Raw genomic sequence first — 72089 nt, 5'->3', positions numbered from 1 at the left:
TATTAATTCATTTTTTATATTTCCAATAAACTGTTTTTATTCTATCTTTAAAATGAGTTAATATTTTAGTTTACACGACAATCAAAAATCTGCTTAAACTTTAAATTAAATTCGAAAAATATTTTCTCACCACGAATTTCCTTTTTTGAGTTATGTGAACGTACTTTTGATAGTTTTTTATTCTGGGTTGCTTTAATTTATTGCTGTATGATGCTGATTTTGTTTCACACAATAAGTTTGTTATGTTTTTTTTTTTTACTTACATAAATGACATTTTTCTTAAAACAATCATTTTAAATGTGCAGTTACTTTTGTTCTTACCTTTGTTTTATTTTCATTTGCATTCATTATTATTTTTATATCTTTCTCAGGTTTATTGTATGTTTTTGAAAACTTTATGTCTTGTGTTAGCAATGTATCAATTGTTGTCAGAGATACGTTGTACATTAAGCTTGAGTTATTTTCTTGTACATCTTAAAGCCATTTTTAAAACTTTTTTGTACCAGACCATGATTTTAGATACTCTTAAGTTTGAATTAAAATACTGAAATTAATCAATATTCCGAATTTTTTAGGTTTTCAATCTTAATTTTTTGGGTTTCAATTGATATATGAGGTCATACCTGTGATAAATCAGTAACTAGTTTGTTGTGCTTTCTATAGAATTTTGCTTTTAAATTTTTTTCAATTTTAAGTTTTTAATATATTTAATTACTGCCGTCATATAACGAGCAAATATTTTAAACACAAAAGTAACATACAAAGTTTCATATTCAAACTGTGGTTTTTAGTATTATAAGATGGATATTTACTACAAATTATGTATATTTGTATTAAATGATCCATATATTATACTCTAAATCAAGTTCAACAATTTTATAGAACTAATTCAGAGTGACATTGTTGTTTTATGTTGTTGCTATGGTTTTCTTGAACTAATCTTGTTTGTTCGTTGTATCGTCCCCTGTTAATATTCCATGTCTAAAATTTTTTTATTTTGTGTTATTTAGTTGTTGCATTAGTTTTTGCCTAAAATATACCAAGTTTAAATACAAAATTTAAGAAATTTTGTAACCGTTTAGATTTCAGTTTACTTTGAGTTTGCTAAAAAGTTTAATTGAAGCTGAGTTATCAGCTGAGTAACTTTTTAAAGTCAGTATAAACGTTGTATTTGTACAAACTGTTACTTTTAAATCTTTTAAAAATACGTAGAATATCTCATTTGATTGTTGATTGAGGCAAATACTCAATACGCTAGATATGCTTTTTACAATGTGTTATGGATATTGCCAATAGACCATAACTTTTTATCTTTTTTTGTTTACAATAAAAGTTTCTTTAAACTAATGTTTATAAACTTGCTCTTGGTAATGGTGCTTATAAAATGATTATTTTATCGTTAATATTAAACTTTCGTTAAATTACATTCAGTTTTCTATAACTGCAATTGTAACACGCCTGGAGTGTTTGTAATTCAGCAGTTTTTGTTTTTAATGATTATATTTAACTAATATACTCCTATTAGTTTTTATAAAGTTAAGAGTCACTTATGAGTTTTTAAACAAAGTTTTTTTGTATGACTAACTAGTACATTTTATAATATTTAAGCTAACTACTACTTGAGCTGTTCAAAAAAATTTAATTATGAATCATAGTTAGAAATATTTTTACATAAATGGCTGACTTTAACTAACAGTTTACAAATGATTACAATATACCTTAAGAGACCGACCCTGTTTTCTATTTACTTTAATCCTTGATTTATATCATCATTTAATTTATATTTGTTAAGAATTTAAGTTTTAAATATTATAAGTGATCAAGTCCGCACATATTTAGTATAGAGATTAACTGTTCTGTAAGCTATTATAAAAATAAGGTTATAAAAAATAAAACAACTTTGTTATTTTGATAAAGACCATGTAAAGGTTAAAACATTGTAAATAAATACTGCAGTTTAACAAATTTTATCAAGTTCAACTCGTGAACTCGGAGTATAACCAGTATATTGATTTGCCTTTTCTTTCTTTTAAGCATTTGTATCAACTGAGCTTGATGTACTCCGGGCTACTTGGGTCTACAGGTTCGGCAGTTTCGACAAGAGCCAGATTCGCAAAAGCTTCGGGCCATACATATCTTTAGTTGCTACCTCGGCCTGCGAGTGCGGGAGGGTTTAAGATCTAATACCCTCTTCGTTTTACTTATAAGATTAGTTTAAATATAGACTAACAAGTATCTTTATTATACATAAAAATAAAAGACACAATAAGAAAGGTTTACTACTTTAGAAGTCTCCTTGCAGTTCACGATTATAATTGTGCTGCAACAAATGTTTGCTCGTACAGTTAACTGGTTCAGAACGTAGGGACTTATACTTCCTCGTTGACACCGGATGTAGAGCGCGCGAGATAAAAAGATACAATATTGAAATAAAGAAAGGAAGGGTAGAAGTAATAAGTTTATGCCACCGAATGTGTAGGCTTATACGTTGAGTTCAATGTTCAAAATGACCAAAACTGGAAGTTTGTTGCTTGAGGACAGCTTGTCTGCTACAGTATGCGTATAACTCAAATCGAGCTGTACGCCCCGTCGACATTGCTAAAGTAGGTATGCAAAATGTATATAGAACAAGATATAAAAACTACGTTATGTAGTAGTAAAGTTGTGAAGTAAAGTACAAAGTAAATGTTTTAGATAAACAAACAAATACTTAAATAAGAAGGTTTTTCCGGAGATCATCTAGCTTTTCCAACATTACGCTCAATGACGTGGAGCTGCTTTCTTCTTGACATGAAGTCGGTAAAACTTGCTCTCTCATTAACTCGGCTGCTTATGTACACCCCGTTTGCAAAACAGTTCCGCATGATCAAAGCATGGTTCTAATTATAACATGCTGATAAAAGCATGATACCCGGCGTGAATAGTTAACTCTACATGGCATTTTGGAAAATGTGTCAACTAGCGTGACTAGCGATTGTTATTATTTGTTCGAAACCAAATTGTTTTCTTTTAATTATTATTAAGCGTAAATAATAAAAAAAATAATTTATTTATAAACTAACTCGACTTTTGGACTATCGAAGCAAAAACAATAAAATTTTCAGGACTTATTTATTTTCAGGACTTAGTTATTTTTTTGTAATGAGTAAGTTTTATGAAAGCAAGCAAATAGTATCATACTTCTCAAAAAGTTGTTCTATTCAATATAAAGAATTTAAACTTTAAACTTTATTTTAAGAACAGTTAATGATAGAAAAATAAAAAAATTCATAAAATAAGCTAATCATTTTAAATATAAAGGTTAATTTAAACCTCAACTTAAACGAATTACGAGATACTCCATAATCAAGTGTCACAAAATATACTTGAAATTAAAATCAAATTACAAAGGGGATTTATCTAAATTGTATAAAGCACATTTTTTGATAAATATAAACTAATCATGATAAATAAAAAGTTGAATTTAAACCTCAAAATAAACGAATTACGAGAAGCTCAACGATCAAAAATATATTATTATATTATGTTTTAAATATGTAAAAATATATTATATGTTTGATTCAAAATATTTTTTTTCTAAAAAATTAGCTTCTTTATTTATACTACTTTTTTGATTGATGTCAATCTGCAACACCCCTATAACACTTAACAAAAAGACAACAATCAAGCACCAAAGAAATATAAATTAAATTAAAAACGAGATTCATTCAAAATGCATTAAGCACATTTAACATAAAAGTAAAGAACGTATTGAACTTTTTAATAATCTTTGAATTTCTTCAGCACAAAGGAATGGTAATTGAGTACGCTTACAACGAGCCATTCACGAGAACTTCCAGCAAAATTCACTTCAACCTGAAAGGTTTGATTAGATTAGAAATTTTTTACTCAATATTTTTCGAACAAAAGTTACGTTACGACTATTCCAGTATGAGACTAAAACTTGAAAAAATTCGTACACCAGATAAAAACTAAACTATTAACTAATTTAAAATTTTTAAATATATTCAAGTATTTGTAGTATTAGAAAAATGATATATAATTTAAAATTCACAGATGAAAACTTTTAAACTGTTAACAGTGTAAGCAACGAACAAAACGTACATAAAAATTTCAAAAATTTAGTTTTACTTAAAAAAAATAACTCAAAAACTATTCTTTTGTTTAAACAACAAAATCAGATTATAGTTGCAGAAAATATATTTTTATTCCAGTATCGGCCGCATTGGAAGACACTGCCGATGAGATCGTGTCGAAACTGCGGGGATCATCCGAAGTGTTTTCAGGATATTCAGGATCAGGAGAGGGTTCCGGTGACGTCACACCTGAGAACGAAACCTTCCCCAACCTGACACTGGGAGAAAAGAGGGTCCTGTACTCGAGGATCAACATCAGATACAAGAACGGTTTGATTTTAAAACTACGAGTTTCATACTTAATTTGCATTGTTGATAAAGCTATGAATATGTTATAAATCGGTGATTGCACAAAATATTTTCAATTATTTCGAAATACTTCGTCATTCAGATCAAAATGTCGCCGATGTAAACTGTGTAAAAGACTTTTTTAGTAAAAAAACTTTCGAGAACGTTTATAAGCTATGCAAACTTAAGCATGTTTGCTACATATTTTTTCAAAAACTTTCGAGCTATATTTAATTACTTTCCACAGAAACGGACTTGCTGGAATCGTTGGAAGAGCTGAGGTTGATATTGGACGTTGAGAGCGTCGAAGTGCACGATCATCATTACGACGAGTGGGCGGGCTTCATCAAACTCTACTGCGATCTCACTATGAGTTCGTGCGAGCACGTCGACAGAGGAGGTTTGTTTTCCATATTTCCTACAAAAATTCCAAGTTCATTTTTATTCCAATAAACGTGGTTGTTTAAACATGAGAAAATTTAAACAAATATTTTCTTTAACTTCATTTTAAAGTTGTTTAATATACTGCGAAAACTTAAGAGTATTCACAAGTCTCTTTTTCGTCAAATAAAAAATACTCCTGCAGTTTAACAACAAAACTGTGACAAAATTAATAATACACGCAACAGCCTGCAAACAATTTTCCTTTCATAACATCTACTATCTAAAACATAATTAAAACATCATTTAAATTAATAACATTCGACATTCCACCTGGATCTGGGGAGGGATCCGGGGAGGGATCCGGATCGATGAGATCGCTCGTGAGCTACAGAACGGCTTTGAGGTCGAGCGAGGAAGTGTTGCTGAAGATTGTGACGAGGAGGAACCACCACCAGGAGGCGAGAGCGCTCATGCGGAAAGTGAAGATGGCGGCGGCGGCGGGCGCGGAGATCGGTGACACGATCGAACTGTGCGACACTCAGATATACGGTGAGTTGTGAACAAAACAACATAGTGAACAATTAATTATTGTCGTATTTAAAATAAAGTTTTAGTTATTTATCAGAAAAACATAACTTTAAAACGATTGGTTTTACACTTTTTGGTTCAATTTAAAATTTGTGAAAGCAATTTTTGGAGATACTAAGCTTATAGATTTATTCAAAAATATATGACAAAAAACTGTTTAATTTAAGTTTCTCTCTGTACAAACGCCTTGTTTAACTTTTTCTAATTGCTTGTTTTTCCAACAGTCCTACCACCTTAGACTGAAGTCGAACCAACCGTACCAGTTACGACCACAACACCTGAGGCCACCACAGTTCCTGAAATAACCACTCAACAGTTGAACACGACAGCTGACGTCACTACTAGTGAGTTTGTTTTATTTAAAAAAACTACTGTCTAATACGTTTCTTGTGTTTTTATTTTACAGCAGATACGTGCAAAAGTAAAGCAGTAAACTAATTTGTTGGTTTGTACACAAGGTAGTTGAAAGTTATGAATAAAATTATTTGTTTTGTTTCATTTAATGGTTACTAATTTACGTAAAACTTTTTTTTTGCCATAGAAGAAAATTATTGTATTAGTTATCTACTTTTTTCTTTATTTTAAATGGTAGTGAGTATACGGACCTTAACTTTTCTGTGATAAGGAAATAGTTAGAATGAAATAAACAATTTAAAGCGACTTTTCTACTAAACAAAAAGAAAATAACTTTTAGTTTTTCCCTTTAAAGTTAATCGAATAACAACTAGTTATTATCAACAAAAAAGAAAAGATAGTTAAACTATTACTACAATTTTTTTAGGTAATCTTTGACAATTAATAATTACAAAAAGTAACAATCAAATAAATTCACAGGATTTAGGGAACCGTCAACAGTTGGTCCACCTAGTGGTTGGTTGCTGATCGCGCTTGCCGTCGCCCTATTGGTCGCCATTGTCGCGTTGTCTGTGATGTCATACATAAAAGCTACAAAGTGAGTTTATTTGTATGTAAATATATACATATGTTTATTTTTAATAACTATTTATTATATCTGTAAAGTCACATATCAAAGCTACATAATGAGTTATATACGTTTGTTTTTTTTGTTTACAATTTGTTTATTTGTCTGTGACGCCATACGTAAAAGCTACAAATTGAGTTGTTTGTAACCAATAAGACGTTATAAGTATTACTTGTAAATGTACAAACAAGAATATTTGTCGAATAAAAGAAGCTTAAAGGTATAAAATCCTTCAAAGCAAACTATCATCATTGTTTTAGCTAAAGGCTTTCATGATGGTAAGTGTGGATTACAAAGTATTTTCTATCTATTAATACAACTATATCCTTGTGCATTTTTTTGTATTGATTTTTTTAGCTAGGGTTTGCACATAAACGAAGTTTTTAAAACTCTAGTTTTTCAGTTTATTTTTTTTAAAAACGTTTTATTTTTACAGGCAAGGAAGTTACTCCCCGGCAGCTGCAGAAGCCGGACAAGCTTGAAATAAAACAAAACTTTAAAAAATTCAATGTACGCTATAAAGGGCCAAGCTCGGAAAATACAAAAGAAAAACTGATAAAACATTTTTTAAGATTTTATTTTTATACTAATTCGCTTAAACACTAATAAACTGTAATTTGGATTATAAACAAAGATTTGGATTTATAAACATAAAATTATTTTAATGTAGTTTTAGTTTTGAGTTAGATATTGTTTGTTGAGCGACAAAAACAGCGTTCAAATAATTGGTACTAGGACCATGTGTACGAGGAAACTTTGTTTAACGCTCTACAAAAACAAAACGTTTATTCAAAACTAATTTGAAATCAAATCGTAACATAGCTTAAAAAGTGATTAAATGTATTTAAAATAATTAGTAAAAAACGAATTTTTAAATAAAAAGATATTAAAAATATCTGTACAAAAATGCCTCCCTAGTGTAATGTTATAACCTAGTAATTTAATACAGTTGTAATTGTTTTATGTATATGATGAATAATAGATAAACTTAACTAAAAGTTAACTGCTGGCTTTAAAATTTGTATTAAACTTCATGACAATTAGTATTACTAGTATTGGACCAATCATTTAAATATTGTGCAGATGAGTTGTTTTAAAAATAGTCTATCGAAAACAAAAAACACAAAGTTGTCTTTAGTTTAAGTATAAAATTATACTTCAGTAGCATTAATTAGACTCAAAGCATTATAGCGTGTTTTGACTCTTTTCCTAGGCGACATCTGAAAAAACTAAAACTGTAAGAAAACGTAACAAAAAGGCGATTTAATGTGGTTTTAATTTTCAACACCGACTAAAAGTTCATATCCAGCTGTTAGTTTTTTTCTATCAAATAAAGTTTAGTTAATAGTTATTTTAACAAAAAAGACGTAGTCTTATAAGTTTTTTTGTTTCAGAGAACCAAAATTAACTAATCAAGTAGTTTTAAAATGCTTTTAAAGAAAATAATGTGTACGCTTTGTAAAAATTTTGTAGCAGCGAAAGCTTCTCATTTAAAAAATGAAACTTTTCATTCAAAATAAGCCAATCAAAGTGTTCTATAAAACTATTTAAAAATTATAATACCGCTCAAAGGATTTCCTTTCAAAATTCGCAATGTTCGTAGTTATAATATTTTTATATAATTTATACGTTTTTTTCTGACTAAGTAATTTACTTACATAACATTATATATGTTGTTTTATTATTAATACAAGTTATTAGCTAGTTTTGATTAGCACTTTGTTTTTAGTTTCTTATATATAAAGGGTTTAAAAATACATTTTAGCTTAACAATGTAAGGCAACACTTTTACATGTTCAATATTAACTGAACTTAGGTTTGTATTTTGAATATTAAATAATAAAAATAAAGAACTGGACTACTTAACAACACTTTTAATTATGTTTTACTGGTGTTTTCAAGTTGTTTAAAGTTTTGAATACTTTTATGTACCTGAAAAAAAATTTGAGACAATTATGTTACGTAGTTTTCCAAAACGTATTACTAAAAGTTACTACAGAAACTACTCTATTTATTGAAGAAAAATTATTGTGCTAACTCACGGAAAAAAATCTAGACACGTCCCTGCATTATGCTCTGTCAAAGTGTATTCAAAGCAACAACCTTGTTAACAAATCCACGGTGTTCACCTTAGGTTTAGATTTTAAATTAATTTGACTTTTTTTTGAGCATACTGTTAGTATAATGTTGCCAAATGCTTTACTAAGTTTTTATTTATCAAAATAGCTTTATTTGCTTGATACTATTACTTATGTTTTAAATTCACAACAGTTAAACTACTTTTGTTAAAATAAGTATTTTAGATTTTTTGTTTTGGTGTTTAGACTTAAAAGTTTTTATTGTTTTTTTATGGCTTACTTAAATCATAGGTTTTTAGAATTTTAAAGCCTCTCTACAGTGTACTACATGTATTAATAATTATACATCAAATATTTTAAGAAATAAAGTATTTGAGATTATTAAAATTTACTTAATACTGTTAAAAAATATTAAAATATGACATAATTACCTAAATACTAAAGTTACAAACCATGCACATTTTGTGAAAAGTAAAACTCTTAGTATACTAATTTTACTATTTGAACTAAAATTTCATAGATGCTGTATTTAGTTTTTTTATTTTGTACATGTCACTTTAAAAAAAATATATATTTTTCGATAGTATTATTAATAATACAAAATGTCAATGAAGGCTACGGTCCTCTTTAAAATGATAAGCACTAACTTCACTGATTTAGTATGAGACTCTTTTGTAAGTTTTTGTAAAACTCATTGTAAATTAAAGTAAGATTAACTGTTATGTTAAAATACGTGTTTGTACAGTATGGAAATAATCAAAAAAAAACTTTTACCGAAACTTAGTTTGCATAATAAAGTCTTGATATGTTATTATCGTCTCTAGAAGTTGAGACCTTTTTGTTTGTTTTCGAACAATCAATGCACAAAATATGTTTTTTTATGTCTGTTTACAAGGATTATTTCGCTATAGCAAAATTTATAAATATGTGTTTATTAATAATATGTGTATAACAGTACAAAAACAATGGCTCAAAATAGGTAGAAAGTATTCTTTATTCTTGGTGTAAATGAATTCCAAATTTTATAGTTTTCTGATTATTTTAGAATAAGTTGATACGCCTAAACTTATTATACTTACCAAAGTGTTATTATCTACTATTTAAACATCATTTGTTTGGTGTTATTTTACTTATTATTATTACTAAGTATTGTAGCAAACTTGTGAAACTTATAGTAGATATTCTGGTAAGTTTACACTAGGTACTTGGCAAAAGGTAGAGATATTTCTTTCAGAATTTTTAAAGTACAAGTTTTTGGGTTTATTAGTACAAAATTAAGTTTAATGTAAAAATGTTTTAAATTGTATAAAAACAATGAGAAAACACTGTAGAGCTACTTTTAATGTGTTTTAAATAAAAATTTTAATAACGATAAAAAACTATCTACATGATAAATTTTCTAATCTATAAAAAACAAAACTTCATTACTTAAATGTTAATGTCGTTTAAAATTGTAGGTATTTTGTTCAAAATTCCAGTTTTTTTTTTTCAAAATTGCTAATTTCCAGGTTTTTTTAAAATACAATGTCAACTTTCAAGTTTATTTGCAACCCTGTAGATATTCTGGCAAATTTTTAAACTTACACTAGATCTTACGGAGTGTATGATAAAGAGCAAAATAGGACCAACGCATATTTTAGGGGAGTTGTAAAACTTAAATTATATATTTCAAGACATTTTTTTAATTATCTGTACATTTTATCATTCTTCATTTTTTTGAGAAAATCGAGAAGTGCTTCCGTGAAACTTTAGTAAAAACGCGTAAAATTTGTTTTTGTGATGATTGCTACATGTACATAAACGTTCAGCTAAAAACTTGAAGGTCAAATTTTCAAGGCCCCATATCAACTACATGGGGTTTGTTCCTATAAAAAAATATAAGTAGTACGGTAGTGGTAAAAGCTAATTTTTTGTGTTGTCTTTTTATGTGATTATGCACAAAAAGTTAAACTAAGCTCTACTACAAGATTTTTTAGGAAAACAGATCACTCTACTGTTCAAAGGTTGCTAGCACCGATGTAACAGTTTTGCCAGACATTGTTAATATTTTTTGAGAGGTTATTATATCCTAGAATGTAAATTGAGTTTTTCAAAACTTGCTCAACACCTAACATTTCAGTTTAAACATTTTATACAATTCATCAATAATTTGTAAGGTATAAATGAGGTAAAAAGCAAATTTAACCCTTATCTTTATTTAAAAATTGTTATTGATCCCAAATGCCTTACTTTAATTTTATTTCAAAGACCAAGCAACCCTCAATTTTGTTTATACACTTCCTGAAAAAATTAAGAACTATAATTAAGCGCACTTGTGTAAAAAACTGACTGATGGTATTTTTAATAAAACGTTGGACACACGAAGTAAAAGTAGAAATACATTAGAAATACACAATTTAAACAATTTATTGACAAGAGAAAAAATTTTAATTTATCTACAACTCAACAGAATTTACTAAAATTTAAACAATAAAAACTTTACTTCAAAATGCACATTTTAGGAATGCTTTAATTTGATATCCATCTCTAACATACATGATAAAACAATATTTTAATCGGATAAAAATTAAAAATAGTGACTATTAAAAGTGCTCAACACTATGTGAATTATTTTCAAACCAAGCGAATATTTAACAAATCAAAACACTGCAAAATAAGACCGGCCAATCAGTGAAGACATCAGACCAGATTGAGCCAATCACAGAAGATCACTTGTTGATTGAGCCAATCAGAATCGTTTAAACTTCACCGGCCTCGCCTTCCTCGATGCCTTTGATGTAGAGAACGTTGTTGCATCTGTTTTGAAAAAATATTGAAATATTATTTAAATTTTTATAATTAAAATATTTAAAAAAATATTCATTTAAACCAAATACGTGTACAAATTTGTGAATTTGACATAAACGGTGTAAGAAAAGTGAATCATGTTAAACACTTATTTGTTATATATCAAATACAAGAAAATTTAACGTGCAGAACAGTGTTGCATCTATTTAAAAAATATTCATTTAAACAGATAAAAAATATTTATTTAAATTAAATATAAAAACTGTAAACATGAAATTTGCAAGTTTGTTTAATTACTGTGAAAGATAGAACCTAATAGTATATGGAACATTTAGACTATTAAAATATTTACAATTTTTAAAATTTAAAACTTTCATGAAGCTGTTGCATTTATAACGTTGAAAATAAAATTATTGAGTGGTAATAACTGAGATTTTTTTAAATAAACAACAAAACTTGAGATAAATTTCAAAGAATGAACAAGTAGCAAAAATTGTTGTTGTAAACAAAAAGAGAAAAAACACACATTTAAAACTTTCAAAACATGATATTTTCTATTTAAACTACCCTTAGTAAAGATTACATAAGACTTGTTAGCTTTCATGTATAAAATATTTAATAAAAGCGTATATTAAAAGGCTCATATTTTGTTTAAATTGTATATGTTTAAACCTTAGAAAACTTTATGAAGTTTTTTAATTGATAACAATTAAAACTTTGCTTGTATATAACTTTTGAGCTAAAATTTAAGGCATAAAGCAAACAACAAATTTATTTCCATATGAATACTGTGTAAATATTAAATAATTTTTTTATTTTAGATTTAAATATGTATCAAATAATTATGTTGAATATGTCATAGAAGAAATTCTGAACTATAGAAAAACAACGATGATTTATCAAAAGCAATGAATATTTTTAAATGTTATAAAATATTATTAATAAAAACTATCTTAAAATAGCTTTGTTATAAACTTAAAAACTAAGCCTAGAATATAATAATAGACAAATTCAGTTTTAAGATATTTCATCAGATATTGTAATTGGAAAACTATTTGCAAGGTGTTATATTAATTCTTAGTACTCCATAAAAAAATAAAGCTTGAATAAAAAACAAGTTTATAAGATTAAGGCCATATGAGGACCACCTTGTTTCTACAAGTTGGTCTTTTTTTGTTAAGTCATAGATGAGCTACCAGAAACTTTCTATTACTTAATAAAATTTAAAATACTTTTTTAAGATATGAGTTGTTGAGTTCGATAGGTTGTTAACAGAAATCCAAAACTATAAAGTGAAAACCCCACAATAATCAATATTTTACTTCAGTTTTTTTTTCTTCAAAATTTAACAGTTAAGTAAGAATTTTTTTTAATTAAAAAAAAAGATTTTCGATTAATTACTTTTTTTTATTTTCAATATATTTTTCCGTTAAAAAACTAATATTTTTTAAACTATTTAAGGAATGTTTCATAAAAAATTGTGCTCTCTGATTCAAAAAAGTATGTAGATTTTAAAAAAAATTTAAAACTTTTGTGACCAGTATGTCTGTAACAAAAACTATTTACAAAAATGACTATTTATCAAAAATTAGTTTAAGTTTTTTATATATTATAAAAACTAACTTATATTGATAAGATAATTGTACTGTAATTGATAAGATATTGATATTTTTAAAAAGAACATACAACCCCCGATGCAGTTTAATTACTTTTAATTGGTGTAATCACAATAAAACCAACTGTATTTTAACCATTATACTTAGCTTTAATTGAAAAATAAAAACCCTTTTTTTTTTAATTACATTTATTCTCAACATTTTTTCCATTTTAATGACACAACTTGATAATAATATTTAAATTATATCTCAAATATATAAAAAACTAATAACCTGATGAGAATTTCACCGAGGTTGCCGGCTTTGTTTCCTTCAACAAACTCTTCGGTGTTTGCGAGTTGCATGTTCATGTAACCGTCAACGCTCACCAAGTATCCTGATATAATAAATACAAGTTAAAAATATACACACTATATTATATTGTAGTTGCATGTTCATGTAACAGTCAACACTCACCAAATATCCTAATATAAAAAATATAAGTTAAAAATATACACACTATATTATATTGTAGTTGCATGTTCATGTAACAGTCAACGCTCACCAAATATCCTGATATAAAAAATATAATTTAAAAATATACACACTATATTATATTGTAGTTGCATGTTCATGTAACAGTCATTGCTCACCAAATATCCTAAAATATGATAAAAGTTAAAAACTTACACATTATATTGTAGTTGCATATCCACCAAACATCGTACAATGTGAAAAACTAAAAACACCAACACTTTATAGCATTGTGAGTAAATAGTGTTTATTTCAAAAACATATCAATTAACATCAAATACATATTCATTGTTGTTCACAAAGTATCTTGAGTTGATATATAATGTAAGTAAAATTTATTTTTAAATACATGTTTTCTATCAATTGTTAAAATATACTAAATAAACTACTGTTAATAATACTAGCTATTGTGCATTAAGTATAAATTATGAGTGTTTATCAACACTTTAAGTTTTAGTATAGAAATTTAGAATGACCATTGACATATTCTTCAAAAAGTCAACCTAGTATTTTCTAAATCTCTGTTTAGATTTCCAATATTTTAGGAATAAAAACTCGGTGAATAAATATATGGTCATGAAGACTTTCAAATGTTAACTAAAAACTCAATAATAATTAATTCAAACTATTATTTTAAACAAGCTTATTTGTATACACATGCTCTTGGAGAGTTTTAAAAAATTCTAATTTATTAAAAAATTATTGAAAAGTATGTCTACAAACCACATAATTTCTGAATTAGTGCAGTATACTACAGATACTTTTTTTGTAGCAAAAAGCAAGCCTGAGTTTCATCAAACTTAATGTAACATGAAATAAATAAACATTCTGTATAAAAAGTAACATTTTTTTAGTAAAGTAAAATACATATTTATTACATTGAAAAAAAACTAGTAGGCCACTTGTTTTTTAAGTTATCAAGTAATTAGTAACTAAAAGTCATGTTCCACATTATGTTTTAGTTATAACAGGGTTGCCACTCTTTGAGCCAAAAAATCTTCCCTGAGTGACCAAAAATTTCCCTGAGTAACCTTAAATTTCCCTGAGTTTCCCTGAGTATTTTTCAAATCTTAAAAAAAAAAAATTTTCTTCTAACACAAATTATTAATACCTCATTCTCATTTTTCTTCTTTAACAATAAAAGGAAGGTTGTATATGTATGCTTCTGCATTTAAATTTATGAAAAAAACTGTTTTCAAAAACTCAATCTTAAAAGGTTTAAACCAATTAAAAATTAAAAACTAAACTTTTGCACAACTTTGTGTAAACTTGTTAGTTATGGGCATAGGGGGGGGGGTAAACACCCTTTTTTGGTTTTTGATCTTATTTTATATAGTTTTTACTAAGCTACAAGATGGTTTTTACAGATTTAAAATATTCAAAATAATTTTTGAGATATAGCCGGTCAAAGTCGGAGGCAACAATAGGTTCCTTATGGGAGGCGCAAACTAAAACAGCAAATAACTAGAAATTACTAAAAATCTATCTTCTTCTAGGTTTTTTGAGATAACTACCTCAAATTTTAGGAAATGTTCCTTAATATATTTAGAAATTTCTGTCGGAACAGAATCTTAAAGAAATAAAAATTTTATAACAAAAAAAAAAAAAAAACTGTTTTTTTTGTTTATTTTTTATATAAAATTTTTATTTTTCATTTTTTTTAAATTCTGTTCCGACAAAATTTTCTAAATATATTTAGGAACATTTCCTGAAAATTTGAGGTAGTTATCTCAAAAAACGTAAGAGAAGATAGATTTTTAGTGAAATAGTCTAATTTTGCCGTTTAAGTTTGCGTCTCCTATAAGGAACCTTATGTTGGCTCCGACTTTGACCGGCTATATCTCAAAAACTATTTTGAAATTTTTAAATCTGTAAAAAGCATTTTTTAGCTTAGCAAAAACTATATAAAATAAGATCAAAAACCAAAAATGGGTGTTTACCCCCTATGCCCTTAACTTTCTACATAAAAGAATAAAGTTTAATTTGTTTGACATTTTAATTGACAAAATTTAATTATACTATAATAATAATTTCACATGAAAAACTTACTTAAATGCATACATAATAACTTCATTATGACTTGTATGTCTTTCCTAGCAACTGTTCTGAATGCAGTAAATAAAACTTAAAAGCTTAACATTATTGTAAAAAAGTTAACAACAACTTTCATTTCTCTAAACTGTTTGATTTTACTTAAGTAAATATAAATTTAAAACTTAAAAAAACTACAATGTTAATACAAAGAATATTGAAGAACTAGCCGCAAGGCTAAAAAAATTCTAAATAACCACTTAAATAATAAAAATTACTACTTTTGAACAAAATATTGAAACTGGATTAACTAAACCTCATTCTAGATTTAGAAAAAAATTTCCCTGAGATTTTCAAAAACTTCCCTGAAATTTAGAGAAAAAATCAAAACTTCCCTGAGTTTCCCTGAGATTTTCTACAGTTTGAAAATTCCCTGAGATTCCCAGAGTTCCCTGAGTGTGTGGCAACCCTGTTTTAATAATAACTAAGAAAATAAATGGGTTACAACAAAAATTTGATGTCTTACACAACTTTTATAAAAAACCTATAGTAATTAAGCAATAAAATAAATGAAAATGCCACATTTTCTAATGGTATTTGTCGTTTTTATTTTATTTATAAAATTAATGTACTAATTTAGCAAATTAATGTTACATGTTTTAAATAAATTTTAAAAGGATAATGCAAAATTTGTACAAAATAATTAAATTCAAACATAAAATTCTTATTTAACAAATATCTAACATACAAGAGAACAAAAAGACTATTGAAATTAGATTGACCAATAGTAAAATGTTCAACTTTATTTATTATTCAAGTAAGTTTTGTGCTTAGTAACAATTACTTCCATAAGATATAACAGTGAATCATAACCTGATATAAAAAACTTATATTTTCTTTATAAAAGATTACAATTTGATAATTTACAATGATTATTAAAATAAAGATGCAAACCAAATGGAAACTTTTACTTGATAAAGTATTAATTTTCAGTGTATAAAAGAATGTTAAATACTTATTATTCAATGTTAAAACTATTAAATAAAATAAATAATAATGATAAAATAAATTAAATTAAAATGTTAATTCTTTAGGTATATTTTCATTATTAGTTTTAAATTTCTAAAAATATTTGTAAATACTGTTTTGTGTTGTAGAATACTCAGTTATTAAGTTAATTCAGAAATATCTTAAACTTGAGTTTCTTTATACATACATAAATTATTTTTAATCAAAAAGAATATTCAGCGTTTTTCAAAAGAAAAAAAACAAAGTTCAAGAATATTGGGGCCACAATTTTAGCTGAATTATGCAATGGTTCAAGTAAAACTAAAAATGTTTAACAATGTCACATATTTTAATTCAGTAAACTATTTTACCTCTGTATACCATTTCTTAAAAACTAGTTAGCCTTAAGTTAGGAGCTATCATTCTGTACAACAAGTTGGTAATATTGTAGTATTTAGTTACTTCAGTCTACTTAGAAGACATATACGTTAACTTCAAACAAATTTTTATCTTAACACATTTAAACAAACCTCTATACTCCATACCCCCTTCAATTTAACCATGACTGGCTTAATTAAAACTATCAATTTTATCAAGGCCATAGGGGCGGAGGGGTAAAACACTTTTTTTTCACAAAAATTAACTTTGGCTTTTATATGAAAGCTTTAAATACAAACTACATGCCAGTTTTTTGAGAATTCAAAAATATCATATAACTTATGAGGTATTTATTTCTTGTAAAAAGTTTCCGATACAAACATATAGACTGCAAATTTTTGGGGGTCAATTTTCTCAAAAATTTTAAAATTCACTAAAATTCTATCTCCTCCTTCATTTTTCAAGCAATCTTCTTGGAATTTTCAGAAAATGTTTCCTATGTTAAAAGGAAAAAAATGTTACTTATGAATTTTAATTACTTATAAAAATAAAATTTTATCTCAAAAGTTAAAAAAAAAAATTTTTTCTTAAATAAAATAATTCTACAATTTTTTTTTTAATTCCAAAGTAACGTTGTTTTGTTATTGTATAGAGACTAGACTGTGAAAGTTTGAAGATTGCTTGAAAAATGTAGGAGATAGATTCTAAATAAAATATTCTTTTTTTGCTGTTTTAGTTTTCCCTTCCCATAGGGAACCTATTATGCGGCCCAACTTTGACTGTTCATATCTCAAAACATAATTAGATTTTTTTAAACAATAAAAAGTATCTTGAAGCTTAGAAAACACTCTATAAAATAAGATCAACTTGTAAAAAACATGGCTACCCCCCTATGGCCTTAATAATATTTATAAATAAAAATCTCTATTCTCCATACCCCACTTCAGATCCACAATGACTGGCTTTCCAATGAGCAAAATAAAATATACTACACAACTAAACTTTACATTTAATTACATTATTTTTATGTAAACGTACCTCTATACTCCATACCCCATTTCAGCTTGACCATGACTGGCTTACCAGTGAGCTGGTTCAAAAACGGCTTTGGGTTCATTGGCATAGAAGACATGGTGACTATTTAATAGTACTTTCTGTAAAAATAATGTCTACAGCTTTGACATCTTCTCTTGGTAGCGAATCATAGATTACAAAACTGTTTGAACTAGGCTAAAAAATAATCTTCAGAGTTTTTTTTCCATGTTGTAAGATATCAGTTTTGCTGCCATAATCAATAAAAGCAAAGTTTTTTTCAAAGCCATTCATAAATGTTTTGGTAAGTGTATATTAGCATTTACTCACTACGCACAATATGGATTTTTTTCTACCTGCTTCAAATTTAAAGCTGAACAAGTTGGTATATCAGCGACTACAAAAACTCTATAGTTGCCAAAACGTATTAAAATAAGTAATAACTAAAATGAGTTACAAACTTTTAAATGTAATGCTACAAGCTGATGAGAAAAGGTTTTAAAATACACATAATTCATCTTGAACAAATTATTAAACATTTTAAGTAAACCAAAAGCAATTTTGTAAAATTTAGAGGTAAATACTTGTTTTATATACTTTTTAAATGTTTTCAAATGTATTTTACATGAGCACAATGAATTACTGTAGCTTAAATATTAAACAGTACGTTCAAACAAATATCGATAATGTAGTAAAAAAGGAAGAAATTAAGAAAAACTTTAAAAAGTTTTAGATACAAAGTTAAAAAAAGTTTGTACGAAAAAAGTATTTAAGCTTTAACTTTATCTTAATTAAAAAACACATAATTTAAGAAATTCTTAAGTGATAAACATTTTAAATAAATTAAAAACAGTTTTGTAAAATTTACATTTCAATACTTGTTTTGTAAAATTTTTAAATGTTGTCAAATGTAGTTTATATGAGCATAATGAATTTTTCAACTTCAATTTTAACTAAATAGTGTTTAACTAAGTATCATTTCTACAGTTAAAAAAGTAAAACTTTAAAAAAAAAACTATAAAAAGAATCAATAAAAGAATCATCAAATAAAAATAAGATTTAAACAATTTAAACAAGTAAATTTATCTTTTACAAAGTAAAAAAAAGTAATGTTTAACACTGCGTAAAATAAAAAATACTTTATGCTGTAAAAAGTAAAAAATTGCTCTGCTATGCTTACATAGTGTTTCAATTTGTAGTTTTTAATGAATTCTGGAAAATCTTACATTTTAATGTGACATCACAACAAGAAAGCTTTTTGGAAAATGCTTTTCTGCCTGGGCAAACTCATTTGTAAAAAGTAGTTGTAGGAGAAGGAGCTCTAGGTTCTGGACTTTAATTTTTCTTTTTTTCATTGTGCAGTTTGAGTACACTAAACAAAGTACTGCATCTATCAATTGTCAATGTTGCTTTAGACAAATCTTGTTATTGATGATTATTTTTATTGTTGTCTAATCTTCTAAAACATTAATTTCTTTATATTATCTGAGAAAGTTTAAGAAATCACTTGATCTATAAAATATTTTGAAAAGTACTTTTTCAATGAATATTCTTTTCAGAAAAGCACTTGTAGTAGTAACATGTGTTTTTTTCTTTTTTTATTCTGTTTAAGTAAGCTTTGTAAAATACTTGGCAAACTCTATTTGATTGACAATATTCTTGAAGACAAAATTAGTTCTTGATAGTTTTTGCTCATTTAATCTTTTAAAACTCTTACATTTCTACATTGTTTTAGTGAGTTAAAAAAAGCATTTGACATAGTTTGGGAATCAACAGTCTTGAAGTTTATGTTGATAACTAATATTCATTTTCTCATGCAAAACCTATGAAAAAATTCTTTATTTGATCTTGTAATTCATCATAGAATGAATATATCTTTATTCATAAAAACAGGCTCACAAATATGACATTTCAGACAACATCAGTACATGATGCCAGAAAAAAAACTCTTCAAGAAGCTTTAAAAACTTGCATCTCAGTCTTTGAAACACCATTGTAAAGTGAACTGAGTAAAAGAATGCTTTGAAAAATCTTTTTAACCTCTGTAAGAACATATGAGGTTGTCTCAAAGCCTTTATCTTTTTAAGTTGTATCTATTCCTATAGGTTGAGTTTAGAAAATGGATCAAACATTTATGGATTCTGTTTGGATGATGAGTACCTACTACAGCAGCTGTTGAGGTTAGTTTGTTTAATAGTTAATAGGATAGTTTGAATTTGTGCAAAACTTAACTGCCAGGGTTACCAGTCAGACTAGTTGGATATAAGAAAATTAAGTATTTTTGGATATTTTTAATAAATCATGATTCTTAAGATTTTATATTTTCTACTCATAATTGTTGAGCCCTTTTGTAACTGTAAAAGTTTTGAATACTTGAACAACATTAAGCTTTAGATATTAATTGATTTTTGCACAAATTCAGACTAGCATTTTTTATTAATAGAGCTGTGACCTTGGTTTATACCATTAACATATATTTGTCTTGTTGGGCTTCATTCTGCTAAGATTTTTAAGCTACCTTAAATAAGACTCAAACATAAATAAAATCAATAAAAACATTGTGGTAAATTTTATAAGCTTGTGCAAAAAAGCATTGTATTCTTGAATGAAGTCCAAACAGACAGCAAGCTAAGTGTAGAAGTTTATATATAATAAAGTTGAATAAATTGTATTAATGTAGTTTAAATGTTATTAGATTAATGATATATTTTGTAAGAAGTACTTCTTTAAGTGTGCATGAAAGATAAGTAGCATTTTGAAAACAAAATTGTAGTACTTCCGTATTAGTTTCAAAAGCTAATTAGATTTTTTACAAATTAATATAATTAAACCATATCAGGATTAGGTTTTTTAGTAAACAAAATAAAAAAATGTTACAAATTTTAAGTTAGCATTCATACATTTATAAAGCAGTTAACAGCAAGCAAAGTTTAAAGGTTGTTAGTGCATATGTGTATGAGGTTTATTTTTACTTTTGTTTTGAGATTTTCTGTTCTTCTAATACTTACTTCTTTCTAATCTTTTATCTATCAACAATTTCTTTTGTTCATATGAATGCACTAACAAGCTTTTTTCAATAACTTGCTGTACTGTTTTCTGTGTATGTGTCAATGATAGATCGTTTCTTTAAAGATAAGAAGGTTTAATGCTAATGGAACAACACTAAATATAGTTAACAACTCAATGTACTTTTGTTAAGACAAAATTTTGGGAATAGTATAAACTTTTTTTATATATCAGGTTAATACAGACATAAAGGTTTTAAATGATGAGTGTTTAAGATGCAATATTGACAAATTTTGAAATGATTAACAGGAAAATCAGTCACATAGAGTAGTATGGTTTAATTGTTTTAGTTTGTAACAATGTATTGATAAATTGAAAACAGCAAACACCTTTAGTTTATATGAACACTTATTAAGCTGTCTGAATTCAACTATTAATGCAGTCTAATTTTAAGTCTATTAGTAAAATATAAAGTTAATAAAAATACACCAGTCAGTAATGATAGTAACAGTTAATGAAAAGCATATGTTTTTAATAGATTGATTATTAATAAGTAAAGTTACATGAAAAGTAAAATGATATCTTGTAGTAGGAACAGTATAAAATTGAATTTAAATAAAGCTATAAACACTGTGTGACAATTTAAATATAATCATGACAAAAATATATAAATCAAACAATTTTAACATTTCAAGTGTTGATTAACTTTTGAATAATTTAAGTTTATACTGTTTTGAAAAGGTTACTTATTAAGATCAATTTACATAAGCAAGTTAAGTGACTATTGTTTGAATATACATAGAAAGCAATTCAATCATATAAATAGATTTGACAATGTACATATTTAGACTCATATTAAACTTTCTATTTTTATTTGGTACATTTTCTGTCATTAAAAAGTACATTTACCTACTGATGAACTGTTTTCTATGTATTTGTAAAACATTAGGTAATAAACTAGGGTGGTGTAATGTCTGAAACTATATTTCATTTAATTTAGGATTTAAATCATAACTTAAAAATGTAATTTTATCAAAAATCTACAAGGTGCGCATTCTAAGAAGTACGCACCCGCATAAGGTACGCACTAAATTTTAACAGCACATTTTCTGTTGCAACTAAAGGTATTATTTAAGAAGTACGCACCCGCATAAGGTACGCACTATATTTTAACAGCAAATTTTCTGTTGCAACTAAAGGCATTATTTAAGAAGTACGCACCCGCGTAAGGTACGCACTGAATTTTTACGGACCCGCCACCCATTTTTCCATAAATGGGGAATCCCCAAAACCGAAAATTGTTGGGGAATTTTTAATGAAGATTAATTAAAATTATTTTTTCTAAGGCATTTCGCCGGCTCCGCCGGCGAAAAAATTTTCACTTTTTCCTTCTTCCTTTTTCTTCACGGCCTTTTTTCTTGAAGGCCACCTTTTTCTGTCAAATGGACCGTGAGTAGCGTAACTGCCAAACAAGTATATGTTTTTATATTTGTACGGTCTTTATCTGTTATCTTTTACCAACCTTGAGCTTATATGATCTAATTTATCAGTGTATAACCATTAAAGGCCTGACGGTAATATCAGTTATAGTTTTTCAATTATGACTGAGTGGTTTTATATTGATGAGTTTGATTAGTAAGTGTTAAGGTAGCGGACAAGAATTAAAAAAAAACAAAGGGCTACGGCCAGTCGATGACACGGTGCTTCGCACCTGTCATCTCCCGGCCTGCCCTTAGTTTTTTTTTAATTCTTGTCCTTTAGGCCCGGTTACTCTGCTGGTCGGCACCTTTTTGAGTTATGACTTTGATGTACGAGATAATGTGCTAGTACTTCTAAGTCGCAACTAAACTTTATTTTCGTTAGAAGTTTTAGATATAACATACTAATTTTAGTATTTAAGTTGTATGAAAGACAACAAATATAACTTACTCATGGGCCACTTGTTTTAAATACTTCTACAAAATACTTACGTCTTAGTTTGTCCACATAGTTTTAAGGAATTTTAATAATTTACTTTTCTTTTTTTGCTTTTTCCCACATTAAATCCTTGAATTTTTTTTTTTTTTTTATATACCATATTGTTGCGTCCTAATCCACTATTCTCCTTTTTTTTCTTTAATTTTTTAGGTTTTTGCAATTTTTTTAAAATACATGCAAGCTATATTTATAAACTATCTTTCAAAGCAAATAACTTCTTGTACTTCACACTTCTTGTAGTTGATCAACCTTTGTGTATATTCTTCTTTCTAAAGTATTAGTCCGTTCACACAACTTGCACAACCCGTTTAAAGTAGGTAAAAGCCTTAAACTTAAGCTACATCCTATTGGTAAAAATACTTATTTAGTTTTACAATAAAGTTAGTTTCAAGATTAAGCTTGCTTTCCGACTGAAGTATTGTCTAATTTGTTGAATAGATTGCTCTTACTAATGAACTATACAAACACAGTTGTGCTAGCATCTATGATACATTACAATATACATACACAAGGTGAACTTAAATTATAATCTGCTAAGCTAAGATTTTATAGTTTATACTTAACTGGTTTACTTATTTCTACAACTATTCTAAATTTAAAATTAGTGCGTAAAAGGTAAAATATGGTCATGTTACCGTGGTTTAATTACATTTCATTTTTTTGCTTGTAAAATTTGACTTGAAGTCATTTTCATTAGACAAGTATTGGTTTAGAAGTGGACAAAATTGTTTTACCCAAAAGTTTGTCCTTAAAGTAGAAAATATTATCTTTTACTGTTATTAAATCAAGCATATTTTAAGTGATTTTTTGTTAGCTAACAAAAAATTTATCTAACTTATAACTTATTTTATCTTTCTCTCTAAAAAATTTGAATATTGTCAAATGTACGGTATTTCAGTCAATTTTAACCATCATCCCATATCAAAGCATATATATTTCTAAACAATTAATCTATTTTTAAATATAGTTTTCTTATAATATAAATTTTTTAAATATTTTTTAGCCTTCAATCGACCGGTAGCATGGTTTACAAAGTCAAAACGTTAAGTAAAATCGTGTATTTCTTATATTTTATAGCTAGTATTGTTTTTTTACTCTTTTGTTTATATATCACGCAGTTATATATTTTGTTTATATTTCATTTAAATTTATTTACGCTTAAGATTTTCAACAGTTTGTTTTCTATGATATTTGTTGAACTAGTCGAGTTTGATCATATTTTAACGTTTAAGGCTATGTATTTGTATTTTAGAAAATCATGACTTTATTTGATTGATTGTATTCTCTGATTTAGTGCTCTAGTTCAGTTAAAATAAAAATATAAATTTTACTTGAAACTTATTAGTAGTATTATTCTGATAAAGATATCCATGCATAATAATTATCATATACTACAAAGTAAGCTGTGTTTTCAAAACTACCTTTTTCAGTAATTAACTATGTAACATTCTACTCATTGCTGGTTACGAACGATTGTACCAAGCTTATTATTATTTAAACTTAACATTATAGCTTATTGTTAATTGTACATTAATTAAATAACTGAGTTTTTAGCATCTGTGTATACCAGGGTTTCCCAAAGTGGGCGATATCGCCTCCCTGGGGGCGATTTTAGTCAGTCGGGGGGCGATAATTTGTAAGGGGGCGATTTTAAAATTTTGGGCTGTCATAAAATTTCTACTTTATATCTTGACATTTTACTAGTTTTAGCTTGCTATTTAAATATTTGACCCTGAGGTTAAATTTAAACATAATAAACTTTTTCTTTTTTTTTAAGTGAGATAATCAATCAGTCGGTCAAACTTCCTCAAACTAAATCAGAAATAATGTTTTAATATTTATTTTATTATGTGTAAAATTCACTGTTCATTCTTTTATAGTTTTTTAATCTCTGGAATAGTAATTTTAGAATATTCCTTTTTATAAAAGAATTTAAGTATTTTTTGCGGCTTAAACAAGTTACTTAGTATTAACTTCTAAATGTCCGAATTTCGTTATATGAGAGATTATTATAATGCCTGGTTTCAGTTAAGTTTTCAGATGGGTCACTTACGCTTCAGATCCAGTCAAATTTCGAACTGCTAAGTAACTTGAAAACTACTTGTGCAAAATAGATAAACTTAATTTTTTGACAATTGATATTTTGAAATACGCTTTCAATTTGATTTTCAGTTCACAATATTTTTTCCTAGATCACAATAATACTAAATCATTTTATAACAATTTTGTTTGAGTTTTTTAATATTCTTATATGTTATTTTTTTAAATTAGGCAGCCCGCAATTACATTTTTTTAACGAGTTGAAACTAAAAAAGATTTTTTAGTAAATATGAACTGCTGACTACAAAAGTTGTCCACCACTAATGACCTAAAAGTTTCATTAGTTTCACAACAAATCATATTTAAACAAGATTGATTACAGATTACATCTTTAATAATTAAGTATTTTAATACACTTTACTTGGCTTATAAAAAAATAACTGTAAAATATTTTCTCAAGCCCTGTAAACTACTTTGAACACAGCCCAAAAGTGCGTTCTTTAGAAGTACCACACTAAATTACATTTCGAACACAACTTTTTTGGCTAAAACGTTTCTACTCAAGAGAAAAACTTCTTTGTAAAATCGTGGGGGGCGATTTTTTTTTAAATTTCTGAAAAGGGGGCGATTAAGTAAATGAGTTTGGAAAACCCTGGTGTATACCCTTCTTTCTAAAATATGAGTCCTTGAACGCTTAATGCTTTCATTTTTCTTTTGTGTCGTTTTGTTTTATTCTTTAGTTTTAATCTGTTGAGTTGCCTTGTTTGATAGGCTGCAAAATTTTGTTTTAAAATCTCATTTTAAGTTTTATGTTTATGCTTTTACTTTTTCGACTAAATTAAACATTTGATTATTATATTACTCAATTTTGTTTTCTGAATAAGCTTCGTGGCAATTATTTACGTTTACAAACATTTTGTTTCTTTACACGTTTGGATTTTCAATTCAATAAGAAAAATTCTTGATTGATTAAACTTTAACTATCTCTACTTATGTTAATGTTACAGAGTCCACCTTCCTATGATTATAAAACTTAAGTAAGATACATCGCATTCTTATTAACCCAGTATACTTATTTTAGTAAGTACTATTTAAGCCAGAGTATTTTTTTTCGCTGTAGTTGACATCAAGTTTAATACATATTATGAAACTTTAATTGTCTTTAAATAAAAAATGAGCTAAAATTATCCGGATAGTTAAATTATTCTTCTTCATAGTAATTTGTACTCATACAATTTGGCACTGTTTAAAATAAGTATTGTTTTCTCATATGATTTTGTTAATTTTTATTGAATTAATTCTGATCATTATTATAAAGTCTTATTTAGTATAAACTTTTTATTGTCTTCTACTAATAAAGTTTTATATTTATATACATAGTAAGTTTTAAATAATATTTCTGAGATTTTAACATTTTATTGGCAAAATAAAGAATTTTTCATGATATTTAACATTACCAACACTTATATGTATAAAAAATAGTAGACAATAAGTTATTTTAAATTTGCTTTCAAATATACATCCCACTTACAGGCTTTATGAGTTTTAAGTTATTGTTTAGAAGTTAGAGTTATTTTTCATCTCGAATTTATGTTGTGCCATTTAAGCCAAATTTTCGGTCTACAAGGTTGCGTATACCATACACAATGATTGCTAATGTCTTGTCTAAGCACGAACTTGCTATTAAGTAATTAGAAAAAAAATAAATCTTCCTAGTTTGTATGTTTTAAAGCGCATCTATTTAATATAAGTATTTTCTTTGTTAGCCATAACACTGTTCATATTTCAAATAACAAGGCATTTTACCTATGTAAAATTAATAATACAGGTATGCTTGGGCCTTATGTTGTATACGTAAAAGTGTGTGATATTTGACTCTCAGTTATTGTATTACTGATAATAAACACTTAAGATATTAATCTTTAAATTTAGATTATCAGTTTGGTTTTAATTGTCTAATTAAACACTCAATAAATAGCTAATTATCACTAGTTCACTATTAACTTATTTTTCTACATTAACTTTGTTTATTTCATACTAATCTTTTTAACAGATCAATATTTCTTAAAAAAACAATTAAGTATCCATTTAGTTTTGATCAATACCTAAAATAAATTTACATTAAAAATACTTTCAATTCTTAATAATTGATATTTAGTTATCATCATGTTGCGCTGTTTCATATGGTTATTTCTAATTTTATGTCTTAAACAATAAACGGTCTGTTACAAACAAAATCGATTAAAATATAATGAGTCTGAACCAAATACTGGCAAAGTTATAAAACTACGCCAATCAAGTAACGATTTCGAGGTCGTATTATTTTTTCAACTTGTTTAGCTTTTTTAAGTGCCATTTAAAAATTATAAGATTGCATAAATAATGGTCTTATTTTCTGTCAACTAGTTAGCAAATTTCCTTAGTTTAACATATTTTAAAGCTCGTCTACTTGGTTTAAACATTTTTGAACATTTATTTTATACTGTTCCTTTTTTGAAATCTATATATAAAGAAAGGTTAGAAAACTGTGAAGTGGATTTATTTAGCCTCATATTCTTTAATTTTAATTTATTTATTGGTCAATCGAAGTCTTACCGACAAAAAAAAGACCATGTTTTAGTTAATGTTTCCTTGTTATTGCTGTAGAATTACTTAAGTTTGTTTAAACATTTTTATGGTTTTATCTACTTGAATTTATTTATGGTTTAATTTATTCTAAAGGTTGTTTATTAGTCAATTTCGCTGCTTTACTTTTTATTTGTTTTTCCCTAATTTAATTCTACTTCGATAAATTTTGGTTTAAAAGTGATTTTTAGATTGAACAGTATGTTTTACTCATGATTTAGATATATTTTTAGTTAGACACCTCATTGATTTGTTGTTGTTACTGTAAAATAAATTAAAGGTTTATTAAAAAACTTTTCCACGGGTTCTCTTTAGTTAATAATGTTTGTAAATAAGTTTAGTTATTTCAAATGCAAGTAATTAAGCATGTTGTTTTAAGCGCAAACAATTTCAACTTAACTACCAATTAAGTTTCAATATCTCATAACAAACGTCTTAGTTTGTCCACATAAAGTTGTACGCATTGTTATAGTAACGAAATGTCTTTGTTTGTCCATTTAATTTAGGTATTTTATTTGAAATTTACTTAGTCTAAATACCCACTAATATTACGTCATCTTCTAGTCTCATTTAGTATGATAACTTTCTATTAGTTTTAGTAACATATCGTTTAAAGTGTCTAGATGTATGGGTAAAGAGCTTCTAGCTTTTTCTTAGTTTTTGCATTGTTGTTCGTAATTTGTCACACTAATTTATGTTTTTTTTTGTTTGGTTGGTTTGATTTTGGATGCATTGCTCAATAAGATAAATAATGTGGAAAGGGTAATTTTGTTTTTAACTAAACGTTACATCTCTAGAAATCTATGCATGTGTTTATATTTAATTTAAGTGAAGCAGATGTTTACGAATATTATTTTCCTTTTATTTTATTTCATAATGTAACTCATTCAACAAACTATCCTACTTTGAATTACCTTATCTAATTAGACAATTTACTCTGCATCTACTAATACCATTTCAGTTTTTTGGTGCTTTAAAGTAGACAAAAGTCATACAAGCATTTTGTTTCTGAACTGTACATAATATTGATTAAATAAAGGTAGTTATATATTTTGTTAATGTTTTATGTAAAGAGGTATAGTTATGCAATTTTTGTTAACTATGTTATGTAAAGACGTTAGAAAATCAGTTATTGTGTTAAGCTCTATCAGTTTTTGTTTATTCTTTTCAGTGGCTACTCATTCCAAAAATATCTTTGTTTAATTCAATAGCTATTGAGCTTATATTTTCTTGAGTTTTTGGGTCTTTTCTAAAAGGTAGTTGTAGTAGTATTAATTTCGTAAGTAAATCGTGTATTCTGTCCTAAATTTCAAGTACATAAGCAATGTCGTTAAGGTACACAGTTTAGGATTCTAAAATTTTTATTTGAAGTTGAGCATACGAAAGCATGATCTTTATACTTATAACCAAATAAAGTACATTTGTTTATTGAAAATACACAGAAACTGTACCAGATATCAAAAAATTCTTTGTTTGTATTTTCGATGAACTTTCGTTTATAAGCTTAATAATTAATGTGGTAAATTAACTTTAAATTTAACTATATTAATTTTAGGTTAAAATTACATTAATAAATTTTATTTCCCTTTAACTTTGGAACTGCAAACAGCGTGTTCGATTATACTATTAATTAGGAACAGTTTCTTTTTGATTATGATTAACAGTTTACATCTATCTGCACATCCTAATTTTTTGCTTACTTTTCTGGAGTTGCTAGCTTATGTTTTAAATTCGTGGTTTTGTCTGATATAAAACATTGTTTTTCGCAGTGAAACGGAAAAAAAAGTTTATCTTAACCGTAAATGTTATACTATGGTTCAAATTTCAGGCTATTACAAGTAAACTTTTAAAATTTAATTAGTATTTATAACGTTAAGTTTACTTTTAGTACAATTGCTTTGCTTGTACTTTCTATTGCAGGTTAATAAGTTGAATATTAGGGTTCTTGTTTAAGTTTTAATGTGGATTTTAAACGTCATTTAACATTAATTATGGTTCAGAATTTAAATTTGTTAACATTTCATTTATTTGTTTTTTGAATATTTCTTATTCTAGTTTTTATTGTAATCGTGTCTGGTATTCTCTAGTCACGATAAATTCTACTCGTTTTTTTTGATATTTTACAGACATCATATGCCACTTCAAGTCATTTTATTTATCATGAGGTTTGTCTAATACAAATCTGACTTTTTTGTAAATATAAATATTCATCCTATTATAATTGTTGTTTATCTGTATTCGTTAATGTTTTATACAAAAGTTTTTACATATGTTGTGTAGCTTTGACTTATTCCTCTAATGAGTTGTTATGTTTCATTTGTCTAGTTTTCTTTGCGTTTTCTAAAATTAATATAAGTAAGTTAGTTTAAATTAGATAAACTAGTTTTTTTTTTATATATATTTTTTTTATCGAATTTCATCTTTTAACTGATGTGTTTTGCTGATTTTGTAGTAATTTTACTGCAACATACTTGGTTATCTATTTTATTTTAGTTACATAAATGACTTTTTTTCTAAGATTAATAGTTTTTATTTCTGCAGTTACAAGTTTTATTCCTACCTTTGTTTTATTTTTGTTTGCATTCATTATTATTGTTATATCTTTCAGGTTTTATTTTATGTTTTTGAAAACTTTATGTCTTGTGTTAACAATGTATCAATTGTTGTCGGAGATACGTTGTACATTAAGATTTGGTTTTATTTTTTTTTGTACATCTTAAAACCATTCAATCTATTTTGTACCAGTATATTATTTTGGATACTCTTTTAAGTTTTATTTTAATAATTTCTGAGCCTTTTAGGTTTTCAATCTCGTTAAATATTGAAATCATATTTGTGATAGATCAGTAAGTTATTTGTTGTGCTGTCTTAAGATTTCTGCAATCATTTAATGAGCAAATATTAAAAGTAACGTACAAATATCATATTTAAACTGTGGTTTTTAGTATTATAAAATGGATATTTATTACAAATTTTGTATATTTGTATTAAATAATCTATTTATTATGCTCTAAATCAAGTTCAACAATTTTATGGTACTAATTAAGAGTGACATTGTTGTTTTGTGTTGTTGCTATGGTTTTCTTGAACTAATCTTGTTTGTTTGTTGTATTGTCGCCTGTTAAAATTTCATGTCTAAAACATTGTTAACTTATATTTTGTCATTATTAAAAACACTTTGAGTTAGTTTTTTGCCTAAAATAAAATAAAGCAACTTCAAACAACCCACTTAAGGACTTTCATAGCTTTTTTACTTTTCTAAAGCTAAGTTGTTTATTGTCATCAGCTGAAACTGCTTTATTTGAATCTTTATTATTTTAGAAAAGTTGTACGTATTTCTAGAGAATTACAAATCTTAGAATATTGTGAATAAATGTGTACATTTTAAAGCCATTCAGTTTCTATAACTGCAGTTGAACTACACCTGATGAGCGTGTAACTCAACAGTTTGTATTTTTATTGATTTAATTTACCTATTCATGATCCTATTAAATGTTCTTAATTTATATAATATTAAGAGTCATTTTTGAGTATTAAACTAAAGTTTTATACATTTAAGTAAGCTATAACTTTAGCTGCTAAAAAGCGTTTTATAATTATGAATCACAGTTAAAAAATATTGTAAATCAATAGATTGACGTAAGATAGTAGTTTATAAATGATTACAATATTCATTAAGAGTTTGTTTAATAGACTGACCCAATTTACTTTAATTCCTATTTTAAATCAGTTGATATTGATTCAGTCTTAAAGTAAGTAGTAAGGGTTAATTCATGTTTGTTTTCTATGTTTAAACTTTTACGGTTTGTAGTCTAAAGTTTAAAGAAGACATCATGTTGTAATGTTCGTAAATTATTACACTTTCCATGTTATTTGTTACTTTAATTCAATTTTTTTTTTTAATTTAACCCAAAGTCTTTTAAATGTTCTTAATTGTTGAAATGACGTAACAATCAAGATATCTGATTTTAAATTTTCTTATTTTCGTTTGTAATGTTAAAACATTATTAATTCTTTTTTTATATTTCCAATAAACTGTTTTTATTCTATCTTTAAAATGAGTTAATATTTTAGTTTACACGACAATCAAAAATCTGCTTAAACTTTAAATTAAATTCGAAAAATATTTTCTCACCACGAATTTCCTTTTTTGAGTTATGTGAACGTACTTTTGATAGTTTTTTATTCTGGGTTGCTTTAATTTATTGCTGTACGATGCTGATTTTGTTTCACACAATAAGTTTGTTGGTTATATGTTTTTTTTTTACTTACATAAATGACATTTTTCTTAAAACAATCATTTTAAATGTGCAGTTACTTTTGTTCTTACCTTTGTTTTATTTCATTTGCATTCATCATTATTTTTATATCTTTCTCAGGTTTATTGTATGTTTTTGAAAACTTTATGTCTTGTGTTAGCAATGTATCAATTGTTGTCAGAGATACGTTGTACATTAAGCTTGAGTTATTTTCTTGTACATCTTAAAGCCATTTTTAAAACTTTTTTGTACCAGACCATGATTTTAGATACTCTTAAGTTTGAATTTAAATACTGAAATTAATCAATATTCCGAATTTTTTAGGTTTTCAATCTCAATTTTTTGGGTTTCAATTGATATATGAGGTCATACCTGTGATAAATCAGTAACTAGTTTGTTGTGCTTTCTATAGATTTTTGCTTTTAATTTTTTTTCAATTTTAAGTTTTTAATATATTTAATTACTGCCGTCATATAACGAGCAAATATTTTAAACACAAAAGTAACATACAAAGTTTCATATTCAAACTGTGGTTTTTAGTATTATAAGATGAATATTTACTACAAATTATGTATATTTGTATTAAATGATCCATATATTATACTCTAAATCAAGTTCAACAATTTTATAGAACTAATTCAGAGTGACATTGTTGTTTTATGTTGTTGCTATGGTTTTCTTGAACTAATTTTGTTTGTTCGTTGTATCGTCTCCTGTTAAAATTCTATGTCTAAATTTTTTTTATTTTGTGTTATTTAGTTGTTGCATTAGTTTTTTGCCTAAAATATACCAAGTTTAAATACAAAATTTAAGGGATTTTGTAACCGTTTAGATTTCAGTTTACTTTGAGTTTGCTAAAAAGTTTAATTGAAGCTGAGTCATCAGCTGAGTAACTTTTTAAAGTCAGTATAAACGTTGTATTTGTTCAAACTGTTACTTTCAAATCTTTTAAAAATACGTAGAATATCTCATTTGATTGTTGATTGAGGCAAATACTCAATACGCTAGATATGCTTTTTACAATGTGTTATGGATATTGCCAATGGACCATAACTTTTTATCTTTTTTTGTTTACAATAAAAGTTTCTTTAAACTAATGTTTATAAACTTGCTCTTGGTAATGGTGCTTATAAAATGATTATTTTATCGTTAATATTAAAATTTCGTTAAATTACATTCAGTTTTCTATAACTGCAATTGTAACACGCCTGGAGTGTTTGTAATTCAGCAGTTTTTGTTTTTAATGATTATATTTAACTAATATACTCCTATTAGTTTTTATAAAGTTAAGAGTCACTTATGAGTTTTTAAACAATAGTTTTTATGTATGACTAACTAGTACATTTTATAATATTTAAGCTAACTATTACTTAAGACGTTCAAAAAAATTTAATTATGAATCATAGTTAGAAATATTTTTACATAAAAGGCTGACTTTAACTAACAGTTTACAAATGATTACAATATACCTTAAGAGACCGACCCTGTTTTCTATTTACTTTAATTCTTGATTTATATCATCATTTAATTTATATTTGTTAAGAATTTAAGTTTTAAATATTATAAGTGTTCAAGTCCGCACATATTTAGTATAGAGATTAACTGTTCTGTAAGCTGTTATAAAAATAAGGTTATAAAAAATAAAACAACTTTGTTATTTTGATAAAGACCATGTAAAGGTTAAAACATTGTAAATAAATACTGCAGTTTAACAAATTTTATCAAGTTCAACTCGTGAACTCGGAGTATAACCAGTATATTGATTTGACTTTTCTTTCTTTTAAGCATTTGTATCAACTGAGCTTGATGTACTCCGGGCTACTTGGGTCTACAGGTTCGGCAGTTTCGACAAGAGCCAGATTCGCAAAAGTTTCGGGGCCATCTTTATCTTTAGTTGCTACCTCGGCCTGCGAGTGCGGGAGGGTTTAAGAGCTAATACCCTCTTCGTTTTACTTATAAGATTACTTTCAATATAGACTAACAAGTATCTATATGCTTTATTATACATAAAAATAAAAGACACAATAAGAAAGGTTTACTACTTTAGAAGTTTCCTTGCAGTTCACGATTCTAATTGTGCTGTAACGAATACTTCCTTGTTGACACCGGATGTAGAGCGAGACAAAAAGGTACAACATTGAAATAAAGAAAGGAAAGATAGAAGTAATAAGTTTATGCCACCGAATGTGTAGGCTTATACGTTGAGTTCAATGTTCAAAATGACCAAAAGTGGAAGTTTGTTGCTTGAGGACAGCTTGTCTGCTACAGTATGCGTATAACTCAAATCGAGCTGTACGCCCCGTCGACATTGCTAAAGTAGGTATGCAAAATGTATATAGAACAAGATATAAAAATTACGTCATGTAGTAGTAAAGTTATGAAGTAAAGTACAAAGTAAATGTTTTAGATAAACAAACAAATACTTAAATAATAAGGTTTTGCCAGAGATCATCTAGCTTTTCCAACATTAAATTATTTTCCAACAAAATATTTTTCCAGTATCGGCCGCATTGGAAGAGACTGCCGATGAGATCGTGTCGAAACTGCAGCGATCATCCGAAGTGTTTTCAGGATTTTCAGGATCAGGAGAGGGTTCCGGTGACGTCACACCTGAAAATGAAACCTTCCCCAACCTGACACTGGGAGAAAAGAGGGTCCTGTACTCGAAGATCAACATCAGATACAAGAACGGTTTGATTTTGAAACTACGAGTTGAAGTTCATACTTGACTTGCGTTTTTGATAAAGCTATGAATATGTTTTAAATCGGTGATTACACAAAATCTTTTCAATCATTTCGAAACATTTCGTCATTCATATCAAAATTTCACTAATGTGAACTGTGTAAAAGACGTTTTTAGTAAAAAAACTTTAGAAAACGTTTATAAACTATGCAAACTTAAGCATGTTTGCTACATATTTTTTCAAAAACTTTCGAGCTATGTTTAATTAATTACTTTCCACAGAAACGGACTTGCTGGAATCGTTGGAAGAGTTGAGGTTGGTGTTGGACGTTGAGAGCGTCGAAGTGCACGATCATCATTACGACGAGTGGGCGGGCTTCATCAAACTCTACTGCGATCTCACCATGAGTTCGTGCGAATACGTCGATAGAGGAGGTTTGTTTTCCATATTTCCTACAAAAATTCCAAGTTAATTTTCATTCCAATAAACGTGGTTGTTTAAACATGAAAAAATTTAAACAAATATTTTCTTTAACTTTATTTTAAAGTTGTTTAATATACAGCGAAAACTTTAGAGTGTTCACAAGGCTCACTTTCGTCAAATAAAAAATACTCCTGCAGCTTAATAACAAAACTGTGATGAAACTAATAGTACAAGCAACAGCCTGCAAACAATTTTCCTTCCATAACATCTACTATCTAAAACATAATTATTCATTTAAATTAATAACATTCGACATTCCACCAGGATCCGGGGAGGGATCCGGCGAGGGATCCGGATCGATGAGATTGCTCGTGAGCTACAGAACGGCTTTGAGGTCGAGCGAGGAAGTGTTGCTGAAGATTGTGACGAGGAGGAACCACCACCAGGAGGCGAGGGCGCTCATGCGGAAAGTGAAGACGGCGGCGGCGGCGGGCGCGGAAATCGGTGACACGATCGAACTGTGCGACACTCAGATATACGGTGAGTTGTGAACAAAACAACATAAAAACAATTGGTCTGTTTAGAATGAGAGTTTTATTTATCTATCATAAAAACATAATTTTAAAACGATTGGTTTTACACTTTTTGGTTCAACTTAGAATTTGTGAAACAATTTTTGGAAGTACTAAGCTTATAGATTTATTCAAAAATATTAAAAATAACTGTCTAATTTAAGTTTCTCTCTGTACATACGCCTTGTTTAACTTTTTCTAATTGCTTGTTTTTCCGACAGTCCTACCACCTTGGACTGAAGTCGAACCAACCGTACCAGTTACGACCACAACACCTGAGGCCACCACAGTTCCTGAAATGACCACTCAACAGTTGAACACGACAGCTGACGTCACTACTAGTGAGTTTGTTTTATCAAAAAAAATCACTGTTTAATACGTTTCGTGTGTGTTTTTACAGAAAATACGTGCAAAAGTAAAGCAGTAAACTAATTTGTTGGTTCGTACACAATGTAGTTAAAAGTTATGAAAAAAATAACTGTTCGTTTGTTTCGTTTAATGGTTGCTAATTTACGTAAAACTCTTTTTTTTTGCCATTGAAGAAAAGTAATGAGTTAGTTAACGATTTTTTTCTTTATTTTAAATAGTAGAGAGTATAAGAACCTTAATTTTTCTGTCAGAAGGAAATAGTTAGAATGAAAATAAACAATGTAAAACAACTTTTCTACTAAACAAATAGAAAATAACTTTTAGTTATTCCCTTTAAAGTTAATCAAATAACAACTAGTTATTATTAACAAAAAAGAAAAGTTAGTTAAACTAGTACTACAATTTTTTTTCGTTTGATAATTTTTAATTACAATAAGTAACAATCAAACAAATTCACAGGATTTAAGGAGCCGTCAACAGTTGGTCCACCTAGTGGCTGGTTGCTGATCGCGCTTGCTGTCGCCCTATTGGTCGCCATTGTTGCGTTGTCTGTGATGTCATACATAAAAGCTACAAAGTGAGTTTATTTGTATGTAAATATATATATATGTTTATTTTTAATAACTATTTATTATATCTGTAATGTCACATATCAAAGCTACATAGTGAGTTATATACGTTTGTTATTTTTGTTTGCAATTGTTTATTTTGTTTTGTCTGTGACGCCATACGTAAAAGCTACAAATTGAGTTGTTTGTAACCAATAAGACGTTGTAATTAGTACTGATAAGTGAACAAATAAGAATATTCGTCGAATAAAAGAAGCTTAAAGTTTTTAAATCTTTTAAAGCAAACTGTTATCATTGTTTTAGCAAAAGGCTTTCATTGTAGTTAATGTGGCTTACAAAGTATTTTCTATCTATTTATACAACTATATCTTTGTGCATTTTTTTGTATTGAAGTTTTCAGCTAGTGTTTGCACATAAACGAAGTTCTTAAAAACTCTAGTTTTTCAGTTTATTTTTTTCAATAACGTTTTATTTTTACAGGCAAGGAAGCTACTCTCCGGCAGCTGCAGAAGCCGGACAAGCTTGAAATAAAACAAAACTTTAAAAAAATTCAATGTACGCTATAAAGGGCCATGCTTGGAAAATACAAAAAAAAAGCTGATAAAACATTTTTTGAGATTTTATTTTTATACTAATTCGCTTAAACACTAATAAACTGTAATTTGGATTATAAAAAAAAGTTGTTTCAATGTAGTTTTAGCTTTCATGTAGATATTGTTTTATGATAGACAAAAACAGCGTTCAAAGTAATTGGCACTAGGACCATATGTACGAAGAAACTTTGTTTAACGCTCTACAAAAAAAAAACGTTTATTCGAAACTAACTTGAAATCAAATCGTAACATAGCTTAAAAAGTGATTAAATGTATAAAAAAAATTAGTGAAAAATTAATTTTTAAATAAAAAGATATTAAAAATATCTGTATCCTTCCTAGTGTAATGTTATAACCTAGTAATTTAATACAGTTGTAATTGTTTTACGTATATGATGAATAATAGATAAACTTAACTAAAAGTTAACTGCTGGCTTTAAAATTTGTATTAAACTTCATGACAATTAGTATTACTAGTATTGGGCCAATCATTTAAATATTGTGCAGATGAGTTGTTTTAAAAACAGTCTAGCGAAAATAAAAAAACACAAAATTGTTTTTAGTTTAAGTATAAAATTATACTTCAGTAGTATTAATTAGGCTCAAAGCATTATAGCGTGTTTTGACTGTTTTTCTGGGCGACATCTAAAAAACTAAAACTGTAAGAAAACGTAACAAAAAGGCGATTTAATGTGGTTTTAATTTTCAACACCGACTAAAAGTTCATATCCAGCTGTTAGCTTTTTTCTGTAAAATAAAGTTTAGTTAAGAGTTGTTTTACAAAAAAGACGTAGTTTTATTATTTTTTTTTTTTTCAGAAAACCAAAATTAACTAATCAAGTAGTTTTAAAATGTTTTTATTGGAAAATAATGTGTACGCTTTATAAAAATTTTGTAGCAGCGAAAGCTTCACATTTAAAAAATGAAACTTTTCATTCAAAATAAGCCAATCAAAGTGTTCTATATAACTATTTTTAAATTATTATACAGCCCAAAGGGTTTCCTTTTGAAAATTCGCAACGTTCGTAGTTATAATATTTTTATACAGTTTATACGTTTTTTTGTTTGACTAAGTAATTTACTTACATAACATTATATATGTTGTTTTAATATTAAGACAATCTATTAGCTAGTTTTGATTAGCACTTTGTTTTTAGTTTCTTATATATAAAGGGTTTAAAAATACATTTTAGCTTAACAACGTAAGGCAATACTTTTACAAATTCAATATTAACTGAACTTAGGTTTGTATTTTGATTATTAAATAATAATAATAAAGAACTGGACTACTTAACAACACTTTTAGTTATGTTTTACTGGTGTTTTCAAGTTGTTTAAAGTTTGAATACTTTTATCATGTACCTGAAAAAAAAATTTGAGACAGTTATGTTACGTAGTTTTCCAAAACGTATTACTAAAAGTTACTACGGAAACTACTCTATTTATTGAAGAAAAATTATTGTGCTAACTCACTGAAAAAACTCTAGACACGCCCCTGCATTATGCTCTGTCAAAGTGAATTCAAAGCAACAACCTTGTTAACAAATCCACGGTGTTCACCTTAGGTTTAGATTTAAAATTAATTTGACTTTTTTTTGAGAATACTGTTAGTATAATGTTGCTAAATGCTTTACTAAGTTTTTATTTATCAAAATAGTTTTATTTGCTTTATACTATTACTTGTGTTTTAAATTCACAACAGTTAAACTACTTTTGTTAAAATAAGTATTTTAGATTTTTTGGTTTGGTGTTTAGACTTAAAAGTTTTTATTGTTTTTTTATGGCTTACTTAAATCATAGGGTTTAGAATTTTAAAGCCTCTCTACAGTGTACTACATGTATTAATAATTATACATTACATATTTTAAGAAATAAAGTCTTTGCGAATTTTTATATTTACTTAATACTGTTAAAAAATATTAAAAAATAACATAATTACCTAAATACTAAAGTTACACTCCATGCACATTTTGTGAAAAGTAAAACTCTTAGTATACTAATTTTACTATTTGAACTAAAATTTCATAGATGCTGTATTTTATTCTTTTATTTTGTACATGTCACTTTAAAAAAAACATATATTTTTCGATAGTATTATTAATAATACAAAATTTCAATGAAGGCTGCGGTCCTCTTTAAAATGATAAGCACTAACTTCACTGATTTAGTATGAGACTCTTTTGTAAGTTTTTGTAAAACTCATTGTAAATTAAAGTAAGATTAACTGTTATGTTAAAATACGTGTTTGTACAGTATGGAAATAATCAAAAAAAAAAGAACTTTGACCGAAACTTAGTTTGCATAATAAAGTCTTGAAATAGTAAAATAGTATATGTTATTATCGTCTCTAGAAGTTAAGACCTTTTTGTTTGTTTTCGAACAATCAATGCAAAAAATATGTTTTTTTATGTCTGTTCACAAGGATTACTTCGCTATAGCAAAATTTATAAATATGTGTTTATTAATAATATGTGTATAACAGTACAAAAACAATGGCTCAAAATAGGTAGAAAGTATTCTTTATTCTTGGTGTAAATGAACTCGAAATTTTATAGTTTTCTGACTATTTTAGAATAAGTTGATACGCCTAAACTTATTATACTTACCAAAGTGTTATTATTTACTATTTAAACATCATTTGTTTGGTATTATTTTACTTATTATTATTACTAAGTATTGTAGCAAACTTGTGAAACTTATAGTAGATATTCTGGTAAGTTTACACTAGGTACTTGGCAACGGTAGAGATATTTCTTTCAGAATTTTTAAAGCACAAGCTTTTGGGTTTATTAGTACAAAATTAAGTTTAATGCAAAAAATGTTTTAAGTTGTATAAAAACAATGAGAAAACACTGTAGAGCTACTTTTAATCTTTTTTAGATAAAAATCTTAATAACGATAAAAAACTATCTACATGATAAATTTTCTAATCTATAAAAACAAAACTTCATTACTTAAATGTTAATGTCGTTTAAAATTGTAGCTATTTTGTTCAAAACTCCAGTTTATTTTTTTAAATTGCTAATTTCCAGGTTTTTTTAAAATACAAAGTCAACTTTCAAGTTTATTTGCAACCCTGTAGATATTCTGGCAAATTTTGAAACTTACACTAGATCTTACGGAGTGTATGATAAAGAGCAAAAAAGGACCCACGCATATTTTAAGGGGAGTTGTAAAATTTAAATTATATATTTCAAGACATTTTTAAATTTTCTGTACATTTTATCATTCTTCATTTTTTTGAGAAAATCGAGAAGTGCTTTCATGAAACTTTAGTGAAAACGCGTAAAATGTGTTTTCGTGATGATTGCTAAATGTACGTAAATATTCAGCTAAAAACTTGAAGGTCAAATTTTCAAGGTCCCATATAAATTACATGGGGTTTGTTCCTATAAAAAATATAAGTAGTACGGTAGTGGTAAAAGCTATTTTTCGTGTTGTCTGTTTATGTGATTATGCACAAAAAGTTTCACCAAGATCTACTACATGATTTTTTATGGAAACAGATCACTCTACTGTTCACAGATCGCTAGCACCGATGTAACAGTTTTGCCAGACATTATCAATATTTTTGAGAGGTTATTATATCCTAGAATGTAGGTTGAGTGTTCAGTTTTAACATTTATACAATTCATCACTAATTTGTAAGGTATAAATGACGTAAAAAGTAAATTTAAACCTTATTTTTATTTAAGTAGATTGTTTCAAGTTCATTGTTTTAAGTAGATTGTTATTGATCCCAAATGCCTTACTTTTATTTTATTTCAAAGGCTAAGCAACCCTCAAATTTGTTTATACACTTCCTGAAAAAGATTGAGAGCTATATTTAAGCGCACTTGTGTAAAAATTGACTGATGATATTTTTATAAAACGTTGGACACACAAAGTAAAAGTAGATATACATTAGAAATTCACAATTTAAACAATTTATTGACAACAGAAAAAATTTTATTTTTCTACAACTCAACAGAATTTACTAAAATTTAAACAATAAAAACTTTACTTCAAAATGCACATTTTAGGAATGCTTTAATTTGATATCCATCTCTAACATACATGGTAAAACAATATCGGATAAAAATTAAAAATAGTGACTACTAAAAGTGCTCAACACTATGTGAACTATTTTCAAACCAAGCGAATATTTAACAAATGAAAACGCTGCAAAATAAGATCGGCCAATCAGTGAAGACACCAGACCAGATTGAGCCAATCACAGAAGATCACTTGTTGATTGAGCCAATCAGAATCGTTTAAACTTCACCGGCCTCGCCTTCCTCGATGCCTTTGATGTAGAGAACGTTGTTGCATCTGTTTTGAAAAAATATTTAATTAAACTAAATATAAAAACTATAAACATGAAATTTGCAAGTTTGTTTAATTACTGTGAAAGATAGATAATATATGGAACATTTAGACTAATAAAATATTTACAAGTTCAAAAATTTTACACTTTCATGAAACTGTTTCATTTATAACAAAAATATTCATTTAAACTAAGTACGTGTACAAATTTGTGAATTTGCCATAAATGGTGTAAGAAAAGTGAATCATGTTAAACACTTATTTGTTATATATCAAATACAAGAAAATTTAACGTGCAGAACAGTGTTGCATCTATTTAAAAAATATTCATTTAAACAGATAAAAAATATTTATTTAAATTAAATATAAAAACTGTAAACATGAAATTTGCAAGTTTGTTTAATTACTGTGAAAGATAGAACCTAATAGTATATGGAACATTTAGACTATTAAAATATTTACAAGTTCAAAAATTTTACACTTTCATGAAACTGTTTCATTTATAACAAAAATATTCATTTAAACTAAGTACGTGTACAAATTTGTGAATTTGCCATAAATGGTGTAAGAAAAGTGAATCATATTAAACACCTACTTAATATATTTCAAATATAAGAGAATTTTACGTACAGAACATTGTTGCATCTATTTAAAAAAAAAAGTTTTAGATAATTTGATTAGAAACAAATATTTATTTGTAAGTTTGTTCAATGTAGAGAACATCCAATACTATTGTAATTGTAAAGAACTTATAACTATATAAAAATATGTCAAATTTCATAACCAAAAACACTTATTTGATTTTTTTTTAGCTTTAGACTTTTATATTTATTCACATGTTTTTATGGCATACATTTTTTAACAGGGTTTCCACTCTTTGAATCTAAAAACTATTAAATGTACGCTTAGTGTTTAAAAACTGAGCTTTTCAAAATGCTTAATAAAAGTTTTTTTTTGCCTCTGGCATGTATACAATTTCTGAGAGTAGTAAAAGCTGGCCGTGAAGCTGAAAAACAATTAACATTTCAAAATCAATAAAAATTTAGTTCTTGAAAAAAATTAGTTAAAAAACATTAAAAGTAGATAAACTAATTCTCATACAACATCTATGTAAAAATATGTCCTGGAACTTTAAAATATCTTAAAACTAACCAGAGTCAGCCTGAATTTAAAAACAAATCACAATGTCCTGGATTTCTAAAAAAAAATAATATCCTAAGTTATCCCAAGTATTTTGAGTGAGTGGCAACACTGTTTTAAAAACTATTCATCTATAAAAACAACAAAATGAATTCTGATACATGAAAATTATAATTAAAAATTATATTTACAAATACTATTCATCAAAACTATCTTTACATACCTCTGTTTAAAATTTGATACTTGAAAAATTTTAGAAAAACTTTAAGCTACAAACCAATTACAGGGTTGCCACTCGTTTGTTCAAAAATTTTTCTAGGTTTTCCAAATTTCTTTTAGGTTTTTAAAAGTACACATTTTTGGGTCTATTTTTAGTTTAAAGTTAAGTTTAAGGTAAGAAACTGTGTTAAATAATATAAAAACATTGAAAAGATACTGTAAAGCTACTTTAAATATATTTTTTAATAAAACAATTTTGATGATAACAAATTTTTTTTATTTATGTGATAGATTTTTTGAGTCAAATTGAAATTTTACTACTGAACATGTGAAAATTGTTAAAATTAGGTTTTTTTAGTGATTTTTGTTCAAAATGCCAAGTTTTGCCAGGTTTTTTTCAAAATTTCCCAAATTCCAGGTTTTTCAGGTTTTTTTGCCTAAATTGTCAAATTCCAGGTTTTTCCAGGATTCCAGGTAAAGTGGCAACTCTGCAATTACATATATATACCTTCATACTACAACAAAAAAATTAAAAGATTTAGACAATATTTTGTAAGCTTTTATTTCAGTTTCAAAATATTAAAAATAACAATAAACATTAAATATTCTTATATAAAAACAAAAAATTAAAATTTAATACTTTTTATGCAGATATTTGCATCATATATAAAAAAAATTTATTAAAACATTCTTTGATAAAATCAATAAGAAGTAATATATTTATTTTACGCAAATCACCCTTTTACTTTACTTTATTCTTTTTTTATTTTACTAAAACAACTGGATAAAACTATCACTATAAACTCTTTATAATTTTCATCTAATCTTATCCTACATATAAACAACTAATAACCTGATGAGAATTTCACCGAGGTTACCAGCTTTGTTTCCTTCAACAAACTCTTCGGTGTTTGCGAGTTGCATGTTCATGTAACCGTCGACGCTCACCAAATATCCTGATATAAAAAATATAAGTTAAAAATATACACACTATATTATATTGTAGTTGCATGTTCATGTAACCGTCAACGCTCACCAAATATCCTGATATAAAAAATATAAGTTAAAAAATATACACACTATATTATATTGTAGTTGCATGTTCATGTAACTGTCAACACTCACCAAATATCCTGATATAAAAAATATAAGTTAAAAATATACACACTATATTATATTGTAGTTGCATGTTCATGTAACCGTCAACGCTCACCAAGTATCCTGATACAAAAATATAAGTTAAAAATATACACACTATAACATATTGTAGTTGCATGTTCATGTAACCATCGACGCTCACCAAATATCCTGATATAAAAAATATAAGTTAAAAATATACACACTATATTATATTGTAGTTGCATGTTCATGTAACCGTCGACGCTCACCAAATATCCTGATACAAAAATATAAGTTAAAAATATACACACTATAACATATTGTAGTTGCATGTTCATGTAACCATCGACGCTCACCAAATATCCTGATATAAAAAATATAAGTTAAAAATATACACACTATATTATATTGTAGTTGCATGTTCATGTAACCGTCGACGCTCACCAAATATCCTGATATAAAAAATACAAGTTAAAAATATACACACTATATTATATTGTAGTTGCATGTTCATGTAACCGTCGACGCTCACCAAATATCCTGATATAAAAAATATAAGTTAAAAATATGCACACTATATTATATTGTAGTTGCATGTTCATGTAACAGTCAACGCTCACCAAATATCCTGATATAAAAAATATGAGTTAAAAATATACACACTATATTATATTGTAGTTGCATATCCACCAAACATCGTACAATGTGAAAAACTTAAAAACACCAACACTTTATAGCATTTTGAGGAAATAGTGTTTATTTCAAAAACATATCAATTAAGATCAAATACATATTCATTGTTGTTCACAAAGTATCCTGAGTTGATATATAATGTAAGTAAAATTTATTTTTTAATACATTTTTTCTATCATTTGTCAAAATATATAAAAAAATACTGTTAATAATACTAGTTTTTGTGCATTAAGTATAAATTATGAGTGTTTATCAACACTTTAAGTTTTAGTATAGAAATTTAGAATGACCATTGACATATTCTTCAAAAAGTCAACCTAGTATTTTCTAAATCTCGGCTTAGATTTCCAATATTTTAGGAATAAAAACTCGGTGAATAAATATATGGTCAAGAAGACTTTCAAATGTGAACTAAAAACTCAATGATAATTAATTCAAACTATTTTTTAAACAAGCTTATTTGTATACATATGCTGTTGGAGAGTTTTTAAAAATTCTAATTTATTAAAAACTTATTGAAAATATGTCTACAAACCACATAATTTCTAAATTAGTGCAGTATACTACAGATGCCACTTTTTGAAGCAAAAAAGCTATACATTGTATAACCTGTTATACATCAAACTAGTAATGTAACATAAAAAAATAAATATTCTGTATAAAAAGTAACATATTTTTAGTAAAGTAAAATACATAGTTATTACTTAAAATAAAACCAGTAGGCCACTTGTATTTTTTAATTTATCAAATAATTAGTAACTAAAAGTCATGTTTTACATTATGTTTTAGTTTTAATAATAACTAAGAAAATAAATGGGTTACAACAAAAACTTGACACCTTAAACAACTTTTATAAAAACCTATAGCAATTAGGCAATAAAATAAATGAAAATAACACTTTTTTAATGGTATTTTTCGTTTTTATTTATAAAATTAATGTACCAATTTAGCAAATTAATGTAATATTTTTCAAATAAATTTAAAAGACTAATGCAAAACTTGTACAAAATAATTAATTTCAAAAATAAAATTCTTATTTAACAAATATCTAACATACAAGAGAACAAAAAGACTATTGAAATTAGATTGACCAATAGTAAAACATTCCACTTTATTTATTAGTCAAGTAAGTTTTGTGCTTAGTAACAATTAATTCCATAAGATATAAAAGTGAATCATAACCTGATATTAAAAACTAAATTTTTTTATTTAAGATTATAATTTCTTCATTCAAAATGATTAATTAAAATAAACATGTAAACCAAATGGAACCTTTTACTTGACAAAATATTATTTTTCAGTATATAAAAGAATGTTAAATAAATATTATTCATTGTCAAAACTGTATTAAAATGTTAATACTTAATAATAAGGCCATAAGGGGGGGGGGGGGGGGCATTTTTTTTACAAAAATTAACTTAGGCTTTTATATGAAAGCTTTAAATACAAACTACAAGTCAGTTTTTATAGAATTCAAAAATATCATTTAACTTTTGAGATATTTTATTTTATGTAAAAAGTTTCCAATACAAACGTATGGACCGCAAAAATTTTGATTTTTCAAAAAAATCAAATTTTTTGAGGTCATTTTTCTCAGAAATTTTAAAATTCACTAAAAATCTATCTCCTCCTTCATTTTTCAAGCAATCTTCTTTAAAGTTTTAGGAAATGTTTCTTATGTTTAAAGGAAAAAACGTTACTTATGAATTTTAATAACTTCTAAAAATATAAACTTTATCACAAAAATTTTAATTTTTTTTTTTAATACATTTCTTCAATTTTTTTTTTAATTGTTAAGTAACGTTTTTTTTTTATTGTATAAAGATTAGACTGTGAAATTTTGAAGATTGCTTGAAAAATGTAGGAGAAGATAGATTTTAAATATAATAGTCTTTTTTTGCTGTTTTAGTTTTCCCTTCCCATAGGGAACCTAAAATGCGGCCTGACTTTGACTGTTAATATCTCAAAAATAATTAGATTTTTTTTAAACAATAAAAAGTATCTTGAAGCTTAGAAAAAACTCTATAAAATAAGATCAACTTGTAAAAAACATGGCTTACCTCCCCCCTTATGGCCTTAACAATATATATAAATACAAATCTCTATTCTCCATACCCCAATTCAGATTCACAATGACTGGCTTTCCAATGAGCAAAATAAAATATACAACTCAACTAAACTTTACATTTTATTACATTATTTTTATGTAAACGTACCTCTATACTCCATACCCCATTTCAGCTTGACCATGACGGGCTTACCAGTGAGCTGGTTCAAAAACGGCTTGGGGTTCATTGGCATAGAAGACATGGTAACTATTTAATAGTATTTTCTGTAAAAATAATGTCTACAGCTTAGACATCTTCTCTTGGTAGCTAATCAAAACTTGTAAGGTGATATTGTAATGTAACATATTGTGTTTATAGTGTAATATTTATTTTAATATTGTAATAAAATATAAAAATGAGAAAAACTGGCATGGAAGACATGGTTACTAGTAACAATTTGTGTTAAAGTATTAAAATTATTTATTATTAACACAAATTGACGAAATGTTATATGACCACTCTAGTATATCAACTTTGACATAATGACTATTACACACTGACTAAAAAATTGAAAACTATGTATGTTTATGTGGTTCATTAATGTTGACATACTTCTTTAAAACATTTTCAACAAAAACACTTGGGTATGTTAAATAAATTTATTTAGTGCATTAGTGTTGACACTTTTTCTTGGTAGCAAAATCTTTGCAAGACTAATAAAAAGAATTGTAATGAAGAAGAAAAGAAAAGTAGTAATATGATAAAGCAATTTTATAATAAAACCTACTAGTAAATCAAAATATTAATAAAATAAATTATTTGCATGACAAGTAGGAAATGATTATTTAATTGGTAGATAAACAAAGCATAATGATAAATGTAAAAGTGCACCATTGCAATAGTGATATGTCAGTTAATTAAAAAATGTCATATAAAAATCAAAGATGATTTTTGTGCAAATTGTTTAGTAATTAACTATTAATATTACTACAAATTTAATACTCATAACTGTTTATATTTTTCAAATCCATAAAATGTTTTAATATATGCTGTCAAACATTGCATACTTAAGGGCATAGGTGGTTAATAACTTCATACACAATTTGATCTTACTTTATACAGTTTGTACCAAGCCACAAGATGATTTTTACAGATTTTGAAAATTCAAACTAATTTTTGAGATATAGCTGGTCAAAGTTGGTGGCAACAATAGGTTCCTTATGGGAGGCGCAAACTAAAACAGCAAAAATAGACTACTTCATAAAAATCTGTCTTCTATGTTTTTTGAGATAACTACCTCAAAATTTTGGAAGTGTTCCTCAAAATATTTAGAAAATTTTTCAGTAAAAAATTAAAAGAAAAATTTAAAAAAATTAATATAGAAAATAAACAAAATTAAGTTTTTTTTGTTTTTTTTTGTTAAAAAGTTTTTATTTTTTTTGTTCCCACATAATTTTTTATATATTGCAAGGAACATTTCCTGAAAATTTGAGATTGTTATCTCAAAAAACGTAGAAGATAGATTTTTAGTGATTTCTAGTTATTTGCCGTTTTAGTTTGTGCCTCCCATAAGGTACCTATTGTTGCCTCCGACTTGACCAGCTATATCTCAAAAGTTATTTGGAATTTTTAAAATCTTCTAAAAGCATCTTGTAGCTTAGTAAAAACTGTATAAAAAAAGATTAAATTGTGAAAAAAAGTGTTAACCCCCCTATGCACTTAACTATTTTTGTTTTTAACATAACAAAATATATTTTTTAAATAACAGTAATGTTATGCTAAATATAATCTATACTTTTTGGCAATTTTTTTTAATATTTAATTAATGTTAGATCAATAAATTCATCGTAATTACAGACAAATGACCTTAAAGCTTTTAGTCATATTGTAACTGAAATAAAATTTGGTTAATGGGATTAAATTTGTAGGAAAAATTGTAAAGACTGGTTATAAGGGCATAGGGGGGGGGGGGGGGGTAAACACCCTTTTTTTGTTTTTGATCTTAATTTATATAGTTTTTACTAAGCTACAAGATGGTTTTTACAGATTTTAAAAATTCAAAATAATTTTTGAGATATAGCTGGTCAAAGTCAGAGGCAACAATAGGATCCTTATGGGAGGCACAAACTAAAACGGCAAATGACTAGAAATCACTAAAAATCTATCTCCTCCTACCTTTTTTGAGATAACTACCTCAAATTTTCAGGAAATGTTCCTTGCAATATTTAAAAAATTCTGTCGGAACAGATTTAAAAAAAATTAAAAATAAAAATTTTATAACAAAAAAAATAAAAAAAAAAATATTTTTACCCTTATTAAAAAATATTTTAAAAATACCCCATTTTATAAAATAAATATCAATATTTAAAAAATACCCCCTATGGCCTTAACTATCTGCCATGACTAAAAAATATTATAAAATTATCAGTAAAAGATATTTTTAATACTTTGTTTGCCTTTTGTCTGGGTAGCCACAATTTTTTTCTTACACTTTTTTATACTTTCTTCTAAATTAACTCTTTTTATATGAAAAATTTAGACTGGAAAAAATTAGAAAAAGTGCTCTATAACACAAAAACTCTTTAAATACAAATTTTGCAGACATGCTGTAGTTAATTGTACTTGTTTTGCTATTATGAACTTGTTTGTTTTTTATTGTTGAACTAGAGAACTAGAAATTTCACAAATGTCTGAAATTAAACTTAAAAAACTATTTGTCCAGCTTGATTTTGAAAAGTAAAAAATTTCTGTTTTAAAAAATACAAGTTTCTTTGTTCTTTTTTTATTGTAAAACTAAATTTAAGCTTAAAATATGTATTCAAATATCTGAAAAGATACTAGAATGCTGTTTTGAAGGTGTCTTTTTGTGTATTTCTTATTTTATTTATAACTCATTATTCATCATTTGCATTCAAAATTGTTTAAAATTTTAGGCTTTTAAAAGTTTTTAATGATTTTAATTCAAAACTCAAATTTTTTTAATAACTAAAGTGTTTTTAGTTCCAAATTGTTTTTGGAAAAAAAACTTAATTCTAGGTTGTTCTAAGTTTCAGATAAAATGGCCACCCTGTTTTTATTACATTTATCTAGTTATCTATGCTACATAATCCATAGGGGGTTGAAACCGTTTTCTTTAACTATTATTCATATTTTTAAAATATTATTTTATTTATATTATATTTCAACAAAGTTCAATTTAGCTTCAAATGGTTTTTTATCATTTTTAAGACTTCAACAAGTTTTTTAAATTCTATGTTTTTCCAGGTATTTTTGGCCTAAATTGTCAAACTCCAGGTTTTTCCAGGGTTATAGGTTTTTGGCAACCCTGAGTAATGTAAGCCAGAGTTACATAAAACAGCAAAAGTTTATGCAGAGTTGCCAAATGCTTTTGGCAAATTTTCTCCAGGTTTTCAAAATTTCTTTCAGGTTTTAAAATTAAGTCTATTTTTATTATAATGTAAATTTCTTGATTTACTTCCATGCAAAAGTGACTAAGCTGAAGTTTGAACGATATATAAATATCGGATATATACAATATATAACTGTCTTCTTTATCTTCCACGACAAACCTTCATTTTATGTTCTTTTGTTTTAAAAAATAATAATTATGTTCTTGTAAGTCGTCTTAGATGACCAAGTAATTTGCAAACTAAATAAACAAATATTGACGTCACAATCGACTTATAAAAACGAAAAACCCGTATAAATCGTAAATCTACGTCTTACCTTCTTCGACAAACCTTTATTTTATGTTCTTTTGTTTTAATAAAATATTATTATGTACTTGTAAGTTTTCTTAGATGACCAAGTAATTTTCAAACTAAATAAACAAATATTGACGTCACAATCGACTTATAAAAACGAAAAACCCGTATAAATCGTAAATCTACGTCTTATCTTCTTCGACAAACCTTTATTTTATGTTCTTTTGTTTTAATAAATTATAATTATGTTCTTGTAAGTCGTCTTGGATGACCAAGTAATTTTGAAACTAAATAAACCAATGTTGACGTCATAATCGACTTATAAAAACGAAAAACCCGTATAAATCGTAAATCTACGTCTTGCCTTCTTCGACAAACCTTTATTTCATGTTCTTTTGTTTTAATAATATATAATTATGTTCTCGTAAGTCGTCTTAGATGACCAAGTAATTTTCAAACTAAATAAACAAATATTGACGTCATAATCGACTTATAAAAACGAAAAACCCGTATAAATCGTAAATCTATATATTTCCTTCTTCGACAAACCTTTATTTTATGTTCTTTTGTTTTAATAAATTATAATTATGTTTTTGTAAGTCGTCTTAGATGACCAAGTAATTTTCAAACTAAATAAACCAATATTGACGTCACAATCGACTTTTAAAAGCGAAAAACCCGTATAAATCGTAAATCTACGTCTTATCTTCTTCGACAAACCTTTATTTTATGTTCTTTTGTTTTAATAAATTATAATTATGTTCTTGTAAGTCGTCTTAGATGACCAAGTAATTTTCAAACTAAATAAACCAATATTGACGTCACAATCGACTTATAAAAACGAAAAACCCGTATAAATCGTAAATCTACGTCTTATCTTCTTCGACAAACCTTTATTTTATGTTCTTTTGTTTTAAAAAATTAATAATTATGTTCTTGTAAGTCGTCTTAGATGACCAAGTAATTTTCAAACTAAATAAACCAATATTGACGTCATAATCGACTTATAAAAACGAAAAATCCGTATAAATCGTAAATCTACGTCTTTTCTTCTTCGACAAACCTTTATTTTATGTTCTTTTGTTTTAATAAATTATAATTATGTTTTTGTAAGTCGTCTTAGATGACCAAGTAATTTTCAAACTAAATAAACCAATATTGACGTCACAATTGACTTATAAAAACGAAAAACCCGTATAAATCGTAAATCTACGTCTTACCTTTTTCGACAAACCTTTATTTCATGTTCTTTTGTTTTAATAAAATATAAATATGTACTTGTAAGTCGTCTTAGATGACCAAGTAATTTGCAAACTAAATAAACCAATATTGACGTCACAATCGACTTATAAAAACGAAAAACCCGTATAAATCGTAAACCTACGTCTTACCTTCTTCGACAAACCTTTATTTTATGTTCTTTTGTTTTAATAAATTATAATTATGTTCTTGTAAGTCGTCTTAGATGACCAAGTAATTTGCAAGCTAAATAAACCAATATTGACGTAATAATCGACTTATAAAAGCGAAAAACCCGTATAAATCGTAAATCTACGTCTTTTCTTCTTCGACAAACCTTTATTTTATGTTCTTTTGTTTTAATAAATTATAATTATGTTTTTGTAAGTCGTCTTAGATGACCAAGTAATTTGCAAACTAAATAAACAAATATTGACGTCATAATCGACTTATAAAAGCGAAAAATCCGTATAAATCGTAAATCTACGTATTATCTTCTTCGACAAACCTTTATTTTATGTTCTTTTGTTTTAATAAATTAAAATTATGTTCTTGTAAGTCGTTTTAGATGACCAAGTAATTTGCAAACTAAATAAACAAATATTGACGTCATAATCGACTTATAAAAACGAAAAACCCGTATAAATCGTAAATCTACGTCTTACCTTCTTCGACAAACCTTTATTTTATGTTCTTTTGTTTTAATAAAATATTATTATGTACTTGTAAGTTTTCTTAGATGACCAAGTAATTTTCAAACTAAATAAACAAATATTGACGTCACAATCGACTTATAAAAACGAAAAACCCGTATAAATCGTAAATCTACGTCTTATCTTCTTCGACAAACCTTTATTTTATGTTCTTTTGTTTTAATAAATTATAATTATGTTCTTGTAAGTCGTCTTAGATGACCAAGTAATTTTGAAACTAAATAAACCAATATTGACGTCATAATCGACTTATAAAAACGAAAAACCCGTATAAATCGTAAATCTACGTCTTGCCTTCTTCGACAAACCTTTATTTCATGTTCTTTTGTTTTAATAATATATAATTATGTTCTCGTAAGTCGTCTTAGATGACCAAGTAATTTTCAAACTAAATAAACAAATATTGACGTCATAATCGACTTATAAAAACGAAAAACCCGTATAAATCGTAAATCTATATATTTCCTTCTTCGACAAACCTTTATTTTATGTTCTTTTGTTTTAATAAATTATAATTATGTTTTTGTAAGTCGTCTTAGATGACCAAGTAATTTGAAAACTAAATAAACCAATATTGACGTCACAATCGACTTATAAAAACGAAAAACCCGTATAAATCGTAAATCTACGTCTTACCTTTTTCGACAAACCTTTATTTCATGTTCTTTTGTTTTAATAAAATATAATTATGTACTTGTAAGTCGTCTTAGATGACCAAGTAATTTGCAAACTAAATAAACCAATATTGACGTCATAATCGACTTATAAAAACGAAAAACCCGTAAAAATCGTAAATCTACGTCTTACCTTTTTCGACAAACCTTTATTTCATGTTCTTTTGTTTTAATAAAATATAATTATGTACTTGTAAGTCGTCTTAGATGACCAAGTAATTTGCAAACTAAATAAACCAATATTGACGTCATAATCGACTTATAAAAACGAAAAATCCGTATAAATCGTAAATCTACGTCTTTTCTTCTTCGACAAACCTTTATTTTATGTTCTTTTGTTTTAATAAATTATAATTATGTTTTTGTAAGTCGTCTTAGATGACCAAGTAATTTGAAAACTAAATAAACCAATATTGACGTCACAATCGACTTATAAAAACGAAAAACCCGTATAAATCGTAAATCTACGTCTTACCTTTTTCGACAAACCTTTATTTCATGTTCTTTTGTTTTAATAAAATATAATTATGTACTTGTAAGTCGTCTTAGATGACCAAGTAATTTGCAAACTAAATAAACCAATATTGACGTCATAATCGACTTATAAAAACGAAAAACCCGTAAAAATCGTAAATCTACGTCTTACCTTTTTTGACAAACCTTTATTTTATGTTCTTTTGTTTTAATAAATAAAAATTATGTTCTTGTAAGTCGTCTTAGATGACCAAGTAATTTGCAAGCTAAATAAACCAATATTGACGTCACAATCGACTTATAAAAACGAAAAACCCGTATAAATCGTAAACCTACGTCTTACCTTCTTCGACAAACCTTTATTTTATGTTCTTTTGTTTTAATAAATTATAATTATGTTCTTGTAAGTCGTCTTAGATGACCAAGTAATTTGCAAGCTAAATAAACCAATATTGACGTCATAATCGACTTATAAAAGCGAAAAACCCGTATAAATCGTAAATCTACGTCTTTTCTTCTTCGACAAACCTTTATTTTATGTTCTTTTGCTTTAATAAATTATAATTATGTTTTTGTAAGTTGTCTTAGATGACCAAGTAATTTGCAAACTAAATAAACCAATATTGACGTCACAATCGACTTATAAAAGCGAAAAATCCGTATAAATCGTAAATCTACGTATTATCTTCTTCGACAAACCTTTATTTTATGTTCTTTTGTTTTAATAAATTAAAATTATGTTCTTGTAAGTCGTTTTAGATGACCAAGTAATTTGCAAACTAAATAAACAAATATTGACGTCATAATCGACTTATAAAAACGAAAAACCCGTAAAAATCGTAAATCTACGTCTTGCCTTCTTCGACAAACCTTTATTTTATGTTCTTTTGTTTTAATAAATTATAATTATGTTTTTGTAAGTCGTCTTAGATGACCAAGTAATTTGCAAACTAAATAAACCAATATTGACGTCACAATCGACTTATAAAAACGAAAAACCCGTATAAATCGTAAATCTACGTCTTATCTTCTTCGACAAACCTTTATTTTATGTTCTTTTGTTTTAATAAATTATAATTATGTTCTTGTAAGTCGTCTTAGATGACCAAGTAATTTTGAAACTAAATAAACCAATATTGACGTCATAATCGACTTATAAAAGCGAAAAACCCGTATAAATCGTAAATCTACGTCTTTTCTTCTTCGACAAACCTTTATTTTATGTTCTTTTGTTTTAATAAATTATAATTATGTTTTTGTAAGTCGTCTTAGATGACCAAGTAATTTTGAAACTAAATAAACCAATATTGACGTCATAATCGACTTATAAAAACGAAAAACCCGTATAAATCGTAAATATAAGTTGCCAAAACTGTAGTTACACGATTAAAAAACATATTTAACGATTAATAATAAATTAAGATTGAACACCATACAAATAAAAGAATTAACTTAGATAAGTAGGAGCAAATAAAAACACGTTTTTCTGTACTGTACTTTTAGACCTTATCAAAAACCCCTGAGATACTACTGCGTTTTTTAAATATTATTTCAACATAAATTGATAAACTTTTTTATGTTTCATCCATGAAGGTTTTACTTTAAGTACTTAAATAATCAAAGAGCTTCTAAAAAGGCGTTTTAGACTTTTGTACTTTTTTGAACCACTTAAGACTCTGATACGTTTTTCATACTTATTTAACATAAACTTAATGAAATTTTACAGTTTTATTTTTCTAACCTTTATAAAAGTATAGCGATAAAAACGTGTATAAAATAACAAGTTTTAAACAATTTTAATCGGTATGTTACGACCTAAGATAAAAAGAACGTTGAATTTTATAGACAAAATTTATGAAACATAATGAAATATAGTGAAAATATAATGCAAAAAAGATATCCACTTGAAATTTTTTTATATTAAGTTAAATTAAAGGAAATTAAAAATTATAATCTTCATGAAAAGAATCTTCATAACCATTTTTCAAATAACCGCAATGTCCACAAAACCACTTAAAATTCTTAAAAGACTCGAATGGAGAATCATTGTAAGGAAAGCAATTGAAATGGAACCACTTTTTACAATTCTCACATCCCAACTAAAAATTAAAGTTTGAGTAGTTAATCAATATGAACGTTAGTAAAAAACAACTATTGATATTCTATATATTAGTTCGGACTGACAGCAATACAAAATTAATAAAAGTTCACTAACCCACTTTACCTTTTCGTTCTTCTTTTTCTTACGCAACGCATGCTCATCTCTTTTACATTTGTAGCATTTAACTTGATTCACGACTGTAAATAGAATATACGTAGAACTTGATCATTATATATTGTTTTAAAATGTAATGCCTGATCAAAATTTTTATTTATTTCGCTTAGTAGATGTTTAAATATTATTAGTTTACCTCCGTCCTTTATTAGGCTTGTGGCAATTTCTAAGCGTTTTGAATTAAGTGGTTCGCAGTTAGTTTCGACATGTATGTCTGTTACAGACTGAGGAAAACAAGATATAAATTGTTCTGCTGTCTGAAAAGTTATATTTGCACTTTCAAAATACTATAAAATACATTATATAACTAATATAATAACTAACTGCCAAAATAGAATCTAGAGAGAATAACTGTTAGTATTTCAGAAGTTTATAAAAGTACCAAAATATACCTCTATTACGTGTACTCCACAGCTAACTCCGTCTTGCTGTAAACTATGCTCAAAACCAACAGCTCGAAATTGGTGTGCTTTATTTAATAAAACTTTTTCGCCTTTAAGTTGTTGTCTATTTAAAATAAGTGCCAATAAGAATAAGCTGAAAACTTAAAGCTATAATATTAATCCTAACTTCAAGTTTAACATTATTTATAAACTACTGGTAAAGGTTATTAAAACAGTAAGATAATTACTAAACTTTCTTTAAATAATAATCTTTAAATATAACAAATACATTTATAAATATATTTACTAAAACTTTATAAAACAATTCAATAACATATTCAATTGTCTTTTTTTTTAATAGTCTCTGCAGCTCCTGGCGGTTCTGTCAACACAGCTTAGTCTCGTATCCCTTATCAGCTTGTGACCAAAAACATTACATAAAAAATTTCGTCAGTCAGTTTCATAAAAGAGAGATGCGCTCTCATTCTCTTTACTTCATAAAAGAAAAGCGCGCTCTCATTCTCTTTATTATCTTTCTCACTTTTTGTTTCTACAGACTTTTCCCGAGCAAGAAATTTAAGTGCTCTTAATTAATAACAGCAATAACTCTTAATTTTCTCTTAGAAACAAAACGGTTTTCAAGTGAAACTTGGAATAACGTTACAAAATTCTTTTTTAATTCTTTAATATTTATACGCTTAACCATAATCCTCCTTACCCTAACTATTTTAATATTTTTATTACTCTTAACCCTAATCCACCTTACCCAGACATATTAAAAATATTTAAAACATAATGTTTTTATAATTCTTTATGCTGACTCAGCAAATATTAGGAGATTTCCGTCACACCAACACAAAGAATTATTAAAACTCCTTTTTTATTAAGGCAAAGCCTTTTTTCATGTTATAAGTCGATTATGACGTACTTTTGGTTTATTTAATTTGCAACTTAAGTGCCGTTACAAGATGACATATCAGAACATAATTTCAAAGAAGATAATTGATATTACTATTGTTGTTTTGTTTTCTTATTAGAAGCATAATTTTAACATAACTTATCTTTTTATTTTCATTTGTAAAAGTTAAGTTCAGTTATGGTAGAATTCACTTTTTTAAACTTATTAAAAAATTATGCAATGGTAAATTTATCTATTAGATTGTGAAATTATTTTTGCTGTTCAATTGATATTATAAGATAAAACTAAAAACAACACTTTTAGCACAAAATACTTATAAAACTGAATGTTAAGATATTTTAGCGTATTACATTTTTACATTCTTTAAAGTTGTTGTAACGTATCATTCAAGTACTCAATTGTTTGCTATATGTAATGATTACTTTCTTTGCAAGTTTGTTTAAAGTGTAATCTATTTTTTAGTTCTTATGTTACTAAACAAGTTTTTAAGTACATTTTTACACACAAAATTCAGTTTATTTTCGTTTAATTTTTTTTTTCTTTAATTTCGTTTAACTGATTATTTTATTACTATAGATTTGAATAATTAAATGAAAAAAAATTAAATCTAATAGCCCGTAAGATATTTTATAAGGATGTGGTGTACGAATGATTAACGAAAATTTTATTTGTAACCAGGTCATTAGACTAAATTTTTTGAGCGCTTTTTTTATCGTTTAATTAACAATAATTAAAGCATAATAACATAAAATAAAGGTTTGTCGAAGAAGATAAGACGTAGATTTACGATTTATACGGGTTTTTTGTTTTTATAAGTCGATTGTGACGTCAATATTGGTTTATTTAGTTTGCAAATTACTTGGTCATCTAAGACGACTTACAAGAACATAATTATAATTTATTAAAACAAAAGAACATAAAATAAAGGTTTGTCGAAGAAGGCAAGACGTAGATTTACGATTTATACGGGTTTTTCGTTTTTATAAGTCGATTATGACGTCAATATTTGTTTATTTAGTTTGCAAATTACTTGGTCATCTAAAACGACTTACAAGAACATAATTTTAATTTATTAAAACAAAAGAACATAAAATAAAGGTTTGTCGAAGAAGGCAAGACGTAGATTTACGATTTTTACGGGTTTTTCGTTTTTATAAGTCGATTATGACGTCAATATTGGTTTATTTAGTTTCAAAATTACTTGGTCATCTAAGACGACTACCAAGAACATAATTATATTTTATTAAAACAAAAGAACATAAAATAAAGGTTTGTCGTGGAAGGTAAGACGTAGATTTACGATTTATACGGGTTTTTCCTTTTTATACGTCGATTATGTCCTCAATATTTGTTTATTTATTTTGCAAAGTCCTTGGTCATCTAAGACGACTTACAAGTACATAATTATAACTTATTAAAACAAAAGAACATAAAATAAAGGTTTGTCGAAGAAGGTAAGACGTAGATTTACGATTTATACGGGTTTTTCGTTTTTATAAGTCGATTGTAACGTCAATATTTGTTTATTTAGTTTGCAAATTACTTGGTCATCTAAGACGACTTACAAGAACATAATTGTAATTTATTAAAACAAAAGAACATAAAATAAAGGTTTGTCGAAGAAGGCAAGACGTAGATTTACGATTTTTACGGGTTTTTCGTTTTTATAAGTCGATTATGACGTCAATATTGGTTTATTTAGTTTCAAAATACTTGGTCATCTAAGACGACTTACAAGAACATAATTATAATTTATTAAAACAAAAGAACATGAAATAAAGGTTTGTCGAAGAAAGTAAGACGTAGATTTACGATTTATACGGGTTTTTCGTTTTTATAAGTCGATTGTGACGTCAATATTGGTTTATTTAGTTTGCAAATTACTTGGTCATCTAAGACAACTTACAAGAACATAATTATAATTTCTTAAAACAAAAGAACATAAAATAAAGGTTTGTCGAAAAAGGTAAGACGTAGATTTACGATTTATACGGGTTTTTCGTTTTTATAAGTCGATTATGACGTCAATATTGGTTTATTTAGTTTCAAAATTACTTGGTCATCTAAGACGACTACCAAGAACATAATTATATTTTATTAAAACAAAAGAACATGAAATAAAGGTTTGTCGAAGAAGGTAAGACGTAGATTTACGATTTATACGGGTTTTTCGTTTTTATAAGTCGATTGTGACGTCAATATTGGTTTATTTAGTTTGCAAATTACTTGGTCATCTTCGACGACTTACAAGAACATAATTATAATTTATTAAAACAAAAGAACATAAAATAAAGGTTTGTCGAAGAAGATAAGACGTAGATTTACGATTTATACGGGTTTTTCGTTTTTATAAGTCGATTGTGACGTCAATATTGGTTTATTTAGTTTGCAAATTACTTGGTCATCTAAGAAAACTTACAAGTACATAATAATATTTTATTAAAACAAAAGAACATGAAATAAAGGTTTGTCGAAGAAGGTAAGACGTAGATTTACGATTTATACGGGTTTTTCGTTTTTATAAGTCGATTATGACGTCAATATTTGTTTATTTAGTTTGCAAATTACTTGGTCATCTAAGACGACTTACAAGTACATAATTTTAATTTATTAAAACAAAAGAACATAAGATAAAGGTTTGTCGAAGAAGGTAAGACGTAGATTTACGATTTATACGGGTTTTTCGTTTTTATAAGTCGATTATGACGTCAACATTGGTTTATTTAGTTTGCAAATTACTTGGTCATCTAAGAAAACTTACAAGAACATAATTATAATTTATTAAAACAAAAGAACATAAAATAAAGGTTTGTCGAAGAAGGTAAGACGTAGATTTACGATTTATACGGGTTTTTCGTTTTTATAAGTCGATTCTGACGTCAATATTTGTTTATTTAGTTTGCAAATTACTTGGTCATCTAAGACGACTTACAAGAACATAATTATTATTTATTAAAACAAAAGAACATAAAATAAAGGTTTGTCGTGGAAGATAAAGAAGACAGTTATATATTGTATATATCCAATATTTATATATCGTTCAAACTTCAGCTTAGTGCAAAAGTGACTACTTGCAGTTTTACTCACAATTGCCAAATTTTTTTGAGACATTTCTTCCACATTTTCGACAGTACACATTTTTGGGTCTATTTGTAGTTTTAAAGTCAAGTTTAAGGTTAGAAACTGTGTTAAGTGGTATAACAACATTGAAAGATATTGTAAAGCTACTTTAGATGTGTTTTGAAATAAAAAACTTTTTTGATGATGATAAAAAATTCTCATCTATACAACTTTTTTTATAAGTCAAATCAAAGTTTACTAATTAACATGTAAAAATGTTTAAAACTCCAGGTTTTTCCAGGTTTTTTGTTGTTCCAGGTTTTTTTTAGTCTAAATTGTCTAGTTCAAGGTTTTTCCAAGTTTTGTGGCATTACTGTCAACTGCATAGATGGGTGCAAAACTTTTTTTTACTAAATGTAATATTGGCTCTTAAATGTAGCTTTTAGTTTTAACTATGTACATCATTTTATCTAAACTATAAAAATTTGACATTGTCTATTTTGTAGAAAGTTTCCAATACAATCCTGTAAACTGTAATTTTATACTTTTAATTTTCTAATGAATAAAAAGCTCAATAAAAACCTAACTAGTTTTTGTTTGCCATTTTTGAAAACCTCAGGGTAATGTTGTTCACAATTTTAGAATAACTATATCAGTATTGGTCAACCACTGGGTTTCAATCTTTTAACATTCTACTCAAAGAATTCTCAAAGCAGTCATTATTACCCTTATGTCCTGGATTGTCCTGGACAAGAAAGAAAGGAAAATGTGAAAGCTCACAACTATGATTGGTGTGGAGAAAGACCTTTGGGTCATGAGCCTCACACCATATACATGTAAATAACTTTAAGTTTTATTTAAAACTTTGATAAAATTTAATTTTAAGTTGTATGATTTTTTTTTAAACTTGAACTAATAAGAGAAAATAATTCTTTAAGGAAAAAAAAATAGTATGCACTCTTTTTTAAACCCATTACTATCAATATTAACCATGAAAATCATAGTCTACCATGGGCACTACACAGTATCTCCCAAAAATTTCAATTTTTATGATCATGTAAATTCACATTTTTCTTGTTGCCCTAGGACAAGACATTATAAGGTATCCTTGGTATACAACTCGATAACCAAAGGGTTTTTACGTGCACCAGGTCCTAGGACCAAATATTTTTACTTTTTTTTTGTTGTTCAATATGTCTTCAGGCCACTTTATAACGGAAATTACAATTATAATACAAAAAAAAAAGAATTTATTTTTATGTTCCTTTAGACTGAATTTTATTAACCTTTTTAAAATTAAACTGGGAAAGCTTGAAGGCAATTAAAAAAATCAGTAGGAAAACTCCAAAATAACATAAAATTTCAACTTGGTATTTATGAATACAAATTCTCAATAGACTATATCACAAAAATTCATCATTAACAACAATAGTTTTAAAACACTAGAACAGGGGTCGGCAGGCAGTTGGTGGTCGCGGGCCAAACTTCAAGTTTACAAAGTCTTCGCGGGCCACAGTTTTAGTTTTAGTGACATTTGAATAATCTTTTGGTTTTAGTTTTAGTCACACAAGAGAAAAGTTTTACTTTTATTCATTTTAAATAACTTTTAGCTTTTAACTTTTTTCTAAATACATAGAATTAATTTAAATTAAATTAAATAAAACAAGAATAAAATTTACCTTGAATAATATAGTTAAATGTTAATAAATTATGTACTTTCATAAGCACTTACTAAGTTAGTTAAAAGTTATTGCAAGAAACGATAAAAAAACAAATCACCAAAGTCAGTTCCAACAAAGCACATGATTATCTTCAGTAACTACAGAATTATTAGAAAAAAGTTGTTAAGGCAAGTTATAAAGTAGCAAAATTTATTATTAATAATGAGATACCGTTTATATTTGAAAACTTTTTTAAAGAATTTTTGTTGGCAGTAATAAAAACTTTTGTTTATTTCTTCAATGACAACAAAAAGTCCTATTTAGGAAATGCATTAAGGTTATAAAGTCTCATAAATCAAAATTATGACTTTAATCAATATGTTAAGATGAGAGCACTGATAGAAAAATTATTGTTCATCTGAGAATTTTTATTAAAGATGTTTTTTAAATTTTGACACTTTAGTATAATTTCTTGGTTTAGTTCAAACACGAAGCACAACAATCGGTGAAATTTTACAAGTTAAGGTGCAATGCACCATAAGTTTTTAGAAGTACAATTCCTTCTTTTATTTTTAGTATAAAGTTTAATTAAAGTTTAAAAAGTGTCTTATAAAGTATATCAATATTAAAAAACACTATTAAGCTGCTTTAGTATATTTTTTAATAAAGAAATGTTTATTTGCTAACTTTTTTGTGTCAAATTGAAATTTCACTACTTTACATGTAAAAATTTTTGAAACTCCAGGCTTTTTCAAAAATTCTCAAATTCAAGTTTTTTTCCAAAATTTTTAAGCATAAATTTTCAAGTTCAAAGCTTGAACTTAATAAATGATAACATATATTATAACTGAAACTAACACTTTGGGTTGAGCAAAACTTACATGATAAGTTTAATTTGCCACTCTTTTAAGCAAAAAAGCCAGCCTGAATTAACAAAAACATTCCTGATATTTTTGTAAACAAAAAAACAATTCTAGCCAAAAACTTATAAAATGACTTAGTTAGCCTGAGATTTGAAGTCTTAAAATAGTGATAGTCTGAGTGTGTGTCAATGTTTATAAACTATCCCTAAGTCTAGTTTATATTAAATAGGTAGCTCCAAAAAACAGCAAATGTGTGTATTGATATGCAAAGCATAAAAGTTAACTTAGTTTGACAAAATCAATGTTTGAAAAATGAAAATGTATACCTAACAAAAACTATATTAGTTTTGTCATATATATTGTTTTAACTGTGTCTGTACAAATTTAGATATTACATGTAGAAAAAACAAACTTAGAAAATTATGCATAAACTAAACTTAAACTAAGTAAAGTATTTTATAAAAAGTGGTTTAAAATTTGAGCATTTTTTAAAGTTGTAGTGCATATAAATAAGTTCAAGTGCAGAGAAAACTTCTAAAAAATTAAAGTTTGTCAAAACTAAACTTAAATAAACCTTTTTTTCTTATTACTATGTTATTTTAAATGTTTTTACAATAGAAGATAACATTTATAAATAAAAAATACATAAAAGAAACTTAGGTATAAAAAACATTGGAAAGAATATCTAAGCTATAAAGAAATGACACTTTAGTTAATTACTGTGCATTACTTTTGTACAAAATGGAAAAAAATTAGCATTTAGTTTATTTGATAAATAGGTATAATATAACTAACTTATTAAATTCAAGCTCTCTTTTTTCAGATAATTACTTGCTGTTGTAAAATAGAAGTTATTATGAAACTCAGAAAAATATCCTGTTAGAATACTAATCTGTCTTTTTCACATTTTTAAATTAAAGTAGCAACTTCTTTTATTATTTTTAAATGTTATATAGAGACTTAAAACCAAACTAAACAAATTTAATCGAATTACCGAAAAAAATTTTACCCTCAGCGGGCCACTTTTACATGCTCGCGGGCCACAAAATTTTCTTTCGCGGGCCGCATTCCATTCAAAAAAATAACGTGCTCGCGGGCCGCAGATTTACCCTTCGCGGGCCGCAATTGGCCCGCGGGCCGCAGTTTGCCGACCCCTGCACTAGAACTTAGTCCTTAATATACTAAATGATACCATAAAAAAAAGATCAACAACATTTTATAATAAAAAATTAGTCAAAACCGACTGTAAGTACGAAAAATCATAATAATATAAAAAACATTTAACTACATTTAAAATTTTAATCATTAACTAACAATGTCAACAATTTCTTTTGAGTATTATTCACTTCAATAGTCCTGGACAAGACATTAAACTGTATCCGTGCCCGTGGTGCAATAACCGAAAGGTTTTTTCGTACACCAGGTCCTTAGACAAGCCTTATTGGTGCTTTTTGGTCGTTCAATAAATACTATATATGTATACTCTATAATAAAATGTAGTTAACAATTGAACAAATATGGTTAAACCAGGTGTTTTGGTCATATGTTTTAAATTTTGACAACACATTTTGAGTAAGTCGATCTGAAAGTTAATTAAAAAAATGTTTAGAGTTGAACTGTTCAAATAAACTTTTGATTAATAAAAAATATCGTAAATTTATTTTTATGTCCTAGATAAAATTTGATAAATGTTGTTTAAATAACTAAAAAAGAACATATAACTTTGTTAAACTAATATACTTCAAATTCGTTTTGTTTGTTATCTTTTTAACAAAAAATATTGTAAATAAATATTTAAAATGTTTAAGTTGTTTAATAGTTTTGAATAAGAACGAGATCATTTTTAATGGCAAACTAATTTTTTTTTCCAAAACATTAATCCAAATTTATTTACTTTTAATAGCCAACTAACCTGCTCGTAGATTATTTTAAATCAATAAAGCATTATAACATATCATCAACTTTATCTAAACTATTTTGGTGTCTTTATATTTATTTAACAATATGAAAGGTATCCGTGGTGTGCGACTCGAGAACCAATATCATACTGTCCAATCGAGAACCAATATCGAGAACCAATATGTCCTTCGTGCATCAGATCCTAGGACAAAATGCTTTGAGCGTTATTCTCTGTCGTTCAATAAAATAATATTAACACATTTCAAACGAAACTGTCGTCTTTATTTCATCACTAAAGTTTCTATAGTTTATTGAAAGACAAATAAAAGACGCGGTCGTTGGGCCTGATGCACGAAGAACTTTTCGGTTTTAGATTCCATGTTTTAAAGTCTTGTCCAGGAGCAGGACTACTTGTGGCTTAATAAACATTAAGAACAAGATTTTATTTTGTTTTAGTAAAAAAAAACTTTTTTTACTTTAGGTAATCTATAAAATTAGAAATATAAATAAAAAGTATAAGTATAAAAGTTTCTGCTTAACAAAGCCAAAATTCAAGAGTGGTCATACATTTTGTGGTAATAAAATTTGTATTTAGCTAACTTTTTAACTGAATTAAACTTTACCATTTGCTAGTTATACCTTATATGTATTTTCCACATAACCATCCTGGAAGAGACTTTAAAAGGTATCCGGTGTGCGACTCGAGAACCAAAATGTCCTTTGTGTATTAGGCCCTACGACCTAGCTTTTTGAGCGTTTTTTTTTTGTCGTTCAATAATAAAAAATATATTTTTCAGTTGCAGTACATATCTTAGTCTAATTTAGTCTTATACTTTGAATTTTTATTTTTATTTTGCTTTATCAAAGTTTTGGGCACGTTTTTCTGGAACGTCAAAATTGCACAAGATTACTAAATTGCACGAGAGAATTGTTTAAATCAAAATTAATGAAGCATTTATGAAATTTATCATTAAATATCCCATAAATGCTTCATATATTTTGATGAAAAATTTTTATTCTTCATTAAAAAGTAACACTTCACCAAAGCTATTAAATTTGCAGAAAAATACACAACTTTTAATAAACAAGAATTAGACATACTTATGCACATTTGCCAAACCATTATATTTTTGACAACAGAATTTGCACCAAAAAATCAAATAGCAATAACTTAGACATAGCTATTAATGTAGCATTTGGTTCATTCCAGGGCGCCGAGGTCTGCGATTTAATAGTTTATATATTCTAAGCGAAATATCCTCAATTAAAGGTCCATTAAATATAGGATTATATAGAAATGATGGCCTTGCAATTATAAAACAATCCTCTGGAACCACCTTGTAAAAATCAAAAATCCCTTATAAAAAAATGTCTTCAATAGGTTTTGAAATTACAATTGACATTGGCAACACTAGCACAGAATTTCTTGACGGCTCCCTGGACCTATCCTTAAACACCTTATGCCCCTACCGTAAACCAAATTCCAAAACTAGTTACACCAACAAGAATTTCAACAATCCTAAAAATATACGTAACAATATATCAAAAATGATTGAAAACGATTATGCAAATTATCTAAAAATCAAGAAGTTTTCAACAACATCAAAGGCTTAAACCAAAATGCATTAAACAAAAGTAATTTTAAATCTAATTACAAACAATTTAATAGTACAAACATTAACAAATATAGAAAAAGAAATGCATTTATTACAACCCCCTTTTGTAAATCTGTACAGACCAAAATTGGCAAGCTTTTCTTGGAATTAATAGATAAGCATTTTAACAAAGACAGCATCTACCACAAAATAATTAACCTAAATTGTATAAAATTGTCATACTGCTGCACACCAAATGTTATGGCCCTTATAAACTCACACAACAAAAAACTTATGAAAAAATCAGACAAAAACGAAAAACTTTGTAATTGTAGCTCAAAGACAAACTGCCCCGTGGATAACAATTGTTGCTTAAATAAGGTCATATATCAAGCTAAGGTTTCCACATCCGTAAATGACCACAAAATTTACATTGGTTCAATCAAAAGAACATTCAAGTCAAGATTTAATGAACACAAAGCCTCTTTCCCCAAACCTTTTAAAAGCAAACCCAAAAATTGTACTCAGCTTGCAAATCACTTATGAGATCTTATCAGTAACACTAAAAAGTACTCAATTGAATGGAAAATAGTAGAATTAGTAAAATCTTACACAAACCATACTAACATGTGTACTTTATGTAACCTAGAAAAACTCCATATAGCCCTAGCAGACAAAAGAAAAACCTTAAACAAGAGAAACGAACTGATAACACAATGCCCGCATCACTTAAATATTAATAGATTATATCTCACATAGTTATAAATTTTATTAAGATGTTAGATTATTTGTGCATGCATTATAATAGTATTCCCATTTTCAGTTTTAAATTGTTATGTATATATATATATACTTTTTTTTAGGTCAGTTTATTAGTAAATTATATTTAATTAAGATATCGAAAAATTTGTGCATGCTTTATATCATACCCATTTCTAGTTTTAAATTATTATTTAAAAAAACATTAAATTGTTATAATTTTTTAGAGTTAGATTATTAGTAGATTATGCTCTCTTTGATTATTTCTCAACTTAATATATACATATATATTTTTGTTTAACATCTTAAATATAATCCTCATTCTATCTTTCGCTTAACAAATATTTTTCACAGAAAGCGATTTTATACTATGTCATCATAATATAACTGTGTTAACAACAACAACAATGCTTTCAAAAATTTTTTAGTATTTAACCCCTGCTTTTATTTTCAACATTATTACATCATTAATTAATTATAGGAACCATATACCTTATAATATTAATTTACAACTCTATAATTTATAACTCTGTAAAGTTTTTTTTTTTAACCATTACATATCAATACCCCACTGTATACCATAGTTTAATTGTTTTTGTTTATGGACTATAATTTAATAGTTTTTTACTAAAGGTTGTTTAGCATCAAAATAATTCTTAATTTTTTGTTTTTAATTTTAATTTTGTAATAAAACTTAACTCAAACCAATTTTTTGATTATTTGTAATTTTACCATTACCATTTTACTACAGATCTACAATTTGAAAATCCGCTCTGCGATGAAACTTGGTAATTGTTTTCCTCAAAAGTAATAAAACATTAAAAATGGTGTTTTGCTCAGTAAAGTTTATTTTTTCCCTGTAAAATCAAGCATGCCGTTCTGTTGAAAACAAAAAGCAGAAACCGCTGACTTAAAAGTTCGGTAGAATTGCATCGAAAAAAAAAGAATTTCTTAAAAAAGTCAAAACTTTAAAAGTTCGAAATCCAAAATATAATTTAAAAAAAGACATATATACATTTTTTATATATGTAAAAGTTACAACTAGAACAACTTTTTTGAACTGAATTTATAATGTCGCACTTTGATTTATTTAAGTTTTAATCTTTGTTTTTAAAATTGTTGGATTTGAGTTAATATAGTAAATCCTTTTGTCATTCACACTGTCGGAATTTCATTCAAAGTTTAAATGGTTGCGTTTGAGTTGTAAAAATCTTAAATTTTGGCATTCAAAATGTCTATATTTGACTTTAATTTTATTTTTCATTTAAACTTTAATGTATACAATAATTAACTCGAACAACTTCAAAAATTAAAGTTTGCACATGTATACATTTTCTACTAAACCTATATTTACTCAACTTATAAAAAATTCACTTAATGAAATCCATTTAAAATATTAATTTTTTGTGATTTTTTAAAATTTAATCTATTTCTTATACAAGTTATAATAGTTGTTCTGCACAAACTTGATTAGCTAATATTTTGTTTCTGTTTATTTCTAAATGTTAGTTTTTACATAAAAAGCGTTCATAAACTAAAAAAAGCCTTCAAAACACCAAGGTATTCGTACCAACTTTAAGTCTAACACAACTTTTATAGATATTTCCAACTACTGCCTTACATACTCAAATTTCCTTTTAAATTACCTTCAGTTCGCCCATTCGCTCTTCGATGAAGTTTGGTAAGTTTATTGAAGGTGGAAAATTTATTTTACTAAATTCCTCCATAATTATTATTTATTTAAAATTATCAGCTCAAGCAGTAAGTATAAACTAACTAAGTAATACTTTTAAAATAAGTTTGTTATCTAATTTAAAAAAAAAGGATTTTATAATTGCAAAAATTTTGAGCAACTAATTTTTAATTTTCATGTAAATTTACCAAGTAAACTAGTTTTATTAGTGTTCGAAAGTTTTAGTTATAAAAGTATAACTTATTACTTAATACATATTAAAGTTTAAGACGAAATTATTTGAATCAGTATCCAAAGGTAAATTGTTTTATTAATTTCTATGTTGCTTAGTAAAAACAGATAAATTGAATAGCAGTTTAGACCATTGACTTTTGACCAGTCAAGTAAAACAAAAAACTGCTTTGTTTTTTACAGTTCCAAAGCAAAAAAAGACTGCAAAAATATGTACTATGCTTTTAAAAGCTCTAATAAAAGCAGCAAATATACTAGATGGGCAAAGCTGCAATGATTTAAAATTGAACTGCTAAAAGTAGACTTAAAATTTGCTAGGAGTTCAGCTGTAAAGTTATTTTTGTGTTATGCTAAAAAGTAACTGGCTGTTTAAGTACTTTGAAGCCAGTATTCTTCTGGCAATGCCATCGGCTGTTATCTTGTTTTTGTTTACAAACTCCTGAGACTGACCGAGAAAACCGTTTCAAACTTCAGGAAAAATGAGTTTTTCAATAGAAATTTGGAATGCATGATAAAAGTGTAAATTTTGTTTTCAAGTTGAGAGTGTTTAAATTCTCCACACAAACAAGTTCTACACAACTTAAACTAATTAAAGGACTTTTTTTAATTGAGTAGCATAAGTTTAAGATTTTTGTTTTTAACACGTTTCAATGGTTTTACTGTACTGAAAAAAAACTTTAAATATATTCATTTTATTTTGTTTATTGATGAGTTTATTGCTTCAAGTTTATAATCTTATTTTATTTAAGTTTGATAGAAGTTAAATGGGTCTATAACTTCTTGCTAAAGATTTTAATTCTGATTTAAAAATTAGTAACACTTTTGCAAGTTTCAGACTACTTGGATGTATGTTTTCATAAAACACTTGGTTAACTGTTATAGGTGCATTGCATACATACTTTTTCTTTTGTTCACAACTTTTATAGTCAACATTATTGTTTCAATTTATAACTTTGTTTTATTTTTGTATTAATAAAAACCGTTGATTAAGCTAAAGTCTCGTAATTAATTTATTTAGATATCAAGTTGAACACTGTCTTATCAAAACTAAATGATTTGTAGAATATATAATTAAAGTAGCGTTATTAAAATTGTTCAGCTGTTTGATTGATATAAAAAATGTGAAATAATACTTACTTAGGGGTCGAAAAACTGTTGCCCGCGAAGCTAAATACTTAGTTTTTAAAATATTAGAAAAGGTTTTGTAGAAAAAACTAAATAGTTAGGCTTTTAATTTCATGATTATTCATAATTAGTAATATAATGCTTCTTATTTCATAAAAAATTTATTCTAAATTAGTATTTTACTAATGATTACTACAACTGTTTGAAATAATTGCGGCCCGCGACTTACAAAAGGGTGCCGATACTAAATGATTTAAATATATTTTAATTAGTGATGTACCGGACTCACTATTCGGGTCTGGCCGGATATTGCCATTTTTGTCTGATATCCGGATCCGGCCGGATTCTAATTTGAAAAAAAAGTCCGGATCCGGTTCCGGTCGGATTCTAATTTGAAAAAAAAAGTCCGGATCCGGTTCCGGCCGGATTCTAATTTGGAAAAAAAGTCCGGATCCGGGTCCGGCCGGATCTACTTAGTAAAAAAGAGCATACTGAAAAGCATTTTTTCAAAAACAAACCCTGTGTAAATTAATAAGAGTCATTTTCGTCAGTTAAAACTAAACACCTACCGTGATTGGCTCATTTTGTACACGTGACTATTTTACATTTGTTTACATTTAAACTATGAAATAAACATTTCAGAAATGCACCTCTTTACATATGTTGTAAAATTAAAAACTTTGGAATGAATACTTGCATTATTTATTGTTTAAAGTTGAGCTCAGAGAATATTTAGAGTTAATACGGTTGAATGTACGAGCCAATGAGAATCATATGACGAAATGTTTCAAACTAAATACTGATGCAACAAAACATCAGAACATGACAGGCAGTTTATATGTAAGCAGTTAGTTAGTTTGGTGTGCAGGTTGAAGCAACAAAATATCTTGAACTTTTTTGTGAATGCTTATTGTAAGTAGTGTTTTGTTTTAAAAGTGAATGTTTTAACTGGTGTTTAATTGTTTAAATATTTAAGCCAGGTTTATAGTTTAATAGATTAATAATAAATTTATAGTTTCTTGTTTACTAAAAGTTTTATTTAATTTTTAGTTTATTGTTTTAAGTCTTTTGATATAGATTTAAACAGCTTCCAGTTTTTAAAGTGTTACCAAAGTAATTAATAATTTTGTATATGCTAGTATTTCTCATTGTGTTTTATATAAAAGATTCATCACTCAAAACTGTCGTGTCTGATTATAGAAAGTAGTCTTAGTTACAATTTAGTATTTGTTAGATATTAGTCAAATAAGGTAGGATTTAATTATGATGGGTATTACTAATAATTTAAGTGTACCACAATCGGTCCACAACTTTACTACCAAATTGTCAACCTTTGCTAGCTGTTCTACTGATTATTAGATTAAAGTAATTTATTTTAGTTTTTAAAAACCTCATTCTGACTCAGGCTTGTTTATACTCAATCTAGCTAGTTTTATTGACTTAAACAGTGGCAACCCTCCTTATTTGAATTTTTTTAGGAATTTTAGAAAATCTTGGACTGCCTCAGGCTAGTTTAGTTTTTTATTAAACTCAGGCTAGTTTTCTTTTAGATTTTGAATAAGTTTGAGCTGATCCAGTTTTCAATATTTTGTAATTTTCTAGTGTATTTTGTTCAAGAACTTGATTTCAGATTTTTAATTGTGAATAACACCAAAATTTGTAAACCTTGTGGCTAGCTGTTCTACTTATTATTAGATTAAAAATCTTTTTTTTCAGTTTTTAAAAACCTCATTCTGACTCTGGCTAGTTTATACTAGTGATGTACCGGACTCACTATCCGGGTCCGGCCGGATATTACCATTTTTGTCTGATATCCGGGTCCGGTCAGATTCTAATTTAAAAAAAAAGTCCGGATCCGGTCGGATTCTAATTTAAAAAAAAGTCCGGATCCGGTTTCGGCCGGATTCTATTTTGAAAAAAAGTCCGGGTCCGGCCGGATTCTGATTTGAAAAAAAAGTCCGGATACCGGTCCGGCCGAATTCTAATTTGAAAAAAAAGTCCGGATCCGGTCCGGTACATCACTAATTTTAATGCATATTTGAAAAACTACACATTGATTTAAACTGTGAAAATTTTTAATTGATAACGCCGTTTATTATTTAAGACTACCTTGCTTTCCAAGTCATTTTATTCTACACAGCTTTGTTTAAATAATACATTTACTTAATCTAATAGTTGTTTTTATTGCAAACAACTTAGACCATTACTTTTTAAGCTCGTTATTACAAAATAAGTTATCAAAAATAATAATACACCCATTTAAACACTAGAATATAAAGTTTGTTGCAATTTTCTGCCGTATGACTTGACAACTAAAAAATATTAAAATTTCTATGTCTTTATGGTCCATATTTCATAAC

At 26.7% G+C, this 72089-nt stretch overlaps 3 protein-coding genes across 3 annotated transcripts; 1 reads left to right on the top strand and 2 right to left on the bottom strand.

Moving 5' to 3' along the window:
- Window positions 1-11037: 11037 nt before the first annotated feature.
- LOC145833801 (small nuclear ribonucleoprotein F-like) lies at window positions 11038-18095 on the bottom strand. Its single transcript, XM_082940991.1, has 3 exons — window positions 17828-18095; window positions 13133-13235; window positions 11038-11252 (listed from the first exon to the last, which is right to left on the bottom strand). The coding sequence occupies exons 1-3, from the start codon at window positions 17919-17921 to the stop codon at window positions 11195-11197; spliced, it is 255 nt and encodes an 84-aa protein (XP_082797117.1). The 5' UTR covers window positions 17922-18095; the 3' UTR covers window positions 11038-11194.
- A 15852-nt stretch (window positions 18096-33947) lies between these two features.
- LOC145832934 (uncharacterized) lies at window positions 33948-36871 on the top strand. The gene is made up of 7 exons (XM_082940137.1): window positions 33948-33963; window positions 34228-34419; window positions 34694-34846; window positions 35160-35375; window positions 35629-35748; window positions 36236-36353; window positions 36826-36871. The coding sequence occupies exons 1-7, from the start codon at window positions 33948-33950 to the stop codon at window positions 36869-36871; spliced, it is 861 nt and encodes a 286-aa protein (XP_082796263.1).
- Window positions 36872-40854: 3983 nt separating this feature from the next.
- LOC145833774 (small nuclear ribonucleoprotein F-like) lies at window positions 40855-46724 on the bottom strand. Its single transcript, XM_082940952.1, has 3 exons — window positions 46631-46724; window positions 43456-43558; window positions 40855-41249 (listed from the first exon to the last, which is right to left on the bottom strand). Exons 1-3 carry the CDS (start codon window positions 46722-46724, stop codon window positions 41192-41194), a joined length of 255 nt encoding a protein of 84 aa, XP_082797078.1. The 3' UTR covers window positions 40855-41191.
- Between the last annotated feature and the right edge of the window lie 25365 nt (window positions 46725-72089).

Source organism: Thalia democratica, chromosome 4 (genome assembly GCF_965202585.1).
Source record: "Thalia democratica chromosome 4, ktThaDemo2.hap1.1, whole genome shotgun sequence".
NCBI lineage: Eukaryota > Metazoa > Chordata > Thaliacea > Salpida > Salpidae > Thalia > Thalia democratica.
The sequence above is the reverse complement of the archived record's forward strand: the minus strand, read 5'-3'. Positions and strand labels throughout refer to the sequence as shown.

Coding starts and splice junctions, on each gene's coding strand:
- LOC145833801 (XM_082940991.1), bottom strand. CDS start 17,921: ATGTCTTCTATGCCAATGAACCCAAAGCCGTTTTTGAACCAGCTCACT. Junction 13,236..17,827: donor ATGGGGTATGGAGTATAGAG/GTACGTTTACAT, acceptor TTATTATATCAG/GATACTTGGTGAGCGTTGAC. Junction 11,253..13,132: donor CTCGGTGAAATTCTCATCAG/GTTATTAGTTTT, acceptor TTTTCAAAACAG/ATGCAACAACGTTCTCTACA.
- LOC145832934 (XM_082940137.1), top strand. Junction 35,376..35,628: donor GTGCGACACTCAGATATACG/GTGAGTTGTGAA, acceptor TTTTTCCGACAG/TCCTACCACCTTGGACTGAA. Junction 35,749..36,235: donor GACAGCTGACGTCACTACTA/GTGAGTTTGTTT, acceptor ACAAATTCACAG/GATTTAAGGAGCCGTCAACA.
- LOC145833774 (XM_082940952.1), bottom strand. CDS start 46,724: ATGTCTTCTATGCCAATGAACCCCAAGCCGTTTTTGAACCAGCTCACT. Junction 43,559..46,630: donor ATGGGGTATGGAGTATAGAG/GTACGTTTACAT, acceptor TTTTTATATCAG/GATATTTGGTGAGCGTCGAC. Junction 41,250..43,455: donor CTCGGTGAAATTCTCATCAG/GTTATTAGTTGT, acceptor TTTTCAAAACAG/ATGCAACAACGTTCTCTACA.